A 53312-nucleotide genomic window follows, 5' to 3' on the forward strand; every position below is an offset into this window, starting at 1 on the left:
CTTACTCTGTAGTGAGACATGTCAGTAAAAAAGATGTAAATCAAAATCGAAAGTCATGCCTTTCTTATACAATTTTGATGCTACCTTTGCTATTGGTTTGGCAATTCCTTGCTTACTTTTTGCTGGCCAGTCTTTACACTGCTGTGTAAAGTAGTGCAGAATAAATAGTGACAGTTGCAAAGTCATGAATAAACTGGAAATTAAATATATACGTCTCATTCCAGAGTGAGCATCAATATGCTGAAAAAGATCTGCTTTTGGTCCTTTTGGGGATGATTTTTAGAGTGTCCATTGGCCCTATAGGACTGTATTGGAGAAACACACACCCATGGAAGCAAGATGTAAGTAGCTCTATAGTGAAGCTATTGATGAGATTTTGGTCAGAATCAATCAGTATAATGGCAAATGATGGGAAAATAGAGCCCAGGTCAAAAATGGATGGAGTTATGCTTTAACCAAGCAAGATGACTAAAAACCGAATCTTATTTATAGCAACAGCCTGAAGCCTGGAGGAGTCGGAGGAGGGATGGTTACCCACACTAACTCACACCTGAGAGCTGGCAAGTACAGTACCACAGTCTGGTACTGTTGACCAATGAGCAGCCCCACTGGAACATTGGGGTTTGGTGCCTTGTTCAAGGGCACTTAGATGATAGTAGAAGAGAGAGCGTTCCTCATTTACTCACCCCACACATAATTTCCCAGGCAGTCCAGGGATTCAAACTGGCGACAGTCCGAGTATAATTTGTCTCTAACCTTCTGGCTACTGCCACCTCCTTCACTTACAGTAGAACAAAGATGATTAGTGCTTTTGGAGAAAAAGGCATATAGGCTTAACATAAATGTGATTTGGTGGATGCTTTTATGCAAAGTGCCCTACAGTAGCATGAGTGGATAGATATTTAGCATGAGTGGTTCCAGTGGAAATCATCTAAACCTGGTAGTCTGAGTGCCATGCTCTACCCATTGAGGCCATTTCCCATTGCAATCACTCAACCAAGTTCATAAATGCTATACATCTGTTTTATGAACACAAAATCATTAACTGAAGTTGATCATTCAATATCTCTCAAATACAGACAATCACGTATGTTAAAGTGTTCTTATTTTCTCGAGCAAGGACTTAACTATAATGTATATATAAATCTTGCCCAGCCGTACCACGCAAGAGTTTTATGTAAAACATTTATCCATTTTATCAGCCTAATCACAAAGGGGCACTGCAACAGAGAAGAGTGTCCCATCCCCCTCAACTGAAACTCTGTAGATTCGCTGTATTTGCCCAAATGAAATTCTGGTGTCGTTCCTTTGGCATCCTTTAGTATAAAGCAATCACAGACCGGCCGGTTCGGTAAACATGGGCATGCTGTGTGCAGATTACTGATGCCACGTTATATGATTTCTGTGTATTGAAGTTCAATCAGCCTGTTCTCCCCAAATTTCATGAAATGAGCATGGTGTGTTAAAATTAAATATTTGCTTTGTGCATGATAAGAATTACAATGACCAGAAACAGTTGTTTGACATTTACCTTCAACTCAGGTTCAACCCAGGTTCGATTCCCGACTCATGCCCATAAGTTTTCTACTGTGAGTGCAGTTTTCATTTTCTGCAAGTTTTTCTTACTTAACCATGACCAAAAACTTATCCTAACCCTAACCCTAACCCTAACCTTAACCTTAACCAAAGTTGTTTCACTTGCCTAAACTTAACCCTTAGCTAATCTTTTCACGTGATGAACAAGTGAAAATAGCGTCTCCACTTCATGCTATGGCCACATAATCCAATTTACAGTGGAGGAACATGATCTTCACATGATTCATGTCCACAATAATCTGCATTTCAGAGATTGTGCTCATTTCATGGAATTTTATAAGCCTGTGTTGTTCACATTTATCAAACACTTAAATTCTGCTGGCATTTGGAGTCACCTGTGAAGTTGCCTAGTGCAGCTTCAAGACACCTACTATTTAAAAAGTAGCATAAACTGTTTTGTGCCAATAATCATTTTGTAAGAGTAGGTGTGCTTTTTTATAAAATGGTGAATAATTCATTTTGGAATGGCACACATACAGGATATGGAGCTATGGCATCTCTTAGTATACAACAAGTCTATTCCTCAGAGGGATTTCAGGGAGAGGAGATGGGAGCTTAAATAACCAGGAAGTGTCTGTAAAATCATACTACTTTACACTCATTGTCTTTCTTTCTCCAGCTACTGCAATGGCTGTTGAATACAATAAGATAATGCAGCTTTCAGTGAAAATTAGGGTAAGCAGTATACAGAGAAGAGAAGTTACAGTCAGCGCAAGGTCTCCAGCAAATGGGAGTGTACGAACAGAAAGCCAAGTCTCACACCATTCAACCAAGAGCACACAAAGACACAACTCAAATGATCAAGTCTGTGGTGTTAAATTACTCTACCCCAGGTCCTTTCCACAGGCTCCTCAATCGTTTCACCTTGCTCTCATCATCCAGAGACACTCTCCTTAACTGCTGACATCAATTGAGAAACACTTGCAACTCAGCGTGCGATCGGTGGCGCCTTCATTTGCAGCTCTACACCTCGCACCGTGCCTATAAAAGCTGATAATGTGATAATTAAAAGAGCTGACAGGCAAGAACTGTCAGCGAGAGTTGAATAAAATCAGACACCCTGATTTACCAACCTCTGCTATTTGTAATACCTCTTAAATTAGAACGCTTCTATTCTTGAAGTACGACCCATAAAATATCAATTGAAATAATTAATTAGGTTAGAACTGTTGTGAAAAAAAAGTTTAGGCGTGTAATTGGAGGTTGTTATAGAGAAAACTGCCCCAAAAAGTCACATGCGCAGTTTCAGACCTATAACAAGAATTTCTAGCAGACAAAAGATCACTGCCATATCTCTCTCTTGCTCTCTCTCTTTCTCTCTCAACCACACCATGATTTATTACCTGAAAAGACAAGAGAACTAATTAGTGGAGTAATTAATTAATATAAATTTGCATATTTGCATTTGCAATTAGTGCAGTCAACTGATTAGTCTGAGATGGGGAGTTTGACTCATCAGATGCTAGTGTGTGTGTGTGTGTGTGTGTGTGTGTGTGTGTGTGTGTGTGTGTGCTGGACCAGAACGCTCAGCACACCAGCTGAGGCATTTTGGGGGGAAGGCAGTGATGAAGGGATTGATTTTTTATGTGTGGGTGCATGTGTCCTGGGTGTGTGTGTGTGTGTGTGTGTGTGTGTGTGTATCGGTCTATATGTGTGTGTTTGCATGTGTTTGTCCGCATGCTCGCGCACACTTGCATGCTTGTATTTGTGTGTGCACATGTGTGACATGTTTGGTGTACTGCCGCTCATCACCACTCCTGCTGTCACACGCACATTAGGTTAAATGTATGCACATCCACCATTGTGCATGCTGTCATTGTCATTGTGGAGCCTGCAGCGTTACCTTTGTGCGGTCTTTCATCCTCTGAACTTATAGCAAGGTGCAATCAACTGCTATTGCAATCAAAGCAGTGGAGCACAAGCTGCGGGACCCATATTGCTGATCGATGTCTTGTAATGTCCAATAGAGAGAGATTGATAAGTCGCTTTAATTGATTCTCCTTGCAACAAGGTCATTCACAGGCATTACGTTTGTGTGTGTGTTGGTGTGTGTGTTCCACATAACTGAGGAGTGCATATACCCATATCCAATGCCAGCTGTGCCCCAGTGTGGATTTGGCAGCGTGCCATTGGGCCTTTTCCATGGGGTGTGCTTAATGTCTACGGTCTAGAGGTACCAAAGCTACCAACACCATGCATACCCCTCTGGTACACTCAAAACACCCTCCTACATCTATGCTGCGCTCTGGAATGTCTTAACCTATTTTATAGAACCTCAAACATATCTCTTTAGAATTTAAAACCTCTTTGTCCAAACAAGACTCTTTTCTTATGTTGTGGTTTTCAGTGTTTCATTTAAAGAGGTGAGTTATTAAGGTATTAAGTATTATTATTATTAGAGGTGACTTATTATGCTATGAGTATATTGACAAGCAGCAAGGATAAACATAAATAAAATGTAATCATAATATGCATAAAAATTTCAGATATCTTCTCTGAAACTGCGTCACAGATAAGTCCTGTGTCTGTCTATCTATCTATCTATCTATCTATCTATCTATGCACGCACGCGCGCGCGCGCGCGCGCGCGCACACAACACACACACACACACACACACACACACACCCTACCTTTCTCACCTGTTGAGAACGCCTGCAAAGTCTACTGTACATCCTTCTTTCTCCAGACAAAAGACATTAATTCATCTTTCTTACACGGGGAGAGGCAGATATTAGTTGTTATCCTTCTCCGGTCTGTGTTTTTGACGGTAAACGTGGGCCTCCCGGTGCCCATTACCGGAGCTGCCAGATGATCGGTACGGAATGGAGGTCCCTGGGGACACCAAACACGTGGTCTAGGCTGCCACAAGACGTCAGCGGCAGATGGCATGGGTACCCGCTGTTGGCATGAGTGTCATTCCTCAAAGAGAGAGGGAAGGGAAAGAGAGAGAGAAGGGAAAGAGAAAGAGGAAGAGCGGGATAGAGCGAAACAGAGGAAGACACCTTGCGCGGGGTTTGGTTATTTCTCTAAACTGGTTTGCAAGAGAGGAGAGTGTGGCGCAGATTCAGAGGAGATATTTGGGAACATGCATGCTGCACGCTGACCAGAGGTGAGTATCATCACTATTATATGGCTTATGCTTTGGCTGACTCTTAATATGCTGTGGTGCATGCGCTGCCAGGATTAGGGGTTCATTTCCCACTTAAAAATATATGCAGCATGCTACTGTGCGGCGCTTTGGATAAAAAACATCTACCAAATGCCATGTGTTAATAGGCTCAATAGACTATTCGTTTCCCGTTTGAAGTTTTGTCAGTTTTTTTTTCTTTTTACACCAAATCCAAAAACAATGAAGTTGAGTGTCTTTGAAAAGGTAGCAGGCTGTGACATTGGCCTTGCTTGCCAATTAGTTCTTCTCAGCGTTTGCTTTCCTCTTGGGAGGACCCATTCACAAGGTAATTAACTGACAACCTTCAAAAGATCGGTAGTCTACTCTGCTCTCATTGTTTATGTCTTTGTTTTGCTTTTAGGCTATAGGAAATATGTTGACATTGCCATTTGAAGAACCACATATGATGTGTGAGCCACGGTTTGGTGCGAATTACCCCCGCGAAAGCTTACCTGACAACCTGGAGCAGGACCACAGCCGACACAACCTAGAGGAGATGTCCAACTCAGACATGAGGGAGGGTGACGACGACAACTCCGACAGGGAGGAGGATGAGAGAGAGGACGACCAGGATGAGAACGGGCTTCCCAAAAAGCGAGGGCCCCCGGAAAAAGAAATCCAAGAAGACGGACAGGGTCAAAGTGCGGCGCCAGGAAGCCAACGCCCGAGAACGCAGCCGGATGCCACGGCTTGAACGCAGCGCTGGAGAGCCTGCGCAAGGTTGTGCCATGCTACTCCAAAACTCAGAAACTGTCCAAGATCGAGACTCTCAGACTGGCTAAAAATTACATCTGGGCCCTGTCAGAGACGCTGAGCGCAGGGAAGAGACCGGACCTCCTCGCCTTCGTGCAGACTTTGTGCAAAGGATTATCTCAGCCCACGACCAACTTAGTGGCCGGTTGTTTGCAGCTCAACGCGAGAAATTTCCTCACAGACCACAATGGGGAGGTCATGTTCTCTGGCAGGTCGCCATACGACGCCATGTACTCCTATCCCGGCTCCGATATGAACACGCCCCGGGCCACAGCAGCAGCACCTTGGACAGCAGCGCCAAGCCGTTCCGACACTATAGCTACGGCAGCGCGTATGAACCGTACTACGAGAACGCGTCCCCGAGAGCGGGAGTCCTCATTTCGATGGCCAGCTAAGCCCCCGATGAACTTTAACGGATTTTCTCTCTAAAACACGACGATCCGTCCGACTATGGCAAGAGCGGCCACTATGGCATGCGTTACTGCAGTGCGCCAGGACGCACGGCTCTTGCGCACAACTCCATGTACCGAGTCTCCCCAGAGGCCCGTTTCCCCTACGACCTGCACCTCCGCAGCCAGTCCTTCCAAGCACAGGGGGAAATTAATGGCTCTTTCCACAATTAATCAGTTAACTGGACGAAGTTCAAGTTTTAAAAATGATGCAATTTCCCCCACAGATGTCGAGAATGGAAGGAAATGGACTCCACGACACATTGATGCACTGCAAAAATGTCCATCTTAGCAAGTCATTAGTTCCATATTCAGTCTTATTTTTCTTCGAAACAAGAGAAAAATCCTGCCAATAGGGTGAGATGATTCCACTTGTTCGCAGTGCAGTTTCAGCTGCTTCAGGAGTTTTGTGTCAAAATCTCGAAACTAAACAGAATAAGGCAGATCACTAGTGTCAAGAAAAAGACAGTCGAGTAAAAAGAATTCTTGAAACAAGTTGCATTGCATAACAAGTGAAATAATCTCAACCCGATGGCAGATCTTCTCACAGAAAATTGCGATTTTAAGACACAATGATAGATTAAGAATAAGACTGATATTTTTTGCAGTGCATGAAAACCACACCAACTACAGAATGTATTTCGTTTGAGATGCAGCTCTTGAGCAATTTATTTAGCACTTGGTTTATTTATCTCATTTCTTTTTTGGGGTATTTAAATTTGTTTGTTAACGTCAAATACTGCAGAAATCGGTCATGATGTGAGCTGGATAAGACTGATACAGTTGACAGTTTATTTGATTTTGTGATCGTTTAATTAGGCTTCATAATAATCGTTAAAGATGAGTATTTTCATGGCAAGCTAAATAAAATCAGCCAACCGAATTATTGGGGAAGAAGAATCTAAAGACGCTTCACTTTATCAGGGAACTTCATTGATTTGCATTTGTTCAGACATGATTGAAGTTAAGACTTTCAATCTGTTAGCAATAAAGGTAAATTGAGCTATGCAAAGCAGCCCAATGCAATCTTTGCTTAGAATATAATATATATCTATTCCCCCTCGCAGGGCGTTTACCCGTCAGTCTCATAACATAACTCTAATTAAAATGATAACGTTACACGAATTAATAAATAAGATTGCTCTTCCTCTAGCCATTTTGGAGGCATGCATGTGTTTAGAGACCTGATGATGATGTCATCTATTTGGTCCTATAAATACAGGAAGTTGTGGACTGTTGTGGAAAAAAAAAAGTCAGCTTAAGAACAAAATGCATTTGTATTTGAAGTAAATAGTGTGGTAACGAGGTGAATGTAAATTATTATTGTATTTATTTAAGCTTATTTATTATAAGTCCGTAAATTTGGATGTGGATAATATATTACAAAAAAAAAAATCAGATAATGTAAATTCAACAGTGTTACCTTTTATGTAAAATTCCATGCATTTGAACTTTGTTTATGTTGCATTGTTGTATTTCACCACAGTATTAGGTATATTGACTTGACATCAAGTATTGGAAGGAAAACCATTTTGTCTGAGGAGAACAGCCTATTTTAAAATAATATGAATCCGAACAAAATGCCTTAAATAATAGGAGTTGACGAACACCAATTATGCAACGATATGAAAGTTTTGGATCGTCTGATGTGTCCATGAACTTTTTACAGCAACACTTCATTGTTCCTGAAGAGGAAAACTCCTCAGAGGGAAACTGTGATGCACTTAATGTATTTCTGCACATTACTGGTGACTGTAATCATAAACTCTGTTGATTTTGTAACTTGAGCTGAATTATGAACGATTATTGAAATCTCTTTCTCTTTCTTCCTTTTTGCAGTACGCGCGCGCACACATACACACACACACACACACACACACACACACACAGTTTTCAGAAAACTCGTTATTGATCGAAATATTCGTGAAGTAATGTGTTTTATCAATGTTTTGTGATGTGTTTGACGCAACAAAGGCTATGAGAAGCTACAAATAGCTTCTCAGCATTCTGTGAAAATGATGACAGGAGACAGTAATTAAAGAATATTTTAATTGTTGCCAAAATAAATCTAAATAAAACGCTCCGGGCGTAGCCTAATGTTTTTTTTAGTTTTCAAAATTTGTATCCCGTAATAATCCAACATAACTTCTGAAGCTTGTGATGAGGCATCAGGAAACAATATTTTAACTAACAATACAAGGTATAATAACACAATCTTAAAGCGACAAAACACTTAGATATAGCCTGAGCGCATGCTAAAGTAATTAGACATTATTATAACATGTAAAATAGAAACCTCACCAATGAATTCAAAAGAAGATATTTAGGTTCACATCGGCAAAATCCTTTCATGATTAATTCTGATGATTTTCCACAACGATGCCAACATTTTAGATTCACCTGTTTTGGAAGATTTGTAGACAAGGGAACGGGTTTAACAAACAGTTAAAGGCTAAAATCAAATTAACTTCATCAACATATTAGCTACTGGTCTTTAATACTATGCAAACTTTAGAAATTCTTTATATGAAAGAGGTCTGTCGGTATAAATTCATTTAATTTAAGTTGATCAGATGGCTGATTGGTGACAAAAATGCCCATGAGGAGTTGGATGTCAGCCAGAGAAGACAGACTGTCGGTCCCACTCTTCCCAGTCTGAGGAGGAAAGTGGAACTGGTAGCCTAATCCTTGGAGAACAACCTTTTTTTTCTTCTTGGTTATTTTGGGAAAAAAAAAACACCGTTTGGTCGAAAGATGCTGTGTGTTACATTCTTAAAAAATAAAAACCGCAAAAGGCAGCTTCATTTTTTCGGGCGTATAGGCTAACCTATATTTCTTTCATCAAGGTGACAGTGATTTCTTTCTCCCTTTGATTCAAAATATCAAGAATAGTATTTTTAGGAAATCTAATGGAATGGATGGTAAACGCACCTAAACTCGGTTTACCCAAGTAAAAAGGTTTTTATTGGCGGAATAGAGTTTACCCGCTTCCTTTAGGCGGACAGAAATATCTATGACATAAATTCATATAAACCATATGCAGCATCAAGCTGATGAAAGTTAAATGAAGGGTAATATAAAGGAAAAAGTAATGGATTAATTGATTTGTGTTGTATTGTTGCCCTATGATGATCACCGACTAGAAGTCAGTTTACCCACTGCTACATCACTGCGTGTAATACACGTTTCCATGTATTTTTCCATGTTTGTAAAACACTATTAGTTATTTAGTGTTTCACTTTAAAATGTTAAAACTTCTTTATGCCTGTTTGTTCTTGATGCTCTTGAACCTTACTGATTGACGCTGAATCACTAAGAACTATTGAAAACGTATGTAAGTGTATAATATTTTTGATTCAGTGTCTGACTCTTTGAAGATTGGGAAAGTTGATCATTAAATAGAAGACTTACATGCAATTAGAGACCAAGGAAGACCAAGTGTGTTGCTGAGCACAAGGGCGGGCATCATCATGTTTTGGGAGACCCCGAACTCCACCAGCATTACCACACACACACACACACACACACACACACACACACACACACACACACACACACACACACACTCACTTTACTGTCAAAATGCCCTGTGCAGCTTTCTTGGTCTCTTTACATCATTTGATCTTTTTTTTTTGGCACAGGTCACAATTAAATTGTATCCCAATTTTATGAATTCATTTTGAAATGATGTGATAGCAGTAGCAGCAAACGACTAGTCAACATTCATATGTATAATGTTAAACATTATGCTTGAGATAATGAAAAGGATAATGTTTGGCTTGTCATGATTTGTGACAGTTCATGCCACTTCTGCTACTTCATAAAAGTGAAAAAGGTTATTAGATTATTAGACTGTCATCTTCAAAACTTTAAGACCATAAAAACACTCTAGCATGCAGTACCTGCCTGTATTACACCTGGACTGACTTTTTGATATCTTAGTATTAATCAAATATTACACAAAAACAAGTTGGAATAACTTGGCTGAGGCTATGGGGATGATGATAGATATGTAGAGAAATTTATGTGGTTTAGGCAATATAGTCAGAGTAGGCAACAACATGCTGATGGTATGGAGAAGAGATCTGAAAAGGATATCAATTAGTTCAAAGTTTGAAGTTTATCTCTCCAACAATAACAAACACATGTATTTACGTACATTTAGGACTTTAAAAAACACAAATCTCCATTATTATCCCATCCATATCTTAGGCCAGGCTAACATTCGTTCCTTTGGTGTCATTGCAGTCCAGTGCGGCCAGTTGGCAGAGAACAATAACTTATTCAACAACAAGTGTTTACTTGAGCCTGTATGGAGAGGTGTGCGCTTTCTTCTCCACTTTCACGATTGATTCAGTTGTTCCGGAGAAGCTCAACCAACCAGAAGAAAAATCCCAAAGGATTTTGAGATGTATTCAGACTCATGTGAGTCTGAAAATAGAAAACAGTGAATTGAAAACAATCTATAGAAAATAATTTAAGTGAAATCAGAATCTAAAGTCACGTCATTGTTATCTGATTTGTTGCTTAATTTTAAATGAGGAATGAATAAGAAATGAAAGCTTTATAAACAAGTCCATTCAGTTTTAATTTAAATATGCAGAGCTAAAACAGTAACCACTGAAAAGAAAAGAAACAATCAGAAAACACCAAAGTAATGATAGCTCCTAACAGGAGAAATGCACCAGCTTTCCAAATGGTGATACAGTAGTGATTACACAAACCAAAATATCAAGCTGCATATACAATATCTCCCATTGCTCATACGGCTGAGGGGTTTATTTTTCTCTGTGGATGCTACTGCAAAAAACTCTTGATAAAACAGCAAAAAATGTTTTCGGACTCGCCTCATGTTGGTTAGATAAGCAAACAAATGTCACCAGATTTTGTGAAATATCTTTCTAGCACTAGAGAAAGGGATAGCTGGGAGATTCAGTAATTCTGGCCATTCAGAAATGTAACTCTCTCTGCTGTTTTACTTATACGTTTGTCTGGGTAGGAGTATTGTCTAAATGGCTAAAATGTTTCTATGTAATGTCTAATAGAAGAAGACGAGCAGTAGGATGGTAAAAAAAATAAGAGAGGGATTATCCATCTGCCTTCATTCCCTCACTCCTCACTCACTCTTTTCTGTCACATTAATCTCGCTCCTCTGTCTCATCATGAGGACTGGTGGTGTGTGTGTGTGTGTGTGTGTGTGTGTGTGTGTGTGTGTGTGTGTGTGTGTTGGGGTCCCTTTGGAGCCCTAAAAGCACCCTGTTTACCCCCCCCCCACCCACACCCCACCACCAGCCCTCATTTGTCCCATTCACTAACATCCTCATCTTGTCAGTCTTGTTACCGCTTTTTCTGCCAGGCTTGGTGGAGTGTGTGTGTGTGTGTGTGTGTATGTGTGTGTGTGTGTGTGTGTGGAGGGGAGAGGAGGGGGCTTAAATCCCTCAAGGGGAGTTAGGAGGAAGAGGAGGGGGGTTGTTGGGTGTCCACGGGGCGGCGAGCAGCAGTTTAGCGCAGGGTCAAACGTGTACACGTATCCCTACATTCATGCAGCTCATTAGGCCTAGAGGAGAGAGAGAAAGAGAGAGAGAGAGAGAGAGAGGGAGAGAGAGAGAGAGAGAGACAGACAGGCAGAGAGAGATAGAGGGATGGAGAAAGAGAGCATATGGCTCGGCTCTGTGTGGGAGGTGAAGGACAAGAAAAGGGGGATATATGGTATGGAGGTGGTATGGAGGGATGCATTTGCAATCATAGACTCAGTGCGATAATTAGTGAACATTAAATTTCTATAGGGATAAGTTATAGAAAAAGATTGAATATAATGTTCTCTACAGTTTCCCTTCAGCATCAGGAGTTGAGGAACACATCGGAAAAGTTCAGCGCAGTTACCTATAACCGAATGAGTCATCGCACTGATCAGAAATGCATAAAAAACAAAGAAAAAAACAAACAAACAGATTTATATATTTATATTACACCCTATATAATTTATTGTAGTCGGGAGCATTTCCAAAATGTCTGAAATCTGAGCACCAGTCAAGAAAAATGAAAATAATGTGCCTGGCCGTGTCGGCAAGCATCCCCAAATTTTGTGCCATTCCCAAGCCCCAGATGGTGTGGGATGGGAAACGTTCCCCCATTAAATTCCTAATAATCATTTCTCCTGCGGAATGGGGGGTGGGGGTGCGGGGTGGGGAGGGGTGCGAGTGTGTGTGTGTGTGTGTGTGTGTGTGTGTGTGTGGGGTGGCTGGGAAGTGAGGAGTGCGGTGGGGTTGGTGGGTGAGGGGAGTAGAGGGATTTGGTGTTTTAATTAGACAGATTTAAGGAGCTGAACCCCCCTCAATATGTGTGTGTGTGTGTGTGTGTGTGTGGTGGTAGAGTTGGGGGGGGGGGGGGGGGGTGCGTGTGTTCCATCAGAGCAGATTCATTTGTGGGTGCGTATTTGTGTTTCTGCAAGTGTGCGTATATGCGCGTGCATGTGTGAAAAAATTCACGGTCACGGCGGGGCTGATGCTGCGGCGGAGGAGGCCTGACACCCCAGCACTACGGGCCAGGATCTCATTAACGTGTCAGATTGGTGGATCAGTCTCTCTGGCAGCCGGCCCGGCCTCTCACAGGAAGTACTTTCTCTCTATCTCTGAACTTGGCACCGAAAGGTTAGAGAGGGAGGGAGGAGAGGAGAGGGAGGGATATGTTGGCCTGAAGGAGAGAGGAGAGAGGGATGCATTAATTATAATTGGATAAATATTGGTAAAGGATTGTGTTTTAAGAGCGGCCCTTATGCATCGGGGATATTGAGTGGAAATGATTGAGTTAGGAATAGTATAGCGCTGATCAAAATGGAGTGAGAGAGAGAGAAAGAGAGAGAGACTTGCCAGAGTTTTACAACATGCAAACCATCTCAGGCAGTTGCACTATTTCAGTGGTGGAGATATGCTAAGTATGTGACGGGAGCATCTGTCACTACATCACCTTTGTGCTTTGTGCTCTTTGTCTTGGGGTATTCTGATTGGGTGTGAGAGTGTGTGTGTGGGTACAATGAGCGCATATATAGGTTTTGGAGCAGGTGGGAAGCATACAGGGGTGTGATCCTCTGACACCCCAGCAACACCCTATTTCAGGGCAGACAGAGAGGCGGGTGCTGCTGGGTGCAGGAGATCCTGATTCCCTCGACTATGACTCCGAGCATCTGGTAGTCACGACTCCACTGTGGTGCGTGGGTGGGTACATGCATATATGACAGATAGATAGATAGATAGATAGATAGATAGATAGATAGATAGATAGATAGATAGATAGATGCCTATGCAAAGAGGATAAAAGCACTAGCATTCCTCATACTTGTTTTTTCTTTCTTTTCAGGGTAAATTGGGTATATTTTTTTATTGTAATGTAATGGATTTATTTGATATTTCTTCATTAATTCTGGTTGTTCATCCTACTGCAGTAGCCCACGACTATACAGGAGACACTGGTGTGCATATATATGTGTGTGTGCAAGTACCCTACATACATACGAAACAGTATCAGTACCTTTCTGTGCCCCACAGAGAATAATGTTACACCACCATCACCCAGCGCCCCATTTGGAAATGAGAAATAGCCGACATTAAACATGTAAGAACAAGTAGGAACTTTCTCGGCTCATCTAGACTAATTATATAGTGCTTTGTGAGGAGTCATTAGGTACATAATTAACTATCTATTAGTATGGAGAAAGAATCCATTCATAATATCTACACTAAAAGGGACATACTTCTCTTTCTTAAGTCCATGGTATTGTTTCATAATCATTCCCCATTATGATAATAATAAGAATCTTGATCAAGCATCAAATATCACCTGCACAGATACACAGATTCATATGTAGCCGTCATAATAGTCCCACATTTCACAGCATGCAATACATGCAAATAATATCTACTATTATGCTATTGCTTTTTCCCAAAGAGGAATTGTTCGTAAAATAAAAATTTGGTGCACAAACTATTGCTGACAAACAACACAAACAGTGTACATAAGCAAAATCCAATTCGATTTTCATGTATTAGAATACATCTATTGAGTTTACAGCATTTGAGAAATATAGTGGTGGTCGCTGCCTCACTGATGGATAGATGCACAATGGGGGATTTCTGTGGAGGCTGCCATTGTACCAAATGTCCCAACTGGACAGGAGACTCATGTAATCAATGTATTAGCTCGCTCCTATAGAATATCTTTGCTTCTCCTTTTAGTATTCTACTCCATTCTGCGCCATCACCAATCTGTCCCATACTGCCTTTCAACCATTTCCTGTGGGACCCATGCTGTGTTCTCAGGGCCTCCCTCTCGCTCTCTCTTTCTCACTCTCACTCTCACTCTCTCTCACACATACACACACACACACACACACACACACACACACTGTGGTGATTGCAGAGGGAAGTGAGCTGTCTGCGGAGGGCTAGATTCTTGGTGCCGGTCCAAAAATGTGTCACTCGGGACACGCATGGCCTGCTGGAGGCAGGAATTCTGTCGCTAATGGGCCCCGCAGCCGTCGGCACCACCTGGGGATATGGGAGACGGGATGGATGGATGGGGGAGGATGGAGGGAGGGGGAGAGAGGGGGAGGAGAGGGGGAGGAGAGGGGGTGTGTGCAGCACTGTGCTTTGGTAACAAACAGGAGGATGTAGCATGTGTGTGTGTGATTTGGGGGTGGAGTGAATCGTGTATGTATGTATGTATGTATGAATGTATCTATCTATCTATCTATCTATCTATCTATCTATCTATCTATCTATCTATCTATCTAGCCTCAATTTTTCCGTATCAAAATACTTTGATAATCACTAAGCTGTGAAAGCACAGTGGATGCGTTTTTTTTTTTTTATCTGCATCAATAAAAAGGAGAGTTTCCAAATTCTATTAGACATAAACCAAGTTGTTCACGTTCAATATGTTCTTTGAACTTGTGGAATTAATGTATTTAGAATGAAAAGTCAACATTTTGCCCTGCCATGAAAGGCAGCTTATAAAAAATGTGAAGGCATAAACAGGCAGGGCAGGTGTTGACGATGCAAATGAAACGGATGACAGATGGTGAGCCTCGCGATCGCTCACTGTGCAGATAATGGATGGAGGTAATCAAATTCCTCTGAGGCTTTGGGACTTTCTTCAGAACTTTCCCATCAATTGCAGCATCAAACGGTACCGTCGTCAAACGCAGCCCCCCGCCGCAAGAGAAGCGATACAAAGAAGTTATAAGATTTTCTTTTTCTGATAGACTTCAACATGTTCTGCGGCTAATGTGGAAAAACACACTTGCCTGTTATGTGTGCAGAATTGGCAGTGGAGGTTGATCCCCTGCTTGTGGTGATAAAGGTTGCCTGATAGGCGTTATCCACATCCCTTCATGTCTTTTTATCTGCATCCATGTCTCTGTGTTAAAACAGGCTTGTGTGTGTGTGTTTGTGTGTGTGCATCAGTGGCTTAGCCAAGGGTCAGAGGACTGGTTTTAACAGTAATGAGCTGCAACCGTTACAGAAAAGCAACAGTCACACCAGCAGGCCAACAAAGCAAGTCCACAGGGGAGAGTCTGGTGTCCATACAAACCCTCCTTTCATATTCTATGATCAACTTCCATTCGCTGGAACCCATACAGCTTTCATAGATGTATTTGCTTGAGCTGTGAGTCACACAGGAGTTGGTGTTACTTCAAAGGTGATCACGAAAAGGGGCACAGTGCATCTCATCTATATTTTTCATATTTTCACTGGAGGAAAACAGGCAGCAGTTCTGTAATTTCTCGCAGCAATGCAGTGACAGCCGTTTGATTTTCACGGGGCTCTGTTTGAAGGTCAGTTTAATGGTCCACAACATTTGTGTTTTGTATTCGTCTTGCTTCAGTGGCAGCTTCAAAACAAAGAGGGTCAGACAACGCAATAAATAAGATTTCTACCCAATGAGTTTAACATGTTACTAACTGTGTGTCGCATTGTGTAAATTCTGTTTCATCATACACAACTTATATTCAAAACTTGCTATCTATCGAGCATTATCAATGCATTTTATTTCATTTGCAAAGTAGGCTATATCATCCTCAGTATAGAAGGTAAACAGGATAGTTGTCAGAGAAGACTTGAAATGCCAACTCCATCTTCCAAAAGCATTTTCCTGTCACAACACCCAAGAGCGGCATATTACTGCAACAATTCTCTTTCACACTTCTAGCTATGATAGCAGCTTCAAGTGTCACACATATGTCTGCATAAAAAGCGTAGGAGAAAGTATCACAGAGGCAAAGGGAAGAAAGTACGCTGAATATCACAAGTTTATGTGTCAGGTGATGTTGTTTTTTCAAGTGCCTGTGTTTTTTTTATTAATTTTGAATCAATGTGATAATTGCTCTCACAGAATCTCAGGACAGTGTACCATATTGCATATGATAAAGGTGCAAATGCATTTGCCCATTTTCCTTGTTGTGTTGGTTGGGAATGTTACTGGTGCAGCAGTTTTCTGACAGGCTGGTAAGTAGCCTACTGGGATATGTTTGTTTCTAACAGCCTCCGAGGCCTAAATGAGAGGAAAAATTCCTGATAAGAATGAGAAACATATTGTTAGAGCACAGAGGAACATCCTGCACAAGCTTCCGTAAAATAAGTTTTCCTATTGTTCGCTGCCCAACCACATCGAGGGTACACACAGCCAAGTGAGTCTAATCAACTTTTCTGAAGTCATCTGGATAATCTCTCCCTCAGTTACCTTAGCTTGTATGAAATTCCCAATTAACTATATCCCGGCAAAATCGCAAAACAACGCCATGTGAAATTTCTTAATGAATTCCTTTGTCTTTGGCTGGCACAGATGAGGCATGAGAATGGCACATGTACGGTGAGCGTATTAGTTAGGCGAGCCCATGTGATGGTGCCCGTTCACGGCTGACGGAGCGTTGGTATCCTCGGGCATGGCTGCCAAGCTGCCAGTCTGTGCCGTCACACCTTGCTGCCTTTAAAGATTGCCCTGCAGAGACGGGGAGGGGGTACGGAGGGCCTCACGTTTTTAACAACGCACAGTCTGGCAACCCAGGAGGGTTTACGACTCAGGATCAGTGCCAAGAACTGCCCACCAGAGAGAAGGGGGGGGTGAGAGGTGGTGAGAGGGGGGAGGAGGATGCAAGGAGATATGGGCGTAGAGTACGCACACACACACACACACACACACACACACACTGAGTCAGGCCCCTAACAGTCACATTCACAGGAGGTGTGTTTGTGTGTATGTATGTGTGTGTGTGTGCATACGTTTGTGTATCTTTGTGTGTGTGTATGGAAGAGGCAGCTGGGGCCAATCTTAGGGTGTATAGCCAGCATACCAGCATGTCAAATCAATTCATCAAGCTTTCGCTGTGACATGTTACGGGAAAGGAGAAAGTGTGCGCACATATGTACCCTTAGCAACACACACACACACATACATACACACACAGACACACACACACACACTTTGCCTTTTCTCAGTAATCCACACAAATGGCGGTGGATGGCAGAATGTAAATGAGCTGGTTATTACACAGCAACGTTCATCAAGCTGAGCTGGAAAGACTTCAATGGCCCTGATGAATATGCATGCAAATTTGTTAATTAAGTTAATTATTCTGCTGAAAATTCATTTGTCTTCCCAAGGACATCTCTGCGATGATTTTAACATGTTTCCACCATTAGTCATGCACTGTGCTGTTGAAAATCACTTCGGTTCACCTTTTGGAAAGTTGTGGCCAAAAAAGGGGGATAGAAGACTTAAAAACGGGGAGAAGGAGGGATGAGGCAGGTAGAGGACAACGTGTCGGTTACGTGGAATGCGGTTGAAGGTAGACGGCAGCTGGTGCAGCCTGAGGAAAGGGAAGAGTAAGCCAAAAGTGTGGTCGGTATTAGCTGAATGGGTAGAGCATGGCACAGTCACTGCCAGGTCTGGAGGTCCAGTTCTCACCGGGACCATCCATGGTAAAAATGTTTGCATTCATGGTTCTGCAAAGCACCATGGACAAAAGCATCTACCAACTGGCATGTTCTTATCTTATCTTATCTTATCTTATCTTATCTTATCTTATCTTATCTTATTTTATCTTATCTTATCTTATCTTATCTTATCTTATCTTATCTTATCTTATCTTATCTTATCTTATCTTATCTTATCTTATAGAGCAATGTGCAATAAATACACAAGCACTTAAGCACTTAGCACTTTTGCACTTTAATTCCTAGTTTATTTTGAAGCCGTCTTGTTGTCAATGTCAAATGTATATGTCTTTTTTATGTCTTTAAGATGTTTTTATGTGAAGCAACTGTCTAGCATCGTGTCAAATGCGTCTCATGTTTTGTGATGTTTTTGTGATGTTTTTTATGTGAAGCAATGGACCGTAGCACTGTGCCCAAGACAAAAGTAAACTTTATTGTCCCCTCGGGGACAATAGGGGACAATAAAGTTTACTCTAATCTTATCTTATCTTATCTTATCTTATCTTATCTTATCTTATCTTATCTTATCTTATCTTATCTTATCTTATTGTATCTTATCTTATCTTATCTTATCTTATCTTGTCTATCTGTCAGCAGGATATCTTAAAAACCTATGAACTGATTTCCATAAATTTGGGGGCAGACAGATAGGCCTCAATTGATGAGATTTTGGTGGTGATCCGGATCTGGGATTTCCACCATCCATTAGATGATCATTGTTTTTTAGCCATACCTATGAAAATAACAGAGATAGAGACTTGATTCCAAATCCTAAGGGTATGTTTCCTGGGCCGAGAAATCATTTTAATTTGGGTGTAACAGCAAGTTGAGAACTGTTCAGCATTGGCAGAGGTTTGTGCCCTCTAATGTTATGTCATGTCATGTTATGTCATGTCATGTTATGTTATGTTATGTCATGTTGGCGAAACATTTGCCCCAAGGTATCAGGACCCTCACATCATCTTTGTCCATTGGCCCACGATGCAACAAAGGTGAACCAAAAGATAGGTACTTGTAAATGGGCAGCATTAAAAGAGAAAGTAACTAAGTGAAAGAAGCTGAAAAGTGCTGAGACAAGTCAGGACAGATGGGGAAAAATATAGCAAGGAAACATCAGGACACACTGTTTGATACATCAAATGGCTAGCCTTACAAGAGGCAACTAAGCCTATGCAGTAGGCCTAGTCTGAATAGCCAGATGTTTGATTTGTTAATTAAGTCTCCATGGTAGTTAATCACTGTGTTTTTCTATCTACCAACAGCAGGTAAGAAGAGGAAGATGACCCTGAAATACAGTTGTAGAGATCTGATGGTTCGCAAACTTCTATACAGCTGGGATGTCCAGAGGCAGGCTGCAATTTGTTCTTTGTGGCCAACATTACATGTGTTTGAAAATAGAACAACAAGCCAAAAAAGTTGTTCACTCAAAAACAGAAACTTGTAAAGGTATTCAAAGCAGTTTCAAATGTTAAAGATCTTCTATGTGGATGTATTTGTCAGTCTGTATGTGGGTGTGCCTCTGTCTCAATTTGTGTGGCTGACTTGGAAGGCCAAATGTATGTGTCCATCTGGTTTACTCAATGAAGTGGGCCAGTTATAATGAAACAAGCAACACTATTCCAATACGCCTGTCCCCTCTAGTGGAGGAATGTGGCATTGCAGTGGCACAATACGGGCCAAGCTATAAGAAGTGGGTTATCCTCTATGTCTATCAAATGTAAAATTTTGCAGAATGCACTCCAAAATATGTTCTCCTTCTGGAATGGTGACTGAGCTAAGCAAGGATTTGTGTGTCTTCACATTTGTGTGTGGATGTGTTAAACAACTGGATCTAATTCTGTCTTTGATTTCACATTTTATTCCCATGCATAATTTGATCACGATAAGCTGCATTACTGAAATGTTATACATGCCAATGTATGTCATATGTGGATTAAGTCCTCTATGCTTGTATAAAACAGTTGTTTGTAATCATATGGATGACACACTTAATCGATTTGCACGCATTTCCCTGACAGTCCAGATTAACAAGCAATGAGACTTTATTAGCAATATGCACAAAGTACACACGTTTACCCGTTTGCAAGACATCAATTAAATTCACATATGGTTGGAGTAATTATCATTACAGATAATTGGAATTAAAGAAAGACATCAATGTGAAAAAGGAGGGAGAGTTGCCCTGGAGAGGAGAGGAGCAGGGTGTGAATGTTGGGGCCAGGGAGGGCTAGTAGCAGAGACAACATAAGAAAACAACAACAGCTGTTTAGCTTGTGGCTAAAAACGGGATCGAACAACAACATCATTTGCTGAGAAAATGATGAAATCTGGGAAAAGAGGTTGTCCTGACTTGAAGATAAGTACTGGGACGCCTTGGATTCTCTCTTGCATGGACTCCACAGATTGGAGTTCATTGGAGTGGATTGTCTATTTTTCTGTTTTCTTCTTTTCTCTGTTGTCTGCTGTGTTCTGTTACATTGTTCATGGGATAAATGGGATAGCAAATCAAAGTCACAGTCTCTCTCCTTCCAGCTGCAGCTCCACAACAGAAAGGTAAGACGGGGTCTAAGTGAGGTTTGATCACTTCCTCCATACTGGGGAAGTGCTGTTAAGTCCAAAAGCTGTTTGTGATCAGCCATGAATCGTTGTAACAAGAAGGACCATATGCAGGATTGTGAGTTGGCTGCTTATCAAACTCGCAAACACTCTACCTCACAGGTTTGAGTCTTCTCTGTTCGCTGTCCAGCATCCTTCTCAGTTCTCACTGGTATTGTTGTTTTTATTGACCGAATAAAGACTCACAAAGTTCACAGTAAACTTTTGCACACAACTTTATTGCAGCTATCTAATCTTTTTTTGTTGCTATTACACACACATACACTAGTCCGTGCAAAACACTGTCCCGCTGCCTTCCAGAGAATGTGTGAGTATGTGTGACTGCTCTGCCCTTGACATGTATCCAATCATCCAAGCGTGCTGGATGGTTTAGTTAATTAAGCTTAATCTACCCCCAGAGACAGATATGAGTGCTGTTACAGTGGCCCACTGAGCTGTCCCCATCCACTCTTCTCTGGACCCCCGTGGAGCCATCAGGTCTGCGCTACTCAACCATGTTCAAGTGCACTGACAGGGTTCTGGGGAAGCAGATTACATGTAATGGAGTTGGAGTAATCTGACCGCAAAAAAGAAAAGCTAGCTGCAACATGTTAATTACTGAAATAATACAGTAATTACAGCTAAAAGTGAATACTTTTACTAATTCGTTTGAATGGTTAAGAAGCATTTTTGTGAGCCTGTAATTACAAAAAATGAGTTGACTCAATTAGCGTAATGTGCATAAGTTTAAAGAAAAGTAACTGACAGTATACAGATTACATTATCGAGTTAGACTTAACTGGCGATGATTTTAATCAAGAATCAGTACTATGTAACAGATTATATTTTACTGATCTCATTGAGGAGGGCTAATTAGTGTATTCTGTGTCGAGCAGACAAGGTTAGGCTCCAGAAGGAAATGGTCTTTAACATATTGGCCAGGCAGATTTGTCAAAAAAAAAAAAAAAAACAGAATCAGAATCATAATTGCTTTATTTTGCCAAGTACAAGGACTGCACAAGGACATTTGCCTGGTTAATTGGTGCTGGAACATTAGAAGACTGTTACAGAAAAAAGGATGTGGACAGTATATAATATTATATACAGCATGTAATGTACAGGCAAGACATACTATTTAGTAGACTAAATATACAAGCAATAAAGTAATGATGTTAAAATGTTTATGGCAAATCTGCTTTTTTACCTTACTAGAGCATTTTATCAGTTATGTATCAGTTATCTTTGTTTGATATTTCACAGTACAAAGTTTTTTGTTATCATAATACACTGACATAGCATTATGTTAAACTGATGACACTGTCACTAACATCCTCCTTGGCTTTTGTGGAAAATATTGGCAGCTACTTCTTCACTGTGTAGAATACCATCAAGTATCACATTCAGTTCAAACCAAGAGATTTATACTGTATGTAAAGTGCAATAGCCATCATGCAACAAATGTTATTATTAGGTTACCTTTTGTTCTGTTTTTATAGCCATCGGGAATTTACTTTACTTCTATTCATTGGTGTTGCCATCTTGTGGGTTGATTTGTTCAACACAGTTACAGTCTGATCTACAGTTTATTGATTTGATTGGCTCAATGTACAATGAGCACAATAGAGAATTTACAGATTTTTTATAGATATGAAGCTATTCATCATGCTGTGCATTTGCTGCTATCCTCCGCCACCTTTTGAAAACACACAAGCTTAACATTTGTTTCTCACTTGCTTCCTGTTTGAAGTCTCACTTTGTGATGACTCAAACAATTCACTCTCCCTTCCTCAGAAGTTCCAACGTTGCTATTCCTTTTTTGAAGCTTGTTTCTGCCTGCTCACACTTTTGAAAAGACCTTATCTTAAATACACAATTATATCACATTTCTCGGCTGCTTCCTGTTTGAAGTTTCATTATGCGTTGATTTACTCAGTTTAACAGTTTACTAACTGCGACATCCAGGGACCGGCCTGGGACCTTTGTCACATGTCATCTCTCTCTTTCTCCCCCAATTCCCCTTGTCTCTCTGCACTATGACAGTCTAATAATTCATACACAAATTCCCCCAATATAATAAAAACACAATTTACACCCTCCTGGTTACAAGTTCCAACTCTGCTGTTCCTTTTTTAAGATTGTTTCTGCCTGCTCTCTAGTACAAAAGTACACTACCAGTCAAAAGTTTGGATACACGCATTTGTCTATATATTTTTCACATTTTAGAATAATAGTAAAGACATCAAAACTATGAAATAACACAAATGGAATCATGCAGTGAACAAAAAAGTGTTAAACAACTAAACTAAAACTAAACTATCAACTTCACTATTTATATTCGTGTAAAAAACAAATTTCAAGAATTTAAGCATAAGCCTTTAGATCAAAATGGCTTTAAGATAATGAAAAACATACATTCAATCAGGTGTGTCCAAACCTTTGGACTGGTAGAGCAAATGGCAAAAATTATTATAATATTGGTCACACAAAGGTCTGTTGGGAGACAGAGGCATGAGGTTGGCCGCTTGCATAAGTACTGAGGTTTTGACTCATTTCTCTTCCTGGAGATGAAGTTTTGCATGGCACAGGGAGACGCCTCCTAAACCTTTCTGCTCCAAACACGTGGAACAGAGGGTTCAGGCAGCAGTGGCAGTAAGCCAGTGTGTGGCTGATGTAGTATCCATAGGGCATCGCCTCTCTCCACCCTGCCGTGTTCAGCAGCTGAACGCCAAGCATCTCCAGGGAATGTAGAAAAAGCATGACGTTGTACGGCGCCCAACAAATGAAAAAACCCACGATTATTCCCAAAAACAGTCTTAAAGCCTGGTTTCGTCCTCTTAGCCTGCAGTGCCTGATAGTCATCCCCATGCGGACGTAGCAGAATGTGATGATGCTGAAGGGCACGAGGAAGAAGAGGCCGATCTGGAGGTACAAGCCAAAAAGCTTCATGGTCAGCGACTGTGAAGAGTCTACACACTCTATACCGCCAAATCCGTCATCTCTGGTCTCACTGTTCACCGTTTCCATGAGGCTTACAGCAGCACATAGCAACCATATCCCAACGCTGGCCAAGAGGGCACAGGACTTTCTCCGGACCTGTGCGGACGTGGACACAGCGTGGACCACGGCTACGTAGCGATCCAAAGTCATGGCGGTGAGGAACGCCATGTAGCTGTAGAGCCCTAAGAAGAAAGCCCCGCTGATGATTTTACAGGCAAAGTCCCCGAAGATCCAGCCATGGAGGTGATAGTAGGCCCAAAAGGGCAGGGTCACGGTGAAGCAAAGGTCGGAGGTGGTGAGGTGCAGGAGCAGGAAGCCCGAAGTTGTCTTGCAATCTCGTTGCCTCAGGAGAACCCAGAGGAGGAAGCAGTTTCCAGACACACTGAGGCAGAAGATGAGGCTGTAGCACACAGCGGAGAAGAGACTAAATGATGATTCTGATTCTCCGACCTCCATATAATCTACCAAGCTGCTGTCATTGTAGTCATAGGAATAGTCATCATAGTAGTCACTTGTGGTAAAATTCTCCATTCTTTACTGGTTGAGGCCTTGTGAGAAAAGGACGATAAATCTGATGAAGGAATGAGGAACACACGACTTTTTATCCCCTAAAATTGTGGAGAATCAAAGCAGCTTTTACATTCATGTACAGTTCTTACAAAAACAGTCTGCTGTAGCAAAATTCAACACTCTAGACAAGACTAATAAAAATGAGAGGTGAGATGCTAACCTTAATTATACATGCACTCAGCGTCACTCCATCTGCTACACACTGTTTGCCTCAAAATGACTGTTCATGTTTAGTTCATGGGAAACTGAGAGACAGTCTCACTCGGTCTGACACTTTGCCCAGCAAAATGTCCTTGCACAGCAGAAGTCCAGCCCTCAATCATCCCACAATGAATACAGTGAAACCACATTCAGACAAATCTTTATTCAAATATAATGAGATTGCAGTGTCCTGTACACAGCTGTAGCTTGCAAACAGCAGCAATGAAAACAAAGTCCATAAAAACTATAGGATTCCTGCACACTTTATCATTCATACTCTGACTTGCTTCTTGCTTTATTCACATAGTTATCATTCACTTGACTTGGCAGATTTTTTTTTTATTGCATACAAAAGCACCCACATCATTTTTATGAACAATAAATTTCAGCTAAACACTTTAGGTTAAGTTAAATAAACAGTTTTCCAAGCAGATTTCCCTTTTTTTTGGTTCTTGAGTTAAACTAAATAAATACAAACTATATACTCATATACTATATACTTAAAAGCATGTACCATCTGAATTAGTTTTTCTTTTCAAAAGCGTAATTCCAACAGTTCGGCAGAGTTGCGGCCTATAACATCCAGGCTTTTCACAGCTGCATGCTGAATAACATTAGAGGTGCTCTGTCCAATGCTTTTCTCCTTTTCCCTCTCCTTCCTCTTGGCATTTCCACAGTGGAGGAGACACACCAGGTGTCTTCTGAACTTTTGTGAGAGCATATAGAGCATGGGGTTCATACAGCAATGAGAGTAAGCTAGCAGACGGAAAATATCAAAGGTGAGGTTCAAGCGCTCTCTCACATTACAGTCTTGGGGTTCGTACAGAGAGAGAATAAATATCAGCATATTGTAAGGTCCCCAGCACATAAAGAAGACCACGACAATACACAACACAACCACAACAGTCCTGTGCTTTTGTCTGGTGGCAGCATGCAGAACCGTCCTGAGGATGGCAGAGTAGCAGAAAACAATGATGGCAAATGGAAGGAAGAAAAGGAGTGATACTTGGAGGTAATAACCCAGTTTATCCTCAGTGGAAGCCTCACAGGTAAAGAAATCTTCTCTGTGGACTTCCACCTTTGTATTGATAGCATCGCTCAGGCATGCAGCGATGCTGATGACCCAGGCGAGTGCACAGGCTCCCATGGCGCACCTCTGCCTTTTTACAAGGCTGCTTGGCCACTGCAGCACCACTGTTGCAAAACGATCCACTGTCATGGCAGTCAGCAGAATGACACTACTGTACAAGCCAACAAAATAAGCCGCAATCAGAAATTTACAGGCAAAGTCCCCAAAGACCCAGTGAGACAGGAAATCGATGGCCCAGAATGGAAGGGTGAGGGTGAAGACCAAATCCGAGCAGGCCAGATTAAGGACAAACAGGTTGGTGACTTTTTTTTTGTCCTCATAGCAGAAAAGGACACACAGGAGGAGACCGTTGCCTATAACACTGAAGATGAAGATCAAAAAGAAGAACGCAGCATTGATGGATCCAAAGTACATCTCCTCTTCACAAAGATACTCCACTTCTCCGCCATCGTAGTAGTCAGGAACTGTGGCATTTATTGTGTCATTGCTAGCAGCTTCATTGAAAGCACTCTCCATTTTAGCATCTCTAGGAGACATGAGCACAAAACTAAGGATGGTAATTTCAGCAAAGTATGATAAAGATAAAAGCAGATTTCTATAACGTTTAAGCAATTTGTTATTTCTTGAAAAATATCTAAATATGGGGAGTAATTAAGCAATTTTTAACTTACCCGAATAACGGATCACACTTTCTTGTGGTGCATCGCACTGTGAACAACAAGTTGATGACCAGGGAAAAAACACATGTGTTCTTCCTCTTTTTTGTCTTGCATTTAGTCAGAGAAGACACCCAATGTTGCATTAGTATTTCCGTCTGAGCATAGATATAGGCTATTTTTAATTAACAACTCGTGTGACTGTGCCTGAAGATAGCAATGAGTGTTATTCACCATTCAGAGTAGAAAGAAATCCAATGATGACATTTAATGAGATTTATTTTATTGTCAGACGTACATGGAAATAATGATTACAGTTTACTGTGAAAATACACACTATTCCTACTATCATCAAAGTCTAAAATCAAAAGTACAAATTAGTTACAAATGACAGAAAACCTTAAATGATTCCTGAAAATTCTTTAACACTCAAAAGTGAAAATATAAAATAACAGTGCAAAAATGACAAAAATACAATGAATCAAAGTGAATCACATACAATAATATGCTCTCTAATAAAGTGTATTTACCAATTATGCATAGAAAATGAATCACAGAAGTATTAGCCCACTTATTACACAGAATGGGTGATTTTATTATTTTTCTTTCATTTTAAAATAAGGACACAATTTGAGAAGAACCCATAATCACACTTTAGTTTGAGATTGGATGAAATTATGGATGAAACACTGTACATTATACACATGCGATAGGAAAATGGTGCCTCCTTAGAAACTGCCTCACACTGCATCTATTCTGAGTATGTCAGCTACATTGAGAACTCCTCACCACTAGCTACTGATGTGATTGTGAGTCGACTGTTTCTATTGCGGAGGCTGTTGCTGCTCTGACTCCAGCCCTTCAGCATTCTCTTCAAGTGGTTTTTGAATTTAACCCCGACAAACACATAGAAGACAGGGTTGAGGCAGCAGTGTGAGAAAGCAAAAAGCCGACTGATGTAAAAGGCGTAGTCCAGCGGTTTGCTGTAGGTTTCACAGTTAGCAGACAAAGCCGATGAGTCAGCGGCTGGCGGGGGCTGAAAAGATAGGGACATCAAAAATATAACTATATTGTACGGTGCCCAGCCCAGGAAGAAAACAAGCACAAGTGTAAAGATCAGCTTTAAGGTTTTGTGCTTCCTTCTCTGGACGGTAGGGCGTAGAAGCCTGCACAAGATCTGAGAGTAGCAAAAACTGAAGACCAGAGAAGTCACTACGAAGAGGATGTTTTGCTGGTAGATTCCCCATAACTTCCCGTAAGAATTTTCATAGCCACAGTAATGCTGGTCCAGGACTTTGCTGAAGACCAAGGCTGGAACGGCCGCTATGGCGCTCAGAGCCCAGATGAACACAGATGCCAGGATGCTGTAGAAGCCTCTGGGGGACACAAAGTCAGACAGAGGGTTGATGACGGCCACATAGCGGTGAACGGTCATCATGATGAGGAGGATGCCACTGCTGTAGTAGCCAACATGGAAGACAAAGCTGACTATTTTACACGCGTGCTCCCCTAAAGTCCATCCATACATATGGTAGTAGGCCCAGAAGGGCAGACCGACAGTGAAGATGAGATCTGACACGGCCAGGTTCAGGATGAAAGCGTTGGTGAGGGATTTCAGATTCTCGTACCTGGCCAGAATCACCATGACCAGTATGTTGCCAAACAGACTGAAGATCACCACGATGGAGAAGAACACAGGAGTGAAGATTGCTCCAAACTGGGCTACCTTTGTCTTGTCACAAATTTCATCAACATAGTCATCTATATATTCATCAATGTCTGTGGTTGCTGTAGTCGTGAAAATATTTTGTTCACTTGCAGCCATTTTCCTTCAGGGAAAAAAATCTAAATAAAAAAAAGGGATAGTAAAACAGGTCAAACAACACTGACTTCATAATACAGTTATATTTTAGATGATTTCATTGTAAAATTGTCATTTTCCATACCTCATAGAGTCCCCCACTATTTCAAATCACTAAAAATGTATGATGCTGACAAACCTGCACAAAGGCTGTGAGCACGGAGTCCTTTGACTGCCAATATCAGTGAAAACTCAGTGAGATATAGCCTATGATTTGTTCCCTATACACACCGACCACAAAGGTGAACAGAGATCAGGAACCAGTTGGAGATCACCCCTCCTCATGACAACTATAAAGAAAAACAGGTTGACTTGTTTCATCCATGTGACAAGACTAATTTAATATCACCTAAAATACACATTCTCTTAAATCACTATGATCTGTAGAAGATTAAGGCTTAATTATTTATTATGTTGCATAGCACAGGGGCTGCCTCAGCCTGCCCAAGGTTTCTTCCAAGTTTTCCTACTAGGTTTTTCTTGGGAGTTTTTCCTTGTGTGCATTTAGGGTCTAAGGCTGGGGTGCCGGATAGGTTAGGCTATGTTGTTTGTTTTGCTAAATCTGCTCTTGCCTACCTGTGTTTTTTTTGCTATGTTTGTCCTACATAACTTTGTTCACCATTGATTGTGTTTAGTTAGACCTAGCTTGACATATTCTCTGTAAAGTCCTCTGAGACATGCTTGTGACAAAGGGCTATATAAATAAACTTGACTTGAAAGGCTGTCAGGTGCATCCAATATCATTCTGACATGGCCGTTTCAGAATGATGTGTAAGCATTATGTCAAAATTAGAAGAAAAAAAGAAGAAGAAACACATTCCTTTTGCATGGTTGACAAAACAGTAAAGGGGGGGATTACTTCCCTTTCTTCTGCTTTTGTATTACAGCTTATTATGGATACTGTCACCACCAAAAAATAAGAATAAGAATTAGAATTAGGATGAGAATAAGGTCTAATATGGCCTTGTGGTTGGAGTGACAGTCCCACCTCAAAAAGATCACAGCTTCATTGGTCCTGTCAAAGTGCCCTTTAGCAAGCCTGCTTATTCTGTGTAATTCACTCTGTATAAAGGCATCATCTTAAATGCCTAAAATGTAAATGTGATAATAACGACAAATTTAAATGGTAATTATTGACCCGGGTGTCACATAGCCACAATGTTGGAGCTGTAAGAACAAATCTTGGTTGAAATAATCTGTCAGGGAATATTATTACGCACGCCACATGTGCCAGCGTCCCTTTGGCGTTTATTTACCTAGTGCCTCTCAACCAAACTAGGATTTGAGGCCGCAGTTACACATGGCTATTTACCCATTTGGGCTGTCAATCATTGATAGTGCCCGCCCCCAAGGTAGCAAGTTGCTGCTGTGTTACAAACTGGACTGTCTGGAACATTTTACACATCAAGTACGTCAATATTTCAGCTATTTATTTAATCTTGAGGTGGTTCGCTTTAATTACAAACAGGATGCGATGTTTTCTAACATAAATGTACTTAAAATAAGACGGAAGAAACGGAGGGCTGCGAACAGGTGCATGATCTAGCCCTCGGAAGCTCTCACGAATCGATGTTTAGGTCGTCGTTTGTTGCATTTTAAAGCAGTTTTTAAACGAAATTTGAGCCCACTTGTTTGTTTTGTATTGGTGGCAGATGTCAATAAGTGGTCTCATGAGTCAGTGGGAATCCCCCAGACGAGATGTTGGGTAATGGAGGGGGATCTGATACTCTGTTGCCACCGGCCGTCCGGGGGACAGATTCAGATGCACCTGTCGTCTTGATGCAAATTTCCTATCTCTTAAATGCCCGCAGGCACATTTTTTGCCACTGCGGTTTCTTCACTAGAGCATGTTTGACGTAAAATGTGTGCTGTGGCAGCGGAAACATGACGTGCTTCTAAGGATCTGCTCTAATAACACGACCATTATGCCCTGAGCCCGTTTTACATCCCTGACGAATTACCATAACACAGGCTACTTATAATGCTCCTATAGGGACTTACAGTATGTGTGTGTGTGTGGTATTTAATAGTGAGTTTATAGTGACCTTACCCTACTTTTATTGTATTTTTTTTATCTACTATGGTATTACTAGAGAATCTTAGGCAATTGTTTTGCTGTAATACTTGTGACAATCAAGGGAATGCTGATTAAACGTAGGCTATGTAAACAATATAAACAATCATTTCTAGTCTTGCGTTTATTGTCAGAGATAAGATATCTGTTTTACAGGGATCAGGAGTAGCATAATGACGGAAGAGAGTTTTGCATCTCCACAGCCAAAGTTATTTAATACTTCTTCTTAACAGGTTTCACAAGTCCAGTTTCACATGTGTTTTGCTTTTCAAGTCTTCAACACTGAGATTGACATTCAATCGTTATTATAGGAAGAAGAGACAGCAGGGGCAAAACTGTGCTGTTCAAAATCTGTTGTGTGTGTGTATATACTGTATAATATTACGTTGGCTGAAGGTAATATGTAATACATAAGTTTTGTAAGTGTTTTTCCCATCATAGTTTAGGAATACAGTGGACAGTCATTTCATCTTGAGCATATTTCCAAGACATGCAAAATATTCAGAATCTCTGTATTGTGTTGATCCTACATGCAGGACTTGGGATCCCTGGCCACATTACCCTTTTCCCCAGAATGGCCTCTTCATCAGTTGGGGAGAATCAACTGCAGAGGATAATTAGAGACCTGCGTGGTAAGGAAGCTTTCCACACATACAATGAACATAATGTGTCTTTTATATTCTATTTGTGCAATGCATTTAGTAGTAGGCTTATTTGTGTGTACACAACAACGTATGTTTCTATGTATGTGTGCATGTGTTAATAATCCTGTTACTGCCCTGTTTAGATGCTGTGATAGAGTTGAGTAAAGAACACAAGGAGTGTGGTGAACCCATAACAGATGACAGCTCCAACCTGCACAAGTTCTCCTATAAACTAGAGTACCTGCTACAGGTATGGTACCTAACCAAGCCCTAACCATAGGCAGAATGTTAATGAGTGCCTGGCACCCATGGCCAACAATGTAGAGAGTCCCTTGGAATGTAGTCATATTGGTAAACAGGTAACCATATTATGAACAATCATCGACTGTTTTCCATTGCTAATTCACTCTTATAACCTTTATCAACACAGTCATTGACAAATTTGATGAAATCTAGAAAAATGAATTTGTAGGGTTGGTGCAATATGGCAGATTTGTTATTGCTGTGACACTGAGGCACTTGCATAACTTAATTTGAATTGGTAAATAAATACACCAAATTATGGCTAAATGCTCAGGTATTTTTACAGGTCACTGGGGATTAGTGCTGTATTGTCTGTGTAATAGCATAATAGTAGTGAATTTTAACTGTAATTTCAGTATGCTGATAAGTTGTTATTTTTGCTGTTTTAGACCTATAATATCATTGGTTTGACAGAGAGCACAAATATAGCTTGCACCCATGCAAGAAAGGCAAGCTCCGCCCCTGGCCCAAATGTACAAATTAGACAATAAGCTGACACTGTGATCCAAAGCAACAGAAAAATAAGATTGAATTCCTAGACTGCCAACATTACAACAAGCGATCATTAGTAGGGAGTGCAAGTGTTACCTGTAAAGCCACAGCACCCAGACAATAGATGACACATATTCCTGTGTCCCTAGGATATCCCCTAGTGTATCTATGTGTAATCGAGAGGGGTTAGAGAATTGAGAGCCAGTCCTAACCCTGTAATACCATCCAACAACAACATCCATTCAAACCTCTGCAGTTTATTTGGATCACTGGAACCAACACTGGGAATTCCAAAGTGTGTCAACACTGCTCATCAGACGCTCTAGACAGACTGAAGCAAGCACTTACACAGGTTCATAGAAAGTATTTAAGTTACAAACTGAACCAAATTCACAACTACTGTGCACAAAACAGTGCGAGGTAACCTTGCTTATAATCCAAGTTGCTGAGGATGTTGTTGGGTAATGTGTGTTTTTCTTCTCTTAGTTTGATCAGAAAGAGAAGACAACCTTTCTTGGCCAGAGGAAGGACTACTGGGATTATTTCTGCGACTGCCTGGCTAAGATCAAGGGAGCTAACGATGGCATCCGTTTTGTTAAGTCCATCCCTGAGGTAATCCTCCACAGCAACGCGCACACACACTCACATGCAGCTTCAGTCCTGCCATGGCCTACAACACACACTCAAACACCCACATGCACACTGACATAGAAACCCACACAAATACACAATGAGTGTATAACCAAGTACCTAATCCTCAGGTCAGTCAGATAAGGCTCAGTGCAGGTAATTCAGTTGCTGCCATGCTCCAGTTCCTACTCTACTGTTTCTTTCTCACCGCCTGTCCTGGGAATAGTGGTGAGCATCAGAGCCGAATAGTTGTAGTCGAATAGCTCATTCATTCGAATTTTATATTCCTTTATGCCTCTATGATAGCTTTTGTTTAACTGCTATATGCCTTTTCCTCTTGATGTTTTATATTTTTTATGCTTTGTTGCCTAATGTAAAGTACGTGCTTTGCAAAGAAAATGTTTCATTATTAGGTTTTGCCTTGTGGGATATTGGTATGTAGAAGCCTCTCAGAAAGGTTCTCCTGACATGATTTGAATCTATTCAATAATCCGCAAGTCTGAGGTGTCAGGAGTGTAATGAGTTAGCTATACCAATGTCTGCCAACCCGCTGTGCCACACATTATTGCTATACTGTATTCTAGTGTGATAGAGATAATTACCATGGAAGTCCTGCTTTATATGCACTGTAAAATCACATGCATCAATTAATGTCAATGGCTGCTTGCTTCACGTACCCACAGAATATATCTGTGGTTTAAAGGTTCATCAGAGAGTTAGCCAAACATGGCTTTTTAAAAAGTCTAGTACAGTAGTTCAATCAATAACAATTCAATGCTAGCTACTTGTTCTAAGCATTGTGGCCCAATTAGCCTTAGGCAGTGTTTGATACTTTGATACTTTTATTAAATATTACCTTTACTGTGTTTCTTGTTGGTTAGTCTCAGACAGCTGGTGTCCTTATGGTAGATCTTTGACTCTGTCCTCTTACTTAAATCCTTCCATCTGCTAATGGGGAGTTTGGGCTTACAGACAGATACTGTGGATTTAGTGTCTGTGCTATGTTGACCTTTAAACTTAGACATCCTGGAATGTTCTGTTTTGTTACAGATTTTCACAAAGCATGAATCCACTTTGTGGTCGTTTGAAAAGACTGGTCTTTGTTAATGTACTACACTGTTATATTGTTACACTCAAATGGAGATTATTCAGGAAGTAGGAACCACTTGATGTTACATAGTCGGGCCTGTATTGTGACCGAAGACTAAAGAGGTCTATTCATGTAACAGTGAGGTAACCTGTGTGTGTGTGTGTGTGTGTGTGTGTGTGTGTGTGTGTGTGTGTGTGTGTGTGTGTGTGTGTCTATTTATGTGTATTATGTATATTTTTGCATATGTTTGCCCCCAGCTAAAGACATCACTGGGGAAAGGAAGGGCCTTCATCCGTTACTCGCTGGTGCACCAACGCCTCGCTGACACACTGCAACAGTGTCTCATAAATCAGAAGGTCACAAGGTCAGAGGACACACACACACAGACACACACACACACACACACACACACACACACCGACACACACGCATATATACAGACTTATGTATGGCAGAAGCTAAAGGTGTTGGCATTTCCCGAAAGGTTAGAAAAGTGTGCTTGTGACTGGACTGGATGGTCACCAGTTTGAATCTTTGGACCTGCTGGGGAAAATGCAAACATAGAAAGTGAGGTACTGGTGTCTCCTCCCTCAACAAGTAACACCAAGATGCCCTTGAATCACCCCAGCAGTCTTCTACTGCTGGCTACTGGGAAGCTTCCCTTGAGCAATTGAGGGGTGATTCAAGATGCCCAAGATGTGGTTGTACTGGGCAGCTGCAAGGTTTGAATGTGTGTTACTGTATGAATGTGAAACAGGACTGGCTCTACAGCAAGAGGCACTTACATTTCCCCATATTTGTTAGCTGGAAAATGCCCATCAGCACATCATGTTTTACTTCCTTGAGGTACCATCCTGTCTGTTCTGGTGAAGTATAACTCTGCTCCTTGATCTCCCTTCCTGCTTCATGTTTTACTTCTGTTACTGACGGACAAGCGACGGCCATACAGCCTACGCTCTCTCACTTCCTCAATCAAACCTCCGACCAAATGTCACAGGCTTTCTGTTTTTATTTGATGTGATGTTATGCGAGTTGCTCAACTCTGGTCAGGTACGTCAATGGTATTCATGGATAGACAAGCCAGTCACATAACACAAACCAGCCAAGCTCTCTCACTTCCTCAATCAAACCTCAAACCAAATGTCATAGGGTTTCTGTCTTTTTCTATAGCATGTTGTGTTAGTATGTGGGTTCCTCAGCTCTAGTCTATTTAGACAACCAGTCACATAACACAAACCATAAACACATTTTGACTTGAAAAAACAGTATAAACTTCTATCAATATCAAATATACAGTTGCAGAAAACATACCAGTATTGGTGTGTGTATGCGTGTGTGCATGCGTGTGTGCATGAGTGCGTGCGTGTACGTGCGTGCATGTGTGTGCATGCATAAGCATTGCTAATTTATTTGGGTATTGTGTTTTATGTTTGTGTGATTTTATTCTCCCCATACAGTGACTGGTATTACGTCCGCAGTCCCTTCCTCAAGTCTCATCTTACTGCTGATATAATCAACCACCTCTATGAACTCAACCAGATCCAATTTGACGTGGCGGCCAGAGGTTACGACCTCGATGCCGATTGGCCAGCCTTTGCAAGGTAACCAATCCCCCCAATTATCTGTTTGTGTTTGCATTTGTCCAATCAGCAGATGAGGATATCCTTCCTAGTGCTGAGGGAAAACACAAATGTGCTTTAATTACTCCATTCTTGAGAGGGGTAGTGAGCTGGTGAAAAAAGACACTCAATAGAGAAATAAAAGATAATAGTTCTACCACCTGGGGTTGTAAGTGATTTGTAAATTGAACTGAGAGACATAAAGTAATTTGGATAAACATGAGTTTAGCAAACGGCAAATCTGAAATTATAATGGGAGCAGGCTTGGGTGTTTTCACAACCTGAAGTAACACTTAATTATCTGATAAGCCTGCAATTCACAACTCAAGTAGCTAATTTTTTTTACTTGAGTGTGTAAATGCGTGAGTGTGTGTGTGTGTGTGTGAGCATGTGTGTGCATACAGTATGTGTGTGTGGATCGTTATCCCTCATGTTGGCACCTTTGTCAAAACTATTCACTTCCCCATTACAATTTTGCAGTCCTTTTGCTTAGAACTGTGTTTTTTTTGAAGCACTTGTGGGCAGATATCTGCACTTCTGCCTGTCGTAATTTCCCAGTAGTGTCCCCACCTACATTTTCACAGTAATCCACTCAAATCGAGCTGATTATAACTTTTTCAGCCCAGGACTTGAGAAGAAGTTTAAAACTCTTGCCATATGTCTCGGACCCGTGAAAACATATAGCTACACTTGTCATTTGAGAAGCCACTAGAAATAGGCTTGTGATATATTTTGGATCCTGCTCCATAGTTTACTGACCTAATTTCATGTAAAGTCTGTGGAACTGTGGTATTTAAAAAGCATTTGGTGTAAAAAAAAAAAAAATGTGAAGCTTCCAACAAAAGCAGTCTCCCAACCAACACTGTATCTGGAGCAACTTGGTGACATTATTAGTTTAAGTTTCAGAAGTTTCTACAGTATCTTCTTACTATGTCCAAACTTAGAGCAGCGGACAAAACTCTTTTGACTGTTCCAAAGGTCAGATTAAAGGTTAAAGGTGTTCGAGCCTTTGCAATCAGGGTACCTAAACTTTGGAACAATTTGCCTAAAGAAATATGTTCATCTGAATCTGTATCTTCTTTTAAGAGCCACCCGAAGTTTAATCAACTTGCATTCAATTGATATCTTGTTTTATTTTTATTTAGGATAGTTTTGTTACTTTGTTTCCGTTTTCTTTTATTAATTTAATTGTCAAGCCCTTTGTACATTGTACTGTCAAATACTGATTGGGCTATCAGTCAGAATAACATGAATAAATAATTTGAGTGTTCTTCCCTTATATGATTGCTATTTATCATGGTTATAGTTAAATATGACCTTAATATTTGGTGCCACCTTTATGCCATAGGAGAACGTTAGGACCCAACTCACCAGCTTTCCTGTGGAAGCCTCCCAGTCGCTGTTCCAGCATCAACAGCCTGGTTAGCAGCTATTCACACTCACAGGTACACACACACACACACACACGCACGCACACACAAACTCAAACACAAATTTGTCTTAATGTGACTCGTTTGTCGATATGCAACTGCCTTTGAAGTACCTGACCAAAGCTGTCTTGTTCCTTGCTCTGACCAGGCCCAAGAGTTTCTCCCTATCCCAGACTTGGGTCACAGTCTCCTAGGTGATCTGGGAGAACTTGGGGAACCCTCCCCTTGCAGCATTGCAGAGGACCTCCGCATTGAGCTTGACCAATCAGAGCTCAAGCAGCAGGAGCTTTTGGTACGGGTGCAGGAATTAGGCAAAGAGGCTGCTGAGCTGAAAGGTGTGGTTAAAGACCTTCAAGGCCAGCTATTGGCAGCCCAGAAATCTTCTGGCCACTCTCCATCCTCTGAGCCAAAGACTAACCCGGAAGTAGCCAATCAGGAGAGAGCAAGTCATCTTCAAGCCAGTAGGGAAGCAATAAACAGTGAACTTCAAGACAGACTTACTGCTGCCGAGAACAAAAACATGGAGCTCCTCTCTAAATTGGACGAGGCTCTTAAGGAAAAGGGCCAGCAGACAGCTAGCTACTGTGACTCGGCTTGGAAAATCCAGGAACTCATAGATAAACTCAAGGCTACAGAGGAGGAGAGGATGGAGGCTAAGAGAGAGGCTGAGGATAGGGCCAGGCATTCTGAGCGCCTGTCCCAGGAACTCAGACTCCAGGAAGAAGAGGTGAGGAAGAGTGAGGAGAAACTGGCTGAAGTAAAAGCTGGGGCCCGGGAAGAACAGGAGCAGGCACTCAAACGGCTGGAGGAGCTCCAAGGTGCAGTTGGTCGAATTCAGGGGGCACTGACTTTGAAAGAGAAGGAGACGGGGAACTTGAGAGCCCAGCTTCAGGATCTGCAAGCTTCGCTGGAGAGCAGAGAGCGGCAGGCAGAGGAACTGAAGAAAAGACTGCAGGAGGAGAGGGAGGAGATAGAGCGGAGATATAGCACAAGTGGGAGTGAAGTGCTAGAGAGCCAACTCCTGGAGATGAGAAAGAATCTAAAAACCAGAGAGAAAGAGCTAGCCGTTAGTTCAGAGAGAGTCAAACATCTAGAGGAACAGTTGGAGAAGCTAGATGTTGAGAAACAAAGTCTGAGCACTAGTCTTGCTGATAATGAAGTTATTTTCTGCCATCAGACTGAGAAGCTTGAGGACTACAAATCCCAATGCACCAGTCTCATGGAAATAAATGCTAAGCTACTCCAAACAGTTAAGAGGAGTGAGGAGAGCACTAGGGAGCTGGCTGAGAGCAGGGCAGCCATGCTGGATCAGCTAGCTTCTTTGAGGGCTTCTGAGAAGCATTTAAAGGGCAGGGTGGAGGCTGCCAATGTAAGTGTGGAAGACTGGGAGAAGAAGCTTTTAGATGAAAACCTGCATTTGGAGGAGATCGTTCAGAAAGCCCTCATCCAGAGGGAAGCATCTGATGCTCAATTAAAGAGGCTTGAGCGTGAAAACAGGGAGCTCATTGAGGTCCAGTTATCCTTGAAGAAACAGGTGGCCACAACTCAAGAAGAACTGGACTCACTAACTGCCAAAGCCTCTGAGTTGGACAAGAACCTCATAGTATCCCAAAGAGGCCAAGCTGAGTTGCAGGAAAAACTCCAGGGAACTGAGGCTAAGCTTAGAGACCAAACCAATAAATGTGAGCTTCTGCAGGCTAGGGCAGAGGAGCTGGAGAGCAGGACTGGGGAGCTGGACGATGAAAAGGGAGCTGCAGAGAGTACTGAGAAAATGCAGAAGCTTCATGGTAGGCATCATGCTTCCTCCATGGAGGCCAAAGAGACCCCCTCCAGGCTGGTGATAGCCGAGGCTCAACTAGAACTCAACCTAAGGGAGGTAAGCAGGCTGCGGGAGGAGGTGGTGGAGCTCAGGGCTCAGCTCCTGGCCGGGGCTGAGGAGAGAATGAAAGTTCAGGCCCTCCAGGAGGTGACGGAGGCCTCCAGAGATGACCTCCGTATCTTAGCAGAACAACTCAAGTCCCAGGTAGAGGAGCTAAACCGCCGGCACGTGGATGAGATTCTTCGTTCCAGGGAGCGAGAGGAGGCTCTTAGCCGGGAGCGTGATGGTGAGGCCCAGGCTCGGGCAGGTCTGGCTGCAGAGGTGACAGCCTCCAGAGACGAGCTCCATAATCTTAAACTACGTTATGAAGCCTTGTGCCTAGAGAACAGTGAATCCAAGGAGGCACTCCATAGAGCCAACACAGAAACAGCTGAACTTGGTGTGCATGTGTGTATGCTAACCGCTGAGAACGAAGAGGCCCGTCTGCGCTGGGAGGGCCTGTCGACAAGGCTACAAGAACTGGAGGAGGAGGCGGCTCAGGAGGCAGAGAGGCTGAATACCAGCATGGAGCAGCTGCGTCAGGAGAACCAGCAACTCATTGAGCAGCTCCACGAAGATGACGGTGTGTTAGCAGCTATGCAGGAGCTGCAGGGGAAGCTGGACAAGGCTCAGCAGGACGCTAAGACCCTGCAGGAGAAGAGCCAGGAGGAAATCCAAGCACTCCGTTTCCAGCTCAGCAGCCAAGCCATGGGCCACAGCAACCAGGTCCAGGTCAGCCACAGTCAAATCAGCTAGTTTCAATTTAACATGCTTGTTTGTAATGTTACATAATACCATCAAAGTAAGATGTTTACCAGCAAATTTTACAATATATGTCTCTGTTTTGACCTGATTCTAACCATATTTAGCAGATAGTCAGCATGATTAATTTGTGTTGTATATCCTTATCCAGAGTGTGAACGTAGAGCTACAGGAGGTGAGATTGCAGCTGGGGACTAAGCAGGAGAAAGTGGTGGCCCTGGAGAGCAAACTCAAACGGCTACAGGTGAGAGAATAACCTGATTCCAGATCTGACACCTTAAAAGTTTGGTGCGCTATCATAGGGCAGGAAATTATATATCATCTATCATACCATCTAAACATTTTACATCAGGTAGTTCTAGGAAGGTTTTATATTGTGGTTGAATGGTTGACCTTGAGACACTACATCCAAAGTGGCTTCAGGCAAGGGACTGAATCCATAACTGTTCAAGAAATCCTACACTGCAGAAAACCCTGGACTTTATTGTCTCTGAAATGCATATATGTAGGGCTCTACCTATATGTGTGTGTCTAGGAGGGATAAATACAAATAAAAATTCCAGTTACATTGTGTACATTGCTAAACAAAGTAATCATAATATTACTGTATATCGCAAGCATATTTCATGTAAAAACAGAAACAATACTTGACTTTGCTGTGCTGATTGCAGACTGAGAATCAGAGGTATAGCCAGCAGATTGAGGAGAAAAACATCCAGATGGCTCAGTCTGAAAGTCTCATCCAGCAGAAAGAAGACGAGATAAACCAGCTGAAAGGCAATTTATCAAGGTGAGATATTGTATTCATAATCACACATTTTGGACCAAATTAAAGCTCAGTAAACAAAGCTGTCTAATCTTGTGTGTTTAGATTATAATGTTTATTCTTTACCATTTCCCTAACTAGGATTTTGGCTTTACTTTACTTTTGACATTGAAGCTATTGGCCTACATATAAGAATTGTATACAGTATTACAATCAACCGGGCCTTCCTATATTTTTGTACATATCATGGACAAACCTGTATACTGTATGTGTGCAGGTCTGAGGAGGGCCTTGTGGTGACTGAGCGGACCTGTCAGGAGTTGAGTGAGAGTCTACGGAGAGTCACACAGGACAAACAGAGCTTCGATCTGAAGACTTCTGCTGAGCTCGATGATCTGTACCGCACCAAGATCAATTTGGAGGAAAGACTTATAGAACTCATCAGGTATAAACTTTCCTATTACGTCAGCTTTACTCTGATCTGCTGGTGTTCATTTTGATCACCGCAGTCAAATAGGCTTTTCTTGCGTTTAGTTGTGGTGCATTAATTGCTTGAAATATGTGCACTTCCCATGGCATTAAGTAGACACAATGCCCGGATTTGTTGCCACCGCTTAATGTCTTTCTTTTAGTTTTCAAATGGCAATAGCAGTACTAAACCACCCAGATGCTGTAATCTGTAGTGTATCGCATGTGATTTTAATGGGGATATAAACATGCTTGATGGCGCCCTCTGCAGGGAGAAAGATGCACTGTGGCAAAAGACAGATGCCCTGGAGTTCGAGCAGAAACTACGGGATGAGGAGACGGAGAGAGATGTCAACTACTGTCTGGGCTGTCACAGTCAGTTCAGCTGGTGGCTCCGCAAGTACAACTGCAGGTCAGACACATACTTTGGCTGGACTTGGTGATTGGATAATGCTGTTAGTCATCATATGAAAATCATCTCTATTGCACATTAATGGTTGAAGGAGGCCGGGAAGGCAGTCAGTGTAATCTACCGTAACAAATATACAATACAATACGATATACAAATACACATATTGCTATGACCAGCAATAAATGAGCTAAATGTGCTGTCAGGGCAGCTACTATTATGATTAAATCTTATATAACCATTCCTTTGAATGTTATAAAGATGGTAGCATAAAAGTGGGTTAAGATTGAAAAAACAACTGTAACAGAATGAATATCGGAGATGGATCAAGATTCAAGATTCAAGAACTTTATTGTCATTGTGCAAGCACAACGAAATTGCAATTGCGTCAACCTCAAATGGTGCATTGAATTGAACCCTCACATATATATGAAGACTTCCCATTTACAAAGAATAAATAAGAAATATAAAATATCAGCATAAAAAGTACAGAATCTAAGCAATATACAAGCAATAAGCAATAAAATACAATTGGTGATAAAATATAACTACAACTAACGGGTGCAAAAACATCAGCAGCAATAATCAGTGGCTTAAAGTGAATCACAAATAGCACTGCACTGATTCTCCCATCAATAATCTGCATTCCACAACACTGAGCTGTTTTGAATGCAAGCCAGATCCTGTGATGTCTATTCCCAGGCTGTGTGGGCGCCCCTTCTGCTACTACTGCTGCAGCAACACAGTGAGCACCCAGCAGGGCGGCAGCAGAGAGCGCTGCTGCAGGGACTGCTACACCCAGCACAGTGCAGTGGTAGAGCGCCACCCGCAGGAGGAGATGGCTAACAACACATCAGACACACCCTTCAGCCCTTTGCCCCAGCCTGGCAGAGCCATGCCCAGCATCGCAGGTGACGGGACACACACACACACACACACACACACACACACACACACACACACACAAACAGATAACGACACACACACAGAGGACTAATTTGTCAAATATTGAGGTGTTTGCAGGCATACTTTACATCACATGGTGATGTTTTTGTAACGGCATACACATAAGAGCAGCAAATGCAATAATGAACAGGTAATGTATGTTTTCCAGGAGCAGGTGACAAGCAGGATGATGGCGTCTTTGACATCATCACAGAGGAAGAAGTGAGCGGCGTGTACGACAGCGACTCTCTCTCCTTCACCACAGCCTGCTCTCCTGGACACGGACAGCAGGGGGCAGCACAGCTGTAAGTATCTCACATTCACTCACTCACAGAGGGATCGAGACTTTGAGATGCAGCCAGCTATAGAGGTTGTAAACCACAACATGACAGGCTAATACTACCCACCGAAACAGATTTTCTATTTGCATATGCTTACTTCACGAAATGGCACCCTACAAACAAACCGTTGAGGTCATTTCAATTTAATTCTGCAGGGCATCTCAATGAAAAGAGCACATATGCTCCAAAATTGAAAAAAAATTAGCAGCAGTGGAAAGAAATTCAGGAGCATGATCTTTGAAAATGATTGAAAATGACTACACCTACCTTGGAACTCAGTTACTCATGCATTTTTTAAACTTTTCCAGTTTTCTAGGTAGCATGAATTCATTTTCAGGAGCGTATGCTTTTAAAATGGTAGCACTGCAAAACCGTGAATTAGCTCTATCTTTTTTCCATTGAAATTTTTGTCAGTAGATGTTTTCTGTTGCTCCTTTTAGAAACAATAGTGCCAGTGCAGGTGACACCACCTCAGAGGACGCAGATGACCTCAGTGCCTCGGTACAGGATGCTGAGATCTGCCTGCTAAAGGCTGGAGAACTCACGTGAGTTTGATCACCACACAATTCAATTTACAATAACAACATCACATAAGTTGCAGTTTTGGTCTTGTAGGAAATGTCACACTTCTGGTGACAACTTCCCGCTCAAATACTAAAACAGAAATGAAACCGATCCATGTCGGTCAAGGACAACTTCTCCAAAAGTCTCTTGGTACGTGACAAGGGTCACTTCTCCTACAATCATTTGCAGCAGGGGGGCATAGTGAGTAGGGAGACGGCCTTTCAATTGGAGGAGCCAGTTTCAAGCCCCCATGTCAGCAAGCATCTGTCCTGCTGAAGCGTCCTTGTGCAAAACACTGAATCCCTGCCAGTAGCTGAACATGCACTCTGACCTCCCAGCGAAAAGAGAACTTCCCTGTGGGGCTCAATGAAGTATTGCATTATTTTTTATTATTATAATAAACTTTCTTGTTTCCTGGTTTATGCCCTCTGCTGTAGGCTCTCTATCTGCTTCACGGTGGAGGACATCTCAGGGTTCGGCGACAGCTCCCGAGAGCTCTTCATCAAGTCCAGCTGTTACAGCACCATCCCCATCACCATCGGCAGTCCTGGTCCCACCGTCACCTGGGTGTTCACCTCTGAACCCAAGAGCATCTCCTTCAGTGTGGTCTACAGGGAGAACGCAGAGACTCCACTGGAGCAGGCTAAGGTGAGACACCGGCACACAGACACAAATGCATACATATGCACATACATATAAAGGGAATACACATGCACACACACAATGCCTCTATACCTCTCTCTCTATCCTTTGTTATCCCCAGGTCCTGATCCCTCTGACCCGTTGTAACTCCCACAAGGAGACAATCCAGGGAGAACTGAAAGTCAGAAACCCTGGAGAGTACACACTCATCTTTGACAACTCCTTCTCCAGGTCAGTCACCCTGTGCTACAACTACATCTGTTTGTGTCGTACAACGGCTTTGTCTTTTTCTACAATAACCCAATTCGCTTTTGAATTTGCCAAGCATGAGCCGCTGTCTGCTTTTTTTGTATCGGCCTTGTTACTCACAAAACTAGACAGGAGGGGGCAATAGAAAATGATCTTGACAAGCGCAGCACGGATCAGCTCTGTATTCTAACCAACTTTTAATGAGTTTTTTCTCTTCCCCCGTTAATCAGGTTCATCTCAAAGAAAGTGCTGTACCGTCTGAGTGTAGAGAAGCCTGTGGTCTATGACGGAAGTGACTGCCTGTGAACAGGAGGACGTGAGGTCTCTTTCTCCCATTATATCTCCTGCAGTATCCCTGTGTAAAAAGTGTGCCTCTGTTAGATACTGACATGACAAAGTTGTAGGATTTATGGACTTAATGCTGCTTTACAAATGAGATGAAGTACTACTGCAGCAGTGGGAGGTGTTTTTGTACCATGATTCACGGTGTTCAAGCTCATGCGCGTGATGTCGAGGTAAATGGGTTGGAGGCTACTGGTGTACAGCACACTAAATGAAAGGTTATGGCATTTTGAAACATCTCCCACAGCTAGCTGCTTGCTCATGAGGGGTGTTACAACAAATGAATTTTGATCACAGGGAAGCTGAACAAAGAGTGAAGGAAAAAAGCGGTATGTTATTGAATGTGAGCATGCACTACCTACTATAAAAGCTTGACCATAGAAGTTTAAATGTAGCATTAAGGGTGTCAATTTATTTAATATTTTTTTTAAGGTAGAGGTTTGTTGCATATTTGAATGTGAAGATCTTTTTCTTTTCTGCACTGTCAACGCCTACAGATGTAGCCATTGTAGATGCCTTTTTACTGCATGCTTACTGAACTACAGTATAGCTGCATTTTTGATCTATCCCCAAAAGGAATCGTTTGGAAAAACTAAGTTTTGTTCCATTTTCCGGCTTGGTGTCATGAAATGAGCATGATGTTTTAAAATGGAAATAAGTTGCTCCATGCATGAAAAGTGAGAGAGATACGTGTCCCCACCACAAAAGGATTACATGGAGGGGACATGACCTAACTTTAACTGAAGTTGTTTTACTACTTCCTAAACTTGACCATTAGCCAACCTTTTCAAATAAACACTTGAAAATTTGTGCTATTGTCAAATAATCCTTTCTTGGTGGAGGAACGTAATCTTCACATTATTCTGCAACGTGTAATCTGTATTTTAGAGTTTGTGCTCATTTCAAGAAATTTTTGAGACTGTGTTGCCTTTTCAGCTGTCAGGGGTTGCAAAGAATGATCTGGTAATACGCTGGTTAGGAGTTAGAGTTGTGTTACAATAAACTAATTTGGTCTGGCTGTATATAAGAAAGAATTGTCCTCACTGCTAATGCAGGATAAATGCAGGAAGAGGGACTTCTGTGGAGGTTACCACTATGTGATTTGGTTGTGTCCTTATAAAACATGCTGTAATTCAGTGCAAGGCGTCTGATGATTGCAGATGAAAAGAGGCCTCACTTGACAGAATGGCTACTTGGTCCTACTTCTACCATTTCTATGCATGTGAACACTAAGAATGTGTAAATGTTTTCCCTACTTAACCTTCAAGGGGTAAAAAGAGGGAGCACTTATCAAAATGTAAGTTTCAATGCTTTAAATATTTATAGATACAAGTAGAGGACTTCCTACTTTGAGCTTAACATCAGTCGTCACTGATGTTTTGAAAATGCATGAAATTTAGCGACATGATCTCTACTTTCAGGAGATTCAGATGAACTTGTTAACATCCAACGTATTTGCAGTTTGCAATCTAAATCAATATAAATTATTGGGAGTGTGTCATTGAAACATACACAACCTCTAGTGTGTTAAACTGAGAATGTACATGACATGTCAGCATACAGCCTTCAAAGAATGAAACTTGAAAACGCCGCTTTTATACTTAAAATTGTCTTATATGGAGTTTCATCTGAAGGGTTGAAATGCTGAGATGTAAATTTTTTTCACTCAACAAACCTCTGAGTGTCTTAGAACTGGTCCTTTTGATTATACTGACTTGATTATACTGAAACTCTTAACTGATATGACCCTACTTTGCTGCTCAACAGAGAATACCCAAATTCCAAAATGTCTTCCAGCATTTTTAAAGTCATTTGTAACTGATATTTTGGACATATAACTGACAAGAGGAAGAAACATAGGAAAATTACAAATGACTTTTTTTTTTACATTTCTAAATATGAAAAGAGTTATAATATATTGCCAAAAATAATGGGAAAGGTACTTGTCTATTTTACTGTTCTATAAATGGTAGATTCTATTTAAAGGCATTGCAACATGACTGCTGTATACGATGCACTTTTGAAAGGAAAGGGCTATTTTTAATGTGTATCCCATGAGCCTTTGTGCCAGTTGATGAATGGTTTTTCTTTTTCTTTGTATCAGTTTGCCAGTGAGTGTGATTGTAGAAGACAGTTTACTGCTGGATTTGCCAGAGGGGAACTTGAACTCTCTGGTTTCTCTGTAAATGATTGTCTAAATTGTCTGATAGAAATACGATTTAAATACTAAAGATTTGTAATAGACTGGATTTAAAAGTATGGGCAAATAAATAAGGATGCTGTGATAAATTCTGGTGATTGTTGGTCAATTTATATCTAATGTATCATAATGTGATTACAGTTAATAATGACAAACATAATGGTCATTTCAGGTGCTGGTTTTATTAATTTGGGATGAAATGGGCTTTGCATGTTATGAGTGTGTATGTGCGTGCTTGCTTGTACACACTCCTGTCCACGTAGGCTGCTCCATGCTTGTGTTTGTATGTGTTTCCCTGCACATTGACTTGTGTGTGTGTGTGTGTGGCCCTGTGTGTGTGCATGCCCGCAAGTGTGCACAGGGTGTTGTTGTTGCGAAGGTGTCCGTCTGAGAGACAGTGTTTATGTCGCAGAGGCCATTCCGTTTCTCAAGGTTAATGATCTCATTGTAAATCATGTCACATCCCCCTCTCCTCCGCCTCCCCCCTCCCTCCTCCTCTCTTCCTCCACACCTCCTCTCCTCTCTCCTGCTTTTCTCTCTCCCTGCCTGCCCGCCTGCACTGATCTGTGATTTGCACTCATGGCAATGTGTGTGTGTGTCTGTGTGTTGGAGGCGGTTGTAGCTGAGGATATGCGTGTTTGTGTGTACAGTATCTGTGTACTGAATGCCAATGCGGTGCAGAGATGGTGAACGCACACGCATACACACATGCACCAATCACAGACGTGGACATTTATACACACATAAGTATGCAGAGGTAAATGCGTTCACATGCACACACGCACATACATACGGTACGCACATTTGTATATTGGTTTTTTTGCACCTTACCCTAATAGTAGCAAATCAGTGTCTTAGTAAGCCTGGAATGATCTGAGATATATTGGTAATTCACATAACCTTGTAGCTGAGTATCAGCTTGATGTGTGTATTAGTGTCATGATGGAACGAGTGGGAGAGACAGACAGCACCCTCCACCTTGAGCATTATTAATATCATTTCCCACTCAAGTGACATTCTTCAAATCTGGAGTCAATAGTCCACATATGTGCATGCCCACACACACACACACACACACACACACTTATGGATAATATGATGAAGAGCATCTCTCAACCTCTCCCCTCCTTTTCAGATCTGGCTATTATGTGAATATCTGACAGCTAGACAGGAATTTACTTTTGAAACCTTGCAAAACAACTGGCCAGCATCCAACTTGCTGTCCCCCCCCCACCCCAATAAAACAAAAGGGAAACATTTTTATTATCTGTGCCTTGCTGCCTGTCAAAGGCTCCCACCATCCGTCATTCAAAACTAAGGGTGTTAGACATTTTAGAATGTGCTTGCTGAGGGGAATCGGAGAGTGCAAAGTGTCAGCCATTTTGGATTTTGTCTGTGTGACCTGAAGTGTGTCATCAATCATTTGTCTAAAGGGCTTTTGTGTATGGCGTTCTCCTCTCAGAGTTCAATGCCAAACCACTCCAGCAGATGAAAATGTGTCTGCCAACAGTAGAATGGGACAGATTGAAATAATTACACCCACTGCAAATTAGATTATCAAAGAAGAAAAGTTAGACATGTGAGCCTTTAGAGTGTCGTAAGCAGCAAGGCACCAATGACTACTTTGCATACCGTTAAGTCTAATTTCAGAAAATAAATATTTTGCTTTTGTAGGTTTGGGTTGTTTGCTTACAGACTATTTTTTAAAGCCTAGAATCACCTTTTCATGCATAGAGAAGTCTGATCTTAACCCTCAAGTAACACAGTTACAGTTACTGGGTTATGACGCATGCAAACGTCATAACCCAGAATAATCATTTCCGAATAACCCAGGTAAGCTTGTCTGATTATTAGAAACCCTGTTGTGATGCCAGCTTCCTCTGATATTAAACCAGTCACTGTTGCATAGAAACATCTAACTCCTTCCATTTTTCTCCCATGAGTCCTGATGAAGTTTCATCCATAATTGTCTGGTATTCTGTGCTGACATCATCAGTAAATTTCTAACAGTGAGCAGTCTGGATGATTGTGATTCATTATAGTGAAAAGTATGATTGCCTGTAACATCAGGCTGTTGTTAGAGGCGAAGACTGCACAGATTACTGTCGGGATCATCATTTCAGTCCCATGTATTTGAAGTAAACTTCTATTGCTCAGCTCAATCAAAGAGGGAGGGGGTTCATACCTACGTATTTGTGGGCGGACCATTCTGTCTGTGGATGGATATATGCTGTTAATTGGTTTATTGATGGCAACAAGGATACTCAGTTGCAGGGTATCAGAGTTGCATGTGAAGACATTAACCAGGGTCCATAGTTTTTAATAATTCGTAGCATTTGTTTTATACCTGTTTGGATTATGAGACCGATTTGGTCTGCCGCACTCGGCAATACCAGAAAGTTTAGACTGTTTTAAAGTCAGTTTAGTATACTTTCCTTTGCTTGACAACTTATCGGCAACAAAATTGTTCTCATTCGGTAAACCCCACCCACACCCTCCTCCAAACAGATTAAAACAAACAAAAGGAATTATTTGCAAATGCTATTTGCTGCAGCTGTGTGTGTGTGTGTGTGTGTGTCTGTGACACCTACAGTACAGTAGAGCATACAGGATATACTGTAGCTGTCAGTTCAAATTACTCCTGGTGAAATCTCAAACAGCACCTCCACTAACGCTCAAATTGAGAGCTCTCATCCACTCTCTGAGCTTCCCCCTCAGAACACCTTAACATAATCTACCTGCGTGACACTGCATTACCATAACTGAATAAAGATAGGTCAAAATAAGTTGGCAGGCTGTCTGTGTGCAGAGGGCAGAGCGCTGATAGTGAAGCTGCCACGTTGTCCCTGTAAAGTATGCATGGTTCTGTGTGTGTGCGTAGGCATGTGTGCACCCACAAGCATACGTGTGTGTGTGTTTGTTTGCGTGTGTGCGTCCATCTGTCCGCTCCTGTGTGTGTGCCCCCTCGGTGGTCTCTCTGTCTCTCTCTCTCCCCAGGCTCAGCAGCCCCCTGTAGTGGTAATGGCAGCCGCGTTGCCCCCTCTCAGACAGTTTGCTCCTGTCAAACACAGTTTCACCCTGACGGTTTTAGCTTGTGCTCCACTGGGACCCTCCATCACAAACTGCAGGCCTGTCAGAGACTCAGCACAACAGCAGCTCTTGTTTCCTCCCTTGGACTTTATATATTTTTTGCTCTCTCTCTTTTCTCTGTTTCCTCTTTTCTGCCTCTCTCTCTAATTACTTTCCTCTCTTTGCCCCATGTACATAAACAACAAACATGAGCATGTGCATACACACAAGCATAAACCCTCTCTCTCTCTCTCTCGCTCTCTCTCTCTCTCTGTGTCTTATACAGTACCTTCTATCTCTGTCTCTCTTTTTCTGACTCTCTCTACTTCACTCCCTGTCTCTCACTCTCATCTCGCTCTTTTTCTGTCCCTGTCCTCCTCTGTCTCTTTATCTGACTCACTCTCTCACGCTTGTTCAATATGAGCGATGCCGATATCCGTCCTGTAATCATCAGGGGAAACAGGACTACAGCGGTAGTACAACACTCACCGTGTATCTGTGCCTCCGCTCTCAGCAGTAAACACACCAAACCTCAGTCAACCAATCTGCAGGAGTCACTGATGGAGGAATTATTACTGCAGGTGTTTCCAGACAATTCCCCCGTGGGGCGGAGCAGCAGCGGACCCAGAGAGTGGCACGGTGCTTCTACCATGGCTATATATCTGTACTTTTTTTTCCCCCCCACTGGTCTCTCAGATATCAGATGTATTTGTGATGTTTTCGTCACCCCTGGCTCTCTGTGATCCATCATGTCCGGAGTGTTGTCTCTCTAGTTACTAGCCTGCGGCGTCTCGGTCAGCCTTGCCAGCATGGAACGGCTATAGGAGTGTTACTATGATTAATGTGCAGGAGTTACAGAGGGCCGGGGATATAGATCCAGCAGGAAGATCATTAACTCACACAGGTTCACCAGGAGAGAAGGGGGAGAGACAAGCGTGCATGCCTGTATGTACATGTGTGTGTGTTTGTCTCTGTTGTGTCTGTGTCCATACGTGTGTGTGTGTGTGTGTGTGTGTGTGTGTGTGTGTGTGTCAGGTTGCATGTGTGTATGAGTGCCTGAGTGACTGCCATATGTGCAATTGCTTAAAAGCCATATAGAGTATGTGTTGTTTTTTTTTTTATAGATTGCCCTCATCCACCCACCAAACCCCCACCAACTAAAATCATTGAAAGGTGTGGGGGCATCATAGTTGTTCATTAAAGCTTTCTATCTAGTGGTAGATAGTGTAGTGGTAGCTTGATAGCCACTGTTTCCATGGCAACTCTGTAAGAACAACCTGTGCCTACATCTCAAAACATCAGATGTTATTTTTAAAGTATAAGACAAGATGATTCTAAGGCAAGAGAAAAAAAAAAGTATCCTGACTAAACAAACAGATACCTTTAAAAATAATTGGTGATCTCTCTCTATGTTGGGCTCACACACATGCACACACACATGCAGACACACGGACACACACACGCCTGCACACGGAAAGGGGATCTAACTCAGTAGGTACCAACCAGTCATTTTGTGGATGTGGTGCGGTGCAGAGGCCATAGCATCTGTGCCTTTGTGATAGGACCAGTCGGACGGCACAACAGGCAGTGGAGCAGCTGAAAGCACTGCTATTCACCAGCTGTAATAAAGTTATTCAGAATAAGAGCGAGAGAGACAGACTGAATGACTGACAGACAGAGAAGGAGAGAAATTTCATATTTCTATATTTGTTTGTTGACTGCTTTGGCAATGTCATTTCAGTTTAAAAGTCATATCAATAATGTAATTGGATTTAGTTAAATTGACTAAACTGACTGTACTGAAATCTAACTTCCCAGTCTCTTAATATCTCTCCTTTTTAGTTTGAAAGAGCTTTACTTGTGATTATAATGATTAAAGCTGTACTAGGGAACTGCGCACGTGGTGGCCCCAAGTGCCAGCCCAGTGAGATGCTGGAATTTTTTAAAGCTTAAAGTTTGACTTCATTACTCAGAAATCATATAACACAGTGTTATTAAACTCATATTTTGCTCGTAAGTTTCTTTTTGTCACTTTATGTGTGCTAGTGACCATACCCAACACCAGAATTTCATTTTGGCAAACAGAGCAAATTTATGAGGTCTCAATTAGAGATGCTCCTCTCTGTTGTGCATTACGCTGATAAGACAGATGTATTTTTACATAAAAATCTTGCCTAGTGCAGCTTTAAAAAAAAAGTTAACCATGACAGAGTAGCTAAGCTAAAAACAAGTGATTATGATGGTAAGCTATCACTCTAAATGTTGTTCACTAGTGCTTGATGTAGCCCCCATGGCACACCCTGGACAGGCTGCCAGTCCATCACAAGGGAGGAAACCCATACAAACACAAGGTGAACATGCAAACTCCACACAGACAGGAATGGGACTGGGAAATTTAAATTTAACTTTTATGATCACATGGTGCTGGTGAGTGGAGGGCTGGTGGTTTGGGCCGGGTCGAGGGCTGAATACAAAGTGCCTCTCAGTGATCAGTAACCGTCAGTTAATACAGCAAAAACGCCCCCGAGGGCATCCTTTACTGTGGTTATGGGTATGATGGTGATGCAACAGCATCCATAATCACGCAAAAGAACATCCAGGAGGGCATTATTGCTTTTATACAACAGTTACCAATGCATGTGTGCTATCCAAACAGTTCTCACTGAAGTCATGTACGTACAAATAAAAACAGAAGAAAACAAGAAAGATTGTTGCCATACTTAATGGGAATTATCAATATGGCTGAAGCGCGTCTGACAAATTTAATTGCTTGGCTGAAACTACACAGTTTAGAGCCAGGTAATATGGTTCTGCCCAGCTCTACATCTGTGGTCACTGTGGTGTCTGGAGAGAGTTTAGCAGTGTGAGGATAACTTGGTTGATATCCCCTGTTATAAACTCAATCGTAAGTTGAAGTGGCTACCAGTGACCTGTGACTGTAACTCACATGACCCATGCAGAATTAAATAATTCAGCGTTAATCATTGTTTTATCATCTTCTGACTGGTTTTTCAAAGGTTGTGGTAGATGTTCTAAACATTTTTATCTGTCCTACTGTGTCTCTCTCATGCGTGCACGAGTGCACAAACAAACACACACACATGCACCCACATGTGCACACTCTCCTCCCCTATCTCTCTCTCTCTCTCTCTCTCTCTCTCTCTCTCTCTCTCTCTCTCTCGCTCTCTCTTTCTCTCTCTCGCCCTCTCTCAGACATGCTTCATTTGACACGGATCATGGATGCATCATGTGTTTGATAGGCTATTCACGCTGCCTTGTCCATTTCCTTTGATGACAAATGAAGATGTTGAAGGATGGATCCTTTGATGTCCGCCAGCGCATACAATGAGGGAAAGCAGGGGCTCAAAGAAAGTAGGCCTTGTAGTCTGAGCCTTCATCAGAGCTACACATCCAAGACTGAGACAATAAGAGGATCCCTCTGTATCTCTCTCCTCTTCTTTTCCTGTGGCTGGTGCTCCTGATACTCCCCCCCCCCTCCTATGTACAGTAATTCCAATGTAATGCTGCGGGCTCTTCAATGGACACACTCGCCAGCATGCGTTTCCATGGAGACGCAATTTGTTCACGGGCCCCTGCAGCTTGTGTCATTGACTTCAATTAGTGCGGAGGGCCGTCTCGCCTAAGCACATACTTACACATAGAGACAGCCTCAAAGGGTCGGAGAGAAAAGGCAGTAAAAGAACAGAGGAGATCTGAGAGTGCAGGACACATTGACGAAGGACTACAGGACTGCAAAAAGGCTTCATGGTATAATGGCATTCATTGGTAGAGGGAGGGTGGATTTGTCTTTGGGCATTGGGGGATTGTAAAAAAAAAAGAAAAAAAAGAGTGGCATTCAATTTAAACTCCCTCTATGACATCAATAAGGACAAACTGTACAGCTGGAACAAGGAAATGAAACTTTCTAGGCAATCACATTTCTCTCAGATTCTAGGTGATAACAAAGACGCTGCACAGATTCTTATCGCTACAGTTGATAAGCTGTTAAATACCCCACTCTTGATTTCACACAAGCTTTTTGAAGAATTTGCTGTCTTCTCTCATATTTCTCCAGTGTTAACTTCAAAGAACTTGATGAGGTTGTACAGCAGCTCAAGTCCTCCATCTGTCCCCTAGATCCACTTTCTATAAGCTTTTTTTAAATGTTTTAATTGCCGATTTGATAAAGTACTGACAGTCGTTAACATGTCCTTGTAATCTGGTGATTTTTCTGTCTCTTAGAACTGCTAATATCAAACCACTGCTAAAGAAGAGCAGATCCCTCATTAGTCACTAACAACAGGCCAATATCTAACCTAACTCACATTCATTCAACTGAGTTGAGGAAGGGTCATTATTTAACTAGTCCCATTTTCCTATTTCTTATTGATTCAACAAATGTGATCTCCCAAATCACGCATGGCATAAATTACTCATGAATTCACAGCATGAAGAAAAAGGTTTTCTATTTTTCTTCTCCTTCTGAC

At 41.8% G+C, this 53312-nt stretch overlaps 5 protein-coding genes across 8 annotated transcripts; 2 read left to right on the forward strand and 3 right to left on the reverse strand.

Moving 5' to 3' along the window:
• The first annotated feature begins 5139 nt into the window (after positions 1–5139).
• On the forward strand, positions 5140–6142 carry neurod6b (neuronal differentiation 6b). Its single transcript, XM_071519404.1, is given in 6 exon segments — positions 5140–5364; positions 5366–5449; positions 5451–5783; positions 5786–5889; positions 5891–5934; positions 5937–6142. Coding segments are annotated over 6 exon segments (996 nt in total).
• A 15476-nt stretch (positions 6143–21618) lies between these two features.
• Positions 21619–24321, reverse strand: xcr1b.3 (chemokine (C motif) receptor 1b, duplicate 3). The gene has a single exon (XM_071519402.1). The coding sequence runs from the start codon at positions 24079–24081 to the stop codon at positions 23032–23034; it is 1050 nt and encodes a 349-aa protein (XP_071375503.1). The 5' UTR covers positions 24082–24321; the 3' UTR covers positions 21619–23031.
• Positions 24322–24485: 164 nt separating this feature from the next.
• xcr1b.2 (chemokine (C motif) receptor 1b, duplicate 2) lies at positions 24486–26188 on the reverse strand. The gene is made up of 2 exons (XM_071519403.1): positions 26083–26188; positions 24486–25937 (listed from the first exon to the last, which is right to left on the reverse strand). Exon 2 carries the CDS (start codon positions 25925–25927, stop codon positions 24857–24859), a length of 1071 nt encoding a protein of 356 aa, XP_071375504.1. The 5' UTR covers positions 25928–25937; positions 26083–26188; the 3' UTR covers positions 24486–24856.
• Positions 26189–26387: 199 nt separating this feature from the next.
• xcr1b.1 (chemokine (C motif) receptor 1b, duplicate 1) lies at positions 26388–28157 on the reverse strand. Of its 2 annotated transcripts, none has more exons than XM_071519398.1 (2): positions 28068–28157; positions 26388–27912 (listed from the first exon to the last, which is right to left on the reverse strand). In XM_071519398.1, the coding sequence occupies exon 2, from the start codon at positions 27890–27892 to the stop codon at positions 26837–26839; it is 1056 nt and encodes a 351-aa protein (XP_071375499.1). In that variant the 5' UTR covers positions 27893–27912; positions 28068–28157; the 3' UTR covers positions 26388–26836. The 2 variants fall into 2 exon arrangements, with proteins under 2 accessions (XP_071375499.1, XP_071375498.1); XM_071519397.1 differs by having other exon boundaries at positions 28014–28113.
• Positions 28158–29306: 1149 nt separating this feature from the next.
• fyco1b (FYVE and coiled-coil domain autophagy adaptor 1b) lies at positions 29307–45827 on the forward strand. 3 transcript variants are annotated; one of them, XM_071519381.1, is made up of 18 exons: positions 29307–29336; positions 30539–30634; positions 30790–30896; positions 31928–32053; positions 33419–33525; positions 34619–34762; positions 36129–36225; positions 36359–38800; positions 38982–39074; positions 39502–39620; positions 39874–40041; positions 40336–40476; positions 41176–41384; positions 41588–41723; positions 42200–42304; positions 42761–42971; positions 43087–43196; positions 43445–45827. In XM_071519381.1, exons 2-18 carry the CDS (start codon positions 30577–30579, stop codon positions 43518–43520), a joined length of 4449 nt encoding a protein of 1482 aa, XP_071375482.1. In that variant the 5' UTR covers positions 29307–29336; positions 30539–30576; the 3' UTR covers positions 43521–45827. The 3 variants fall into 3 exon arrangements, with proteins under 3 accessions (XP_071375482.1, XP_071375485.1, XP_071375484.1); XM_071519384.1 differs by having other exon boundaries at positions 41594–41723; XM_071519383.1 differs by lacking the exon at positions 29307–29336 and adding an exon at positions 30357–30398.
• Positions 45828–53312: the final 7485 nt, after the last annotated feature.

Source organism: Centroberyx affinis, unplaced genomic scaffold, assembly GCF_046629955.1.
Source record: "Centroberyx affinis isolate AG114_WGS23_722 - 3 ecotype Tasmania unplaced genomic scaffold, CSIRO-AGI_Caff_v1 ptg000693l_1, whole genome shotgun sequence".
In the NCBI taxonomy this organism is placed as follows: Eukaryota; Metazoa; Chordata; class Actinopteri; order Beryciformes; family Berycidae; genus Centroberyx; species Centroberyx affinis.

Bases quoted from the DNA above. Each gene is read 5' to 3' on its own strand.
- xcr1b.3 (XM_071519402.1), bottom strand. From the start codon at position 24,081: ATGGAGAATTTTACCACAAGTGACTACTATGATGACTATTCCTATGAC.
- xcr1b.2 (XM_071519403.1), bottom strand. From the start codon at position 25,927: ATGGAGAGTGCTTTCAATGAAGCTGCTAGCAATGACACAATAAATGCC.
- xcr1b.1 (XM_071519398.1), bottom strand. From the start codon at position 27,892: ATGGCTGCAAGTGAACAAAATATTTTCACGACTACAGCAACCACAGAC.
- fyco1b (XM_071519381.1), top strand. From the start codon at position 30,577: ATGGCCTCTTCATCAGTTGGGGAGAATCAACTGCAGAGGATAATTAGA. The intron at 30,897-31,927 runs GTATGGTACCTA...TTCTTCTCTTAG, and splicing joins AACTAGAGTACCTGCTACAG to TTTGATCAGAAAGAGAAGAC. The intron at 42,305-42,760 runs GTGAGTTTGATC...CCTCTGCTGTAG, and splicing joins CTAAAGGCTGGAGAACTCAC to GCTCTCTATCTGCTTCACGG.